The sequence below is a fragment of the Lynx canadensis genome, chromosome D3, assembly GCF_007474595.2.
Source record: "Lynx canadensis isolate LIC74 chromosome D3, mLynCan4.pri.v2, whole genome shotgun sequence".
NCBI classification, from domain to species: Eukaryota; Metazoa; Chordata; class Mammalia; order Carnivora; family Felidae; genus Lynx; species Lynx canadensis.
In genome coordinates, this window is record NC_044314.2 from 18,301,580 (window position 1) to 18,373,668 (window position 72,089).

At 43.7% G+C, this 72,089-nt stretch overlaps 1 protein-coding gene across 1 annotated transcript; it reads right to left on the reverse strand.

Annotated features, from left to right (window-relative positions):
- Positions 1-14,264: 14,264 nt before the first annotated feature.
- ST8SIA3 (ST8 alpha-N-acetyl-neuraminide alpha-2,8-sialyltransferase 3) lies at positions 14,265-27,228 on the reverse strand. Its single transcript, XM_030336969.1, has 4 exons — positions 26,889-27,228; positions 25,363-25,485; positions 22,364-22,921; positions 14,265-19,775 (listed from the first exon to the last, which is right to left on the reverse strand). The coding sequence occupies exons 1-4, from the start codon at positions 27,065-27,067 to the stop codon at positions 19,493-19,495; spliced, it is 1,143 nt and encodes a 380-aa protein (XP_030192829.1). The 5' UTR covers positions 27,068-27,228; the 3' UTR covers positions 14,265-19,492.
- Positions 27,229-72,089: the final 44,861 nt, after the last annotated feature.

Consider the following 72,089-nt stretch of genomic DNA (forward strand, 5'->3'; position numbering starts at 1 on the left):
CTTTGAAGGCAGTTTGTTAACCTCTATTTATGAAACTCATAGAGATTATAAGCTATCAGTGTCATCTCTGTGCTGCCAAAGCTTTGAAGGCACTAAGAAGAAGGTCCTAAGGGACCAGGGTTCAAGCCATTCTGAAATGTAATAATGTCATGTTGATGGAATTCACTTTACTAAGAGACGTCTGACTCAAATCCATTCTCAGAAGGAATTCAGTGGGTCACACAGACTCTGATATAGGTAACAGAGACTAGAAAGTATCTGAGAGATGACTGGAAAATGCTCCAGACATTAGTGAATTTCCCTCATATCCTAGGGAGGGAGTGGGATTTAGAAAAAACACAACCACTATGCTCACTTAGGTGGGACTGAGACCCTCATAAATAAATATGCTAATTTATAAGTAAATCCAATCTCTAAGACGGTGAGAGCAGGAAGCCGCCTTCCAGTTTTGTGTGCTGCTAAACAGGAACTCTTTGTCCCCAGATTTGCCCCGTGGGTGTGTCTTGTGCTGAGAATCAGGAGGTCTCAGAGATTCTAGTCCCAGGTCTTGCCTGATGGCCAAGTGTATGGACTTCATCAGCATGACAGTGGGAGTTAGTAACCACTTTACAAGATGGTTGAGAGGAAAATGAGATAACGTTTTAAAGTCCTTTGTATACCGCCTGGTACATCATTCCATAAATTCCACTACTAGAAAGTTACTCTCAGATTCTGCATGGTGCCTCTATAGTTCGTAACCATTTTTGTGCTGCTGGATCTCTCTGTCTGTCTAGTGAAGCCTATTGACTTTGTCTCATAATTTTAAAAATACAGTTACATGGCATGTGACTATCAGACTATCAGAGTAGTAAAAACAAAATTTTTGATACAGCAGTATGTATTTCTCACATTAATGAATTAAATAAGACTTAGTGGTGACTTTAATACCTATTTATTTCAAAGTTGTGATGAACACATGATATTTTAAGATACCCGCTGAAAGTTAATATGAAATGAAAATATCTGAGATTTCTGTTGGTAACCGGACCTCAGGTATTGCTAATATTACTATGATTTGCTGCCTACTTTCATAATTAAATGAAATTTGTTAATTTTAATTGGGGGTTAATCAAACTAGAGATGTAATTTGTTTCCCATTCAGATTCACGGACCTCTTGAACTCTATGTAGGGTGAGCAATTATTTTCCAGGGCTTAGAAGTTCCTGTGCTAAAATCGGGACAGTCCCTTGCAAACTGGAACAGTTGGTCTCTTAGTGAACCCCAGTTTAAGCATATCTGCTGTGGAAACTCGATGGTAAGATGTAAATTTCTTTCTTTCAGAAAGATGCCTTTCAGGCAACATATTACCCCACTATTACCTTTTCATTTATTAGGAGGAGTTAGAATTAGCTCCAATGACCTGACTTACCAAGTGATATAGTTCCTTTAAACCTACTTTGCTTTTGCTTTTTAAACACTTTTTTGATTTTAATTTTCAGTGGACCCCATTATATTTTTATTGTTGCTGTTGGAAGCTGACAAGTTAATTACTAATTACAGCAGAACAGTGGTTATTTCAAATCTAAGCCACTGCCTTTTGATTAGAGAAGTCAGAAAGCAAAGTACAGCACAGAAGTGCACACAGGAAAGCCACATAGGGCGACTGCAGTGAGGGATGGAGGAGATGGCTGCCCACAGGGATCACAGGGATGTAGGAAGGCACTTTGCTTCTGAAGTCCCTGTGCTTTATTTATTTATTTATTTATTTATTTATTTATTTATTTATTTTGCATAGTCATGCAAAGGGGCCCAGCCCAGAGTAAGAGTGAGGAAGGACTTAGGCGAAGTCTTGCATCTGTCATTGACCAGCTGTGTGACTCAGTAGAAGTCCGTTCACTCCTCTGAACCCCTGAAATTCCTTCTAATGTTAGTATCCTCTAGTTGTCCGCCTGAGAAGCCATACTTTTAGTGCCCGTTCACCTGGAAAGTATCATCCCTCAGCCACTCGACATCCTGTTTCTAGATGGAGGAAAGGAATTATACTGGGGTTGCATTTTCCTCCTCACTCCTCTCTTTGAGCCAGGTCTCAAAGTACCATTAGTCATGGTTTATGGAGCTGCTGGGTCCTGTTCTGTGGGGTCCCTACAAGAAACACCGTGGAGTATTAATGGGGCATCATTGGTAGTCAGCCCAAATGGGTTATTTGGAACTCTCTGTGGAGACTGATATTCCTGTGTATGGCTATAAAAGTGAGTGGCCCTGTTGGTTTTTCCTGTTTAGCATCTATTGTTTCATTGAGCATTTTAGCTAATGAATAAAGACACCTCATTCTGGGTCCCAGTGCTTCTAGTCACACGGTCACTTATGGATAGGACTTAGTCGTAAGTAAGGCTTTAATATCCCCCGAGGGATGTTTCTAATTGTACCCTGAATGGAATATTGTGTCTTTTGGTGTGGAGGGAAAAGAAACCAAATAATCAAAAATCTTCTTCCCAGATCGCCAAACTAAATGTTTATCGGAGAAAGTGTAGACAATTACAAAAAGGCACCAAAATATCACCATGCAGTGATAACCATTGTAGTGTAATATGCTGGTATCTATCCTTCCAGGTGTAGATGTGAGAGAAAAGCTGTAACAGGATATCTAAAGGGATTTCTGAATGTATCTACTCATGGAAACTGTCTCTACTTTCCAGTGAGCCTCATTCTGAAATTAAGTAGTGTGTGCTGACTCCTCAGAGCTATTTACTTTGGAAGAAAAGACTAGGGTGGGAAATGCAAGCCTTTTTGGAGGAGCTAGGATCTGTAGCTGAGTACAAGGGGTTCTGTTGGGGCAATTTCTCTTTGGATACCATTTTCTGGTGATATCTGTTTTTGAAAGTGTGAAGTCTAAGTAAGGTACTGTATTAATTTGGGTGAGGTAGGTTATGTTTTGGTAATAAATTAACTGTCATGTCTCAGTGGTTTAACAATAGAAGTCGACTTGCCTCACTTGAACACTTTTGGGAATGCAAAATCATGAAGAGATTTCTAAAGAGGCCATTTTTCTATGAGACAGCTGGGAATCTATCTGCCTGCTCTAGCTTCCTGCCTCCTTTTCTGTGGCCACTTTCTTCCTTCCCAGAGAGATTAAGTCTATTTTTCTTTCTTTATTATTTATTCTTTCTTTGTTACAGTGCTGCTGCCTGTATTATCCTTTGAGCTGCTGCTGCTGCTGCTGCTGCTTCTTCTTCTTCTTCTTCTTCTTCTTCTTCTTCTTCTTCTTCTTCACATTTATTTATTTATTTATTTTGAGAGAGAGAGAGAGAGAGAGAGAGGGAGAACATGCTTTTGTGCAAGTGGGGGAGGGGCAGAGAGGGGAGGAGAGAGAATCCCAAGCAAGTTCTGTGCTGTCAGCAAAGATACTGACTAGGGGCTAACAAACTGTGAGATCAAGACCAACACTGGAGCTGAAATCAAGAGTCAGACCCTTAACCTACTGAGCCACCCAGGCACCCCATCCTTTGAGCTTTCTCTGTGTGTCCCCAACTTAGCAGCCAACAAGGCCAGGCTGCTAGATCCCAGATTCTAGGCTTATTTTGATAATTCTGTCCTTACATGGGCTGGGTCTTGGGGTGCTGTGGGCTTGCTCAGTCATGTCCCAAATTGCAACATCAATCCCTGGTTCAAAAACAATGTAAGGTCTTAGAGTTGGTGTTGGGTAGATGAGGACATCCCCAAGCTGGGAGCTGAGTAGGGGAGGGACTGTTGGGAATGAACATGTGAGGAAGGTCAGTGTGGTCAGAAGGAAAGCACACGTGGAGAACTACCCTGAAGCAGCATGCTGGGACCATTTAACGGGGCTTCCAGAGAGTTAACTCTATTCACAATGGGGAAATAGTCTAGGCATGCAGCATAGGGAACATAGGGAATTACAAAGGTGAAAGAGAATGACAAAGTTCTCTGGTCCCTTGTCCCTGATTGGTAGTTCATGATTCTTTTCTTTAGAGAATATCCAGGTCAACCCAACCCTCTCCCTTTTATACCAAGGACTTACTGAACTTACCCCTTCCATCATTATTTCTCCCTGCTTTAGTGTTTGCTAGATCCGTCACATGGAAAATACTCATCCTTAGTTAGGGCTGGATCAGAGAGTGAAAATAGACTGGCCATGTGTGTTCCCTGGCACTGGTGGGGCATTTCCTGGTCTTGGACATCCAAGTTGGAGGACTGGGGAGGAATGTCTCCCAGCTGGGAACATTTGGCTTCCTACAGGAAAAACCATTTGGGCCATTTCCTTTTGGAAGCCTTCACATTCCATGTAATTTTATCTCCTAAGAATGAGGCTCCAAGTAGTCATTCGGATCTTAATGTCCTTTAAGGCAGAAAACTTTCTTGTACTGTAAACGTTCCATTTTGAAGGATGTAATGCTTCCAAAAGGACAAAACAAATCTATGTGTTCAGTTTCTGATTTTCTGTTTAACTCTGACTTTTCTCTCTTTCAAGTCACTCAATCACCCTCCTTTACTATCTCTATGCTTTGTTAATGATAGTTTCTATTTCTGAGAAAAATATCTCCAACTAAATTTCCACCTTAGTTCCCAATAGGCTTTGTTTGCTGATTAGGTCACAAAGGTTTCTGGAGGTGAAATCAGACATACTGGTGTTTGTGACTAAAGTTGTTTAGATCCATATCTATATATCTATGGTATCTGCTGCAAGATGAGAATGAGTTTTAAATTGATCTTTAAGTGTTGAACAACTGTGTCTACTGAAACATTTCAGGAATTTCTTCTGAACTTATCACTTCATGTCATAGGTTGGTCAACTTTTGTATTTTCACCATACACGTTTTTACTTTCAATGTGGTTGCATGCACCCCGGCCAGAAAACTCACTTAACATAAGATCAGTATCCCTGGCACTGAGCATCTCTTGGGTATGGGAATGAGTTCTTGTATACTTATAACATCTTTAGAATTTATTGACTTCGGAGGTGATATTTGATTTGTTTCTGAATCCATTGTTGGAAGCACATCCATTTACTGTCTATAGATACTGGAGAGCTTTAGAAATGTCATTTGAGAACATAACTTCCACCACCCAATAATGCTGCTGGGCATCTACAGTATGGGTTTGTTACCTTCAAAGGGGAAAAAAGTGGCACCTGAAACACATCTGAGTCTGCATCACTGAATTGTGCTCCACGGGCTCTTCTCTGTGGGCCCTTGAATTACTTGGTGGTCAGGGTTATATCCTAAAGGGATGTAGTGGGCTGAATTGTGGCCTCCAAAAGATATGTCCACCTGGAATGTGACCTTATTCATAAAACGGGTCTTTGCAGGTGTGATTAAGGTGAAGATTTTGAGATGAGATCACTCTGGATTACAGGGGGCCCCAAACCCAATGGCAGGTCCTTAGAAGAGAAGGGGAAAGAGATACAGACACACAGAGAAGGCCGTGGGAAGATGGAGGCAGATTGGAGTTACATAGTACAAGCCGGGGGACACCAGGCTTGCCAACAGCTGCCAGCAGCAAGGAAACAGACATCGAGTGATTCTCCCTCAGAACCACAAGAGGGAATCAGCCTTGCTGATACCTTGAGTTCAGACTTCTGGCCTTGAGAACTGTGAAAGAATAAATCTCTGTTGCTTTAAGCCACTGACACCATGGTAATTTATTATGATAGCCCTAGGAAATGAATACAACGAAGGTTGTCAACGGAAATATTTTACATAAAGAACATGTTACTTAAAGCAAGAGTTGGCAAACTATAGCCCCACTGGCTGCTGCCTATTTTATAAATAAAGTTTTATTGGAACACAGCCATACTTATTCATTTATATGCTTTCTGGCTGCTTTTGTGTTACAATGGCAGAGTCGAGTAGTTGTTATAGAGAGACCGTAAGACCTATAGTGATTAATATATTTACTAATATATTTTTCTGTGCAAATACAGATTTACTTAAGAGAGGGACAGCAATGGGGAATAGGGAATTCTGTAGTGATTTCTTCAGCTACCCTTAATGTATCTGCTTTGAAAATCTATATGTTCATATTTCAATTTGCTTAGTCACATGTCTCCTAGAGAAGTGGAGATATTGATTAAAAGAAAGTTCAACAAAAACAACTGATCTATAGGATTTGTGTAGCCTCAAGGTAGAGTGTTAGTTCATCCTCCTCATTTTGAGTTCTTGGACTTAATGTGAATTGGAAGCATTATTAGCTTGGTAGGATTGAGTAAGCAATAAACATCCTCTTGGAATAAGGAAAAGAGCTATCCATCATTGTATTGAAGGTTTGTCTTTCCCAGATAGTCCTGGGTGCTTTTTATTTGATTAACAATGAGGAGCGATTGGATGGGCTTTCTCTCTAAATGTGTGAAATTCTCCTGGCTCCTAAACAAGAGATACGGTAACTGAATTTTATCTTTTTTTTTTAAATCTTTATTTATTTATGAGAGACAGAGAGAGACAGAGCATGAGCGGGGGGAGGGGCAGAGAGAGAGAGGGAGACACAGAATCCGAAGCAGGCCCCAGGCTCCGAGCTGTCAGCACAGAGCCCAATGCGGGACTCGAACTCACGAAACGTGAGATCGTGACCTGAGCTGAAGTTGGCCCCTTAACTGACTGAGCCACCCAGGTGCCCCCGGTAACTGAATTTAAGTGGCACACAACAGTAGCTTATTTATTTATGTTAATATAGTACATAAAAAGGCTTTCCCTCTCTGTGGAGGAAGTCATCCTCGATGATGTATGCTTTTCTCCTAACCTTTTTGCCTTTTTAAATAAAGCCTTTTAAAGTTTTCTAGGATGGGGCGCCTGGGTGGCGCAGTCGGTTAAGCGTCCGACTTCAGCCAGGTCACGATCTCGCGGTCCGTGGGTTCGAGCCCCGCGTCAGGCTCTGGCTGATGGCTCGGAGCCTGGAGCCTGTTTCCGATTCTGTGTCTCCCTCTCTCTCTGCCCCTCCCCCGTTCATGCTCTGTCTCTCTCTGTCCCAAAAATAAAAAAAAATAAAAAAAAAAACGCTGAAAAAAAAAAATAAAGTTTTCTAGGGAAATAAAGATTTAGAAATTTTGTCATTGACCTTCTAGTCAACGTTTCTAACTGCTTTTGAAAAAGACTCCTCTTACTGAATTTTTTCATGCCTCTTGAAAATCTACTTCAGGAGATTATTCAGGGAAATAATCATGGATGTTTAACCATTTAATTACAAAGATGTTCTTCAAAGCACAGTTTACAGCAATGAATAATGGCAAAGAACCTAAACTTAAATTTGAAACAATAGAGAATTGATTAAGTGCTTCCATACTGTGAGCTCATCAAAGAATATTTAATGACATGGAAATGTCTTGGTGTATTTTTAAGTGGAGAAAAAGCAGGAAACACACAGTATGCATGGTATAGGACAAGTATACACTCAGAAGAACAGGTGAAAGTTTTATGTGTTTTTTAAAAAATATTCTTGGGGCGCCTGGGTGGCACAGTCGGTTAAGCGCCCGACTTCAGCCAGGTCACGATCTCGCGGTCCGGGAGTTCGAGCCCCGCGTCAGGCTCTGGGCTGATGGCTCGGAGCCTGGAACCTGTTTCCGATTCTGTGTCTCCCTCTCTCTCTCTGCCCCTCCCCCGTTCATGCTCTGTCTCTCTCTGTCCCAAAAATAAATAAACGTTGAAAAAAAAAATTTTTTTTTAAAAAAATAAAAAAAAAATTAAAAAAAAATTCTTTTACTTATCTTTATTTTCTAATATTTTTTTGAAGAATATTTTTTAAAGATTTTTTTTTAAGTAATCTCTATACCCAATGTGGGGCTCGAACTCACAACCCTGAGGTCAAGAGTCATACACTCTACCTACTGAGCCAGCCATATGCCTCAAGAATATTTTTATAATAATAAGAAAAAAAGTTAACTTAAGATGAGGAGACTGTGCTTTCAAATATTTCATTTAGAGTTAAGAACGCTGATTGATATAAAAAACAAAACAACAATAAAAATACCTGGGGTGCCTGGGCGGCTCAGTCGGTTAAGCGTCTGACTTCAGCTCAGGTCACGATCTCACGGTTCGTGAGTTCGAGCCCCGCATCAGGCTCTGGGCTGATGGCTCAGAGCCTGGAACCTGTTTCCGATTCTGTGTCTCCCTCTCTCTCTGCCCCTCCCCCGTTCATGCTCTGTCTCTCTCTGTCTCAAAAATAAATAAACGTTAAAAAAAATTATCATTTAAAGAAAACAAAACAACAACAACAAAAACCCTTTCTTTTTCTTTTGCTTCCCAGAAAAATTGATAACTTACTTAAATTGTTGCTTGCTAGGAGATTGCGTTTGGACAAATCATTTTCTTTCCTGAGCCTCGGTTTCTTCATCTGGAAATGAGAGCTTTCAATTCACTGAATCCTTAAGTTCCCGGTCACCTATGGCATTCTGAGCAGCATGACCCTGCGTCCAGACCAGGCTATTTATCGAGCTAACTTACTCACCAAGAATAGCACACTCAGAATGGAGGGTACCTCAGTTGTCGAGGTGGGTATCAGCCAACCCAGGCCTTTAGACCCTAAGTAAGGCCTTCTGGGTAAGGAGCCCGTGCTCTTGCTTAGACTGACACAGAAAGCCTACTTCCCTTACTGGCTTGGGAGTCTTGGGTCAGATTGGTCCTTTTATGAGTTGGGTTTCCTTAATCCTCTTTGTCTTGATCAGGCTGTGCCAATGCATTTTCTTAGGGAAAAAATTCTGCTTTTAAAATTTAATTTGTACTATGCGGCTCCAGGCAAAGAGAGCCTGCAATAAACTTGGTGTCAATTCCATGTTTTGCCAAAGTTTGTGAAGTGTTTTATTTTAGGAGAACTTATCATTCCCTGTGTCAGTGGGGATAGGGGGTAGGGTGGGGGTGGCCATTCTTTTTTTTTCTCTGTCCCTTACCTGCACCCTAACATTCCCTGGTGCTGCCCAGGATAAAAGATATTCCCTGGTAATGTGTTGAACTGTTTTGCCAATAAGACATGTACTTTCCTTCAGGATAGGCATTGTGATTTTTTTGCTCATTTTGTATCCTGTTCCTATCCTGCCCAGTGTTGTACATAGTGACCACTGAGGGCTTTCAACTTGAATTAAGGAGCATTGCAGCAGGCCCTTTCGGACGCGACCCTGTTTACTGAAGGCAGGGTCTTTCCAATAATGCTATATTTCACCCTACAGAAGTTCTTGTTTTGTTTGAAATTATAATTAGCCAAGTACAAGAACAGGATGTGCTTTGGTGCATTAATATGCTGAGACGTTCTTGATGTTGGAGCATGGATATCGAGTAAAACAATTCCTAGGGCTGTTCATTCATTCAGTCAACAAATGCTATTATTCATGGTGCTGAGGTAGCACAGTCAGAGCAGAGTGAGGACTTTTGGTGTCTGTGGTGTAGGCATAAAGATGGGAAGGGAGATAAAAAAGAGAACTGATACATAGAACTGTATGATGCATCCATCCATCCATCCATCCGTGCATCCAACAAATATCAGTTGATAGCCTGCTAAGTTCCCAGAACTATTGTAGGCACTGGGAACATAGTATACTTAAGACAGGCAAAGTTGCCTACTTTGTTGAAGGTAGAGCTTATAACATGGTGGCAGACACAGACAATGAGTTCTTAAGTACTATCGCTTCAAACAGGGAGAGAAAATGCTATGAAGACAGATAACACTGTGTAAAGGAATGGAGGCTGATGGGGGCATTTGGGAAGGCTCTATGAGAAAGTGCTGAAATGGGGTGAAGAGGCAAGAGAAAGAGCCCTGGGCCAAGAGTCTGGCTGAGATCTCATTTTCACTTCGCCATCGACTGTGCAACATGGGCCAAGTCCCTCAGTGTCCCTCTGTCACCTGATCCTTGCTGAAATAAAATGATGTGTGTGAGTGTATACGCAAGCTTAATGTATTATTATTAATCATATGAAGTCCTCTTGCATCATTTGCATAAAGGGCCAATGGAAAGATGGTGTGTGTGTGGGGGGGGGGTGCTTTTACTATTTGCTACTCGCTCATGGCTGAAGACAGCTAAGCCCAACCTTTCTGAAAATCTCCAAGGAGAATTCCTTGGAGAATTCCTCAAAACCCAGGGAATGAAAAAAAGGAGGATGCGCTTAATTTCTTCACTGGATGGAGAATGTTCGTGTGTGTGTGGGGAGATAGGGGGGTCTTCCAAATGGGACAGAGACAACCAGCAGTGTTTTCCAATGCACAGTAAAACAGTTTATTTAAAAACAACGCATTCAGTACTGTGTTTGGCACATGAGGCAATGAGGCAGGCACATTCACACTTAACAGGTACATTTGGGGAGCTGTCGAAGCAAACCATTGCATTTTCTTCACAAACTAGTCACAATATACACACAATTACCCTACAAAAGAAAGATGATCATCCTTGTTCACCAAGAAGGCAGAAGATATTTACACGTTCCTCAGTCCAGCAGGGCTGGCTCCTTTCAGGTCTCCATGGCCCTGTCAGTCTGGCAGCTAGTTTCTGAGGGCAGCTGAGGCTGCCTGTCACAGGAGATGTGAGTCTGATCCTAAGGGCCACGGCTTCTCCCGAAGAGTGAGAGTACTTCTGATGTAGGTGAGAAGGAGTGAAGTCTTCAATGCCAGTGTCTCAGCGTAAGATGGCATTTTCCAAAATAAATGCGTCAAGTGTGTGAGGGGAGGGCTCCGTGGTTATGACAATGGAAGAAGCATTGATTTTCCCTGACACATGCTTCTTGCTCATTTCGTTAATAACTTACATTCACTGTTCTCCCACCTTTGACCTTTCGGTTTCATCATTACTCTGAAAAGAGCTTGGTTGTTCATTCTACATTGGTGTAGCATTCTTTAAAATGAGGCTAAAATGAAGTGGTGAAACCAAGTAGGTTAAGTGAGAGAAGATATCGCAAACATTCTTTCGTCTTGACTTCTGATTTATGCTTTACGGTGGATTGTCAGCCTCCCCCCTACAGAGTGGAGGCAGCATGGTGTGCTGTAGTAGAATCCATGGTTTGGGAGACCCTGACTCTGATTGCTTTTAACTAGCTGGGCAGATAAGTCACTTCCTACTCTCTGACCGTCAGCTGTCTCATCTCCATGTTGAAGATGTTGATCTGGAATCTAGACCCGAGATAGTGTCTAGATCTGTGAAGTTCTGCTAGGCATGTAGTTGATTCTCCTATGTGAACAAACGATGCTGCATTGTGATGTTTCAATATTTTTGTTTTGTGTCCTTGGAGAATTTCAGTGCTAATTGCTGATGCTTGGTGATTGGATCTCAACTCATCAATAACCCCCTCCCAGGGCTCTTGGCTGTAAGGCTGATTTTCTGTATAATAAGGGCTGAGACCTGGATTTCGAAACATGGTTAAAGAGTGTTTAGACATGGAGACCAATTATTCTAAGTCTTGCAAAATGGTCTAGATTCCAGATATCAGAGGGAAACTTCCCTTTCCTTTTTGTAAGTATTTCCATGACTTTATTCCACTTCTACACATTGAACAAACCTCTCTCCCGTCATCTACCCATTTTTCTAACCTATTTCCCTGGATAAATATATTTTGGGAGTGACTCATTCCTCAAGGCTGGTTTTACTGTGAATTTGTTCATAATAAGATGGGGCCTTCTGTCAACTCCCTTCTGCTTGTAGCTATGGCCTTATCTCTTTGGTGTCCAGAAAAGAGCCAGGGGATGAAGGTGTATTTTGTGCCCAGGCTACATGCAATTTGTTTTGAATACAGAAAAACATCTGAACATGTACCTGATCCATTTAAAACAAGATGTAGCTTATTCAGTATAGAGAAGCAAGCTCATTTCAATGGCTGTTAAGGAGCACAGAAAACAGAGGGATACCCTGGCCTTTTAAACATAAGATAGACAATGTTCAAGTTGAGTTTCAAACATTTATAGTCTAGAAACATGTTATAGACCCTGTAGGATATTTTACGACAGCAAGGAAACTAGATTTTGTCCTTTATAATCTAGCTTTGATTTACTACATACAGAATAAAAGCCTATGTCCACTTACTATGTTTGAGGAATTAAATACATTATTTTTCCAGCATTGACTTCCAAAGGATTTAATCAAATTCACCTAAGAACAGGAAAACCTTTAATTTGCAAACAAAGCTTGTTCTGTGGCTCACCAGAGTATTTGATTTCTAAACACTCTGTAAGTAGGAAATTCCCTTACAACCAGTAGGAAGAAGAAGGAAGTTTATAGTACAACTACTTCTCAATGCCCAGGGGATGGTAGTGGCCAAATGTTTGATTTGGTAGGTTTTTTCCGGGTCCCGCCTTACACTAGCATAGCTAAGGGCAAGGCATCACATGATGCCTTCCTCTACAAAGTTTGCCCAGTGGTGTTCTTATTTGTGCTGTTTACAGCCAGTTAGAAACTTTTTGAGGGCATAGGAAGCCCAGCCGAATGCATACTCAAGCCTTGGGTATGAGGCTTAGCAGGTGTCCCCTACTGGGGTAGAGACACTTGAAGAAAGGAGACTCTCTAAGGGTGGTAGGTCTAGGTAAGCTTACTGGATGTCTGTTCTTCCCTTGCTTCCGTGCAAGTGCTGATTTCTGGATGCTGTGTCAGAAGAATGAGGAGGAGCAAGTGGACAGGGAAAATTAGAGATCTGGGGAAACAGGTAATGGACTATAAGATCTGAGAAAAGATCAGCCAAACATGGTTTCAACGGGCAGTTAAATTAAAAAATGTTTACCTGGAAATTCATCCTTAGAAATTAGAAAAACCGTGGCTGGTTATCTCTCAAAGTACTGAGTGGTCTGTTGAGAGGTTCCTAAGAGTCACATGGCTAGGAAATATTTTGAACACCTTAGGGTCCTTAGCTTCAAGGACACAATAATATACGAAAAATTAGTAGATCTAACCGAAGTAGAAACGCCTCCTTGCAGGGAGGGGGCACTTGGGAGTTTCTCCAAAGCCACTGCTAGCCTCTCCCATTTGGGACTCACTGACTCAGAAGTTGTTCAGGCAGTGCGGTGCTGGAGCCAGCTCGTATTGGCTCCTGAAAACATGTTTCTACATATTCAGCTGGTTGACATCAAGTTAGTAGCTTGAAACTCTGTGCTGACAGTATTTATACCATGGAAATTGGCAAATACTACAAATCAGGGCCCCACTTTCTCCAGATCCAGTTGTTAAAAGTTTAGCGGCACACTGAAGAGCTATAGTCGTCTCTGAGCCCCATGGGAAGAAAATCACAGGAGCCCTTTAGTATCTCTGATGATTAAAGGCTTTGCATGTGCACAGCTGTCAAAATGAGCCTGGCCCAAACCACGTTAGAATGGTATCACCTTATTCAACAGAGGCTGGCCCACGGCAGCCAGTGCCAACCCGTTCAGCTGGTCTTAGAATTTTATACTCAGTTGGCCGTAAAATTTTAACTTCTTGAATTTCCTTTTTTGATTGGTTTCATTTTAGCCTGAGGATCTTTGTATTTGGGGAATTACCTGTAGGTTGAGAAATCAGACCCCTTTAGGAATATTTTAGGCTCTGGGAATGACATCCAAGTAGAATCTGAATGAACCACTTAACTTCTCTGTTTCTCAGTCTGTCTATCTGTAAAGATGATTGACCTGAGATCTGCCTCTTAGTTTGAAATATAAAAAGTGAAATATAAAGAGCTGGCCTTGGGGTAAAGTATATTAAAGCTATGTCCCTCGCTCTGTCTTCAGGCTTGCGTCCATTCTGACTAAATTAACCAGTTACTGTTTGCTTACAAATTAGTGACAGGTCACTCCAGCCAAAACACAACTTGAGTAGTTGAGTCACTAAGACTGTGTCTATATTGCCGGGTATTATGGTAACTTTAAGGGACAGATGGGCTACTAATTACATGAGGAGTGATAAGCATTCGGCTACTTTGGTCAAAATGGTATATGTGACTTGGCTATATGTTATTTGTTTCCCAACGCTGGCAACATCAGAATCGCCTGGGAATCTTTGTAAGCTTAGCTTATCCCAGCACATTCTGAGTCAAAGGTCTGGTGTGGGGAGGAAGAGTGTTTTTTTTTTTTTTTTTTTTTTTTTAAAATTGTTAGAAAGGTGACTTTCTTTTTTTTTTTTTTTCTTTTTTTTTTTTTCAACGTTTATTCACTTTTGGGACAGAGAGAGACAGAGCATGAACGGGGGAGGGGCAGAGAGAGAGGGAGACACAGAATCGGAAACAGGCTCCAGGCTCTGAGCCATCAGCCCAGAGCCCGACACGGGGCTCGAACTCACGGACCGCGAGATCGTAACCTGGCTGAAGTCGGACGCTCAACCAACTGCGCCACCCAGGCGCCCCGGAAGAGTGTTTTAAAGAGCTCCTCACATCATCCAGCTTTGTTTGCTGGTGGATCAGCAGCATAATCCAGGTCCTAACCCCATCACCCCATCGTCATCTTAGATTGGAGTCAGCTTTTCTGCGACAGGCTCTTCCCTATGGTTCCGCTGTAATTAACAGCATGAGAACGGGCTTCATTGAGGATAAAACGTCCATTCGCACACGTATCTTCAATAATAATAATCACAGTAAAAACAGATGTTCAGAAATACTCTCTAACACAATAATGGCGTTCTAAAAGTTTTCCCATTTCAAACGTTATATTTATGTGGCAAAGCAATATTTAGTCATTTTGGTCCTTGTCATCAATTCAACTGTGGCCTTGATTAATTGGGCCACAGAGCCCAGTCACATCAGTCAGGTGGCCCAGGGCCACCTAAGTCTCTGGCACTTGCCACGTTCCATCTGGGTTTTTCAGCCACATACACAGCCCCAACTCTCTTTGTAAGCAAAAGGACAGTTCTGTGTATTCAGGGGGAAGCAGAGGCTACACAGACACTTTTGCTTGGTACATTTAAACCATTAGAGGAAAACAATTTAGAGATGCAGATTTATATAGAAAACTGGTCTGTCATTTTGCACATGAAGACGCGGCCCAAATTATTCACTATTATTTACACATCTTCTTAGCATATTGAACTAAATGCAATAATGTAAAGTCTGCTCTTGAAATTACTTACGATGTGGAATGAATTGACAGAAGGTATTCCTTATCTCAACAGGCCCCAGCTGAAAACTATATATATGGAGAAATACAATGAGTGAACCATTTTTTTTTTTTAGGTTAAATAAATTGATAAAGATTTTTAAAAAGAAGTACATAACTATTCTCAGTATTCAGCTTTTAAATTGTGCATACATATTTCGAAAACAAGGTTTTATAAGTGAATAGAGTCTTGGATAGAATTCCAGCTATCAACTGTGAACTATCAGTAACTAAATTGTGATTTACCAGAATCATGACTTACCAAGTTGGTTTTCTCTCATTTTAGGGGAAGGAGAATGTAGGATATTACCCGTGGACTGTTGTATGCCTAGGCAACCATCTCCCTTATTGTTTTGTATTGACAAATAAATACTTTTTGTGGGAGAGGGATACATTTTCTTCCTTTACAGACTACTTGTTTTCTGTGCCATGAGGACTCCAGACCAAAATCACTTTCTTTTTGTGCCCATCTTCATTAGATGCTGATAAGGAGGAGATGAGGAGTCATACTTTTTCTACTCATTATCCTTGCAATCTTGGGAAACCACTTAGCCTCTCTGCTTCTCCATTTCTCATTTGTAACATCAAGGATTAGGACTAGAGAAACTGAAAGTTTCTTCCATTTCAAATATCCCATGTTTCTACAGTTCTGTCCCTGCTTCCTCTGGCCTCAGGCCACCCTTCTTTGCTGTTTGAGAGTGTCCAAAAATTACTGCTTAGCCCAAAGTCAGAAGAAATGCTCTTCCATTCCTTAGCGTCCTACCAAGTTCGGTTAGTCATGGCGCTCATATTCGTGGATAATTGGAGATCCAGACACAAGGAGGCTGGAGGGACCTCTCACCTTGCATATCCTGGCTGGCAGCCTCATGGTCACATGCCTGACACCAAGGTCACCTGACACCATGGTACAGCAGTCACAGCACTGCTAGGCACACAACACTACTAAACACACAGCACTTTTATAATGGTCAAGGACACTTGAGACCCAGAAGCAAAGGCAGAGGAGCCATAAATGTTTTAATCATCAAATATGGGAAAGATTTCTGGGTGTGGGAGGAATTCTTGGTACCACATTTTAGTCCTGAATCCCCTGGTTTACAATCCCTGCACATGACTCTCAGAACAGCCAATGCAAAACTGAGGGACTGGCATTAAGCAGGTCACTAAATGTTTGTGGGTTTTTTTTTCCCCTCTGCGACTGAATTGGTCATTTGTGTTGGTATCATGTGTAGACAGCCTTGAGGGCTTTATGGTAAAATTCATTCCAATGGCTGAGGGTGGATTCTGCTGTGAGTATCCTAAAAGATGAAAGGTTCTGATAAAAGGATGCACTTAACCTAGAACCAGCAAAGCAAGGGCAGTGCAAAAGCCAGGGATTTGTATCTGAGTTGAATCAGGAGGGGGAACTCAATAGTCCTGTCTGCCCATTTCACTGCTCTTGACCACACAGGCCAGGGAGTTCTGGTTACTTACACCACTGCCTTTCTAATCAGGACTCAGGGGACCCACCAAGTCTTTTGGTCGCGGCAGTGGTTACGTAGGTTTGACCTTTGAAACAGTCCTCAAAAACAAAAAGAGATCGTGTGTGATCAGCTAGAGGCTGCGTTTCTCTGTGCTGCAACTGTAAGTCAAGGGCACAACTAACAATAGAAGTAACAGTAAAAGCTGCCATTTAGTGAGTGTTTACTACCTGCTGAAAACTGGGATAGACGCTTTACCCAAATTTTGTATCCAAGTTTTCCAATAGGAGGCATATAGGCTGTACAGAAAGAATTTATAAGCTATGAGAATTGTGGTTCACCCTATGGCAGGGCTTAAGATTTTCTTCAGAAAAGGGAAGGATGGTGGTCCTTTTGGATCAGTTCCAGGAAGTTCTGCCCGGAAATGGGATAGGCCTGGCTGCTGAGCCCTCTGATTCTAGGAAAGAAGCCCGTTTTGAGTTCTTGTGAAAGCAACAGATGAGACGATACTGGGGGATGGTAAAGTCCTTTCACCCTGAGGTTAAGACGAAGCCGAGAGTGGTGTGAGATGTAAAACGTCTTCCTCAACTTGAAACGACAAAACAGCCCCCACTCCTAAAACAGCATTATGATCAGGTCTACTTTAAAAGGTCCACCATAGAACAATTAACCAGTTTTAGGGATTCTGGTCTTTTGCTCTTTTAACCTCCCTGGTTCAACATGTCTACGTATTTATATTTAGTGAAATCTAATGGGCACATTGGGATTAAAACTCCAGAGTCAGGATCTGGCCCATGTAATATTGGCATTAATATCACTCAGCCGCAACCAGATGAACTAAGTGCTTAGGAAGAGCCAACTAGACACTCCTGTCAGTTGTCAATCTCGCAGTGATCCTCGCAGAGCACGGCATGAGCGCTGTGGCACTGTCCTCTTGAAAGTGACAGGGAACAAGCATGGGGTGGTGTTGATGCCCACCAGGTTATACCACTGAATTTAAAACATGTTTTTTTTTTTTTTTTTTTTTTTTTTTTTTTTTTACTACCTCCTCCTCTAATGTCTTTCAAGTATTGAGCTGTGTCAGTGTTTCCCATTTTGAAACATCTATTCCTGTTTCTTCCCATCTCTTTGGATGATTGCCATTTGTACAACATTGTAAGATGTGCCACAGTTAGCAGCAACTCCAAGCCTGTATGGTTTCTCTTTCACCAGTTAGTATCTGGATATATGTAAGCTGCTCTGATTAGCTTTCTGAAAACAATTAGAACCAGACATCTCCCCTTTAGGACCAGGAGGCACATGAGCATAAGAAACAACGTCTTTTCTTATTGTATGCGGTTTAATGGGGGGCCTGATTATACCTTCCCAAAGAGGGACAGTGAGCCGATCACTGAGCTACGGCAGTTATTCTAAACGGCATTTGTAACATTACAAGCAGTCTAGGATGAGACTTCTGGAAAAGAACAAGCTACCCCACCCAAATGTATTACAAATGTGCTTGACTGGCATTTGGAAAGAAGAAAGAAACTCTTATTAAAATTTAACATCAACTTGGCCAGACTTTGGGCCGAATTGGAAGAACAAAGTGCTGCTCAGTGAAAAGCCCGGGGTGGGAGTGATGTGATTTCTACTTCTAAGGCTGAAATAATAATAATAAAAAAAGACAGAACGGCCAACTAATCCCTTCATGGCAGATCTACACAGCTTAAATTCCAAGGGTTATTTTGTATCAAATCTTGCCATTACCCAATGGCTTTTCCTTATGAAATTCTTAATTTTTAGATATACAGATCTGATTTCAGTGGGAAAAGGGACTATCCAGTGTCTACAGTTATCTTGAAGAGAACAAATGGTTCTGAGCGGTGCTGGTGGACACAGTGACACTGAAGATGACCTCACCTCAGCACTATTCTCACGGGGGCCTGTCCTGATCAACCTCCAGTCTCCTACTTTGCTGCAACTCTGCTGGCTTTCAAAGACCAGGTGTCTCTGAATGGGCACCATGGTTACAACGCTCTAGGGTATATGGGGATTCCATAACAACTTCTAAGTATTTTTCTTCCTTTTTTTCGCTGTGTCCCAGAATCTTAAGCTGACTCATTGCCTCTATATTCTGAGAGAATGCCCAACCCAGCTCTTGGGTTGGGATTGTGGGACGCACTAAACTCAGGCTGGCATGCCCTCACAGATGTGGCGATAGAATGATCTGCCACAATAGCATTCGTGTCAAGAGATGCAGTGTCACCCATGACATTCATTTTCTTTGTGATAGTGAAAGATGCCACTCAGCACAGAGGGACCACTCTGCTGTCGAATGACGGCATGGACTAGTGAGAACTTTGTAAGAGGCATTTCTTATAAAAGTAGTCATAAGGGGATCCATCATCATTTGGTCAGCTTGTCACGAAACAGCAAAGTTACCCAGAGCCTTGAACACATCAAGCAAGTACAGATGCAACACATACAAGCAAAGCTAATTTAATATGATTCCTAGCAAATTATTAAACTCCACAGTGGTGGGGCGAGGGATTGTAGGGGAGAGATTGAGAACAACAGCGAGAAATAGAGAGAGTGAGAGATGAGATACGCAAATGGTTTTTTTGTTTCCATTTTGAAGAGTCTGATCCCACCCAGGCAAAACTGAAATCCTGCCCAAATTGGCCAGAGGCCTGTGACGATGAGGACTGTATCTCAAAGCTGCAGCAATGACAGCTCCCGTCCTCATAAAAAAATGGGAGGCAGTTTATTATCAAAATACAAACACTAAAATACTTCCGACCATTTCGTTAGCAGCATGGTTCCCAATGCGACATTCCCTTTATCAATCAAGTTTACATCATGTGGCTTCAATTCGTTTGTCTTGCCAAGACTCTTAAGAGAGCAGGTGCAAAGAGAGGGAGAGAAGAGATCTTTCCTTTTAAGCGGCAGACAGTCTTTATAAGGAATTCTCTAGGGTTCTATTCTGAAGACTATTCCGTTTGATTTGGGGCACTTTTCAAATGGCCATTTGGCACTTTCTGTTCAGAGTCTTAGGCACAGTGTGACAGAGTCAGCTTGGTGAGCCCTTCCCCATGCATTCGGTACAGCAGCTGAAACTCGGCAGGCAGCTGGTGTGACTCCTGCCACTTGGTGGTAAATTTGGTCCCTTTTTTGTCATAATAATGGTATGGAAGATCTTCCCTTGTGTTGGGGTCAAATCCAAAAGGCCAAAATCCATACAAGTGGATCTCTTCACACATCGCTGACGCAAGGGTGTACATGAGAATACCTGTGCTCAGCCGTTTGGGTGACAAATGTTTGTTTTTCCAGTACCTGTGGAACAGTAAGTACATGTGGATTCAGAAGCCAGTGTTGGTTTCAGGCAAATAGGTCAACATGACTGGGCCAGGAGGTGGATTGGTACATGGATTTGCCTTTTTTAAAGTAGCATTTGCTTTGAATCTATCTTTTAGAACACCTCTGGGCAGGACTGGCTACATAATTTGTGAGACCCAGTATGGGACGAAAATGCGGGCCCTTCTTGCAAAAATCACTGAGTTTCCAGAGGGCGATAGCAGGGCATTAAACCAAGTGCCAGCCCTCCTGAGCACAGCTCCTGTGTGACCGCACAGGTTATACATCGCGTGACACCAGCCCCGCCTCTTGGCTGTGCTAAGGAGTGGTGGCCCTGACTCAGTGGTGACACCGCAGAAGGCCAGCAGCAATGGGAATGACTATGCTCCTGTGTCACCTTCTTATCCAGATCTAGAGGTTGGTTAAATGCTTCTTCTTTGGTCTGGAGAGATTGTGGGGACTTATTTTTCTGTAGCTTCTTGTAAAAAAAAAAAAATCATATTCCCTGTTCCTTTGTTTTCTACCTAAGGGTTCCTAGGGGTTCCCTTCTTTAGCATGCCAGAACCCAAGAAAAGCATTTAAACACTTTCTGAATTTAAAAAAAAGCTAAATTATGGCTGTTTTTCCTTCCATATTGAAATAGTAGTTTGAAGCCTTCCTACCTATACTACCAACTATTCGAGACTGCTAGGGAGTGAGTGTGTGTGTGTGTGTGTGTGTGTGTGTGTGTGTGTGTGTGTATCATTTGCTGTGTAGGCAAAGTTAAACTGTTTATGAATCAGGTTTCCTTGGACTGTATTTCCCTTGAGTTTTCATTGGACCAATGTATTTGGTTCAAGCCTGAGTGGCTGTGAAGCATTATGGCTAACTCCGTGGCCTTTCTGAAAAGCTAGGGGCAGGGTAGGCCACACAGGCCAATTTCCTGAAGCTTCTAAGCACGTATACTTCCTTCTTTACTACTTGAAAGCTTCACAGACCTTTCCCCATTCCAGTTGAAATGTAACAGTTTAGTCTTGGTTTTCTTACTAAGGAGTTAGAATGACTTCTGACAATTCCTTTGGTATGGCTGAACTTAAGTAAAGTAAGGCAGGAGCAAAATGATGAGGTCAAAAGGCCACAGGAGGACAGGTTGGTGGGAGGCATGGCTTCTAATTCTGATTTTCCCCATTTGGGGCAGTGACATTGGGTGGTAAATAGTTCCTTTTCTTTGTACCTCAGTTGACTCATCTTTAAACAAGAGTTGGGCTACCTAACCTCTCAAAAAGATGACCATACATCTTGAGAAGCTGGGATAGTCTCAATTTTTGTTTGTTATCCTGTTGTTATTAATAGTACCCTCTTTCTCTTAAAGACAGAGCTCCAGTTTGGACTATATATTATGGTGTCACCCTACCTGTTAGACATACTACTTTATTAGATGATGATTCCTCCTTCTATCAGAGGTAACCTAAACAGACATTAAGTTTGGTAGACTTCAGAGGACTACAGGATGGGAATAATATACTATGGGATAAACGTCTTTACAATTCTCTGGTTACCTGTCCTCCCAGAACCCACTTTAACTTGTAGGGCTATCCGGACAGTATGTTAGGACATGGAGGCTACTTGCTCAGGGGAAATTAGAGTTAAGGCAGTTTCCTCAGATGATTTAAAAAAAATCCTACAACTAATTTTGCTTTATAAAATGCCCTGGACTAGTGGCTCCTAATTTTGACTGCATATTAGAATCATCTAGGAGTTATTAAGAAAAACAGGTACCGGGCCCTTCCCCTCCCCCTGCCAGATAAATTACATTAGAATCCCTTGAAGTAGAGCCCAGGCAACAGTAGTTTTAAAAGTTCTCCAGGTGATTCTAATGTACAGCCAGCATTAAGACTCAACAGACTAGACAAAAATATTGCATTTCTGATCAATCTCTCTATCAAATTATGAGGGATAACAGCAAGCTTATAAAATAACTTTCACATGTTTTGGCACTGAAATCCCAAATTTTAAAGGCCAATTATGCAATTTATGCTTTCCTTAAGTGGTTTTCTAATCTTGGACATTGACAAAACACCCACATATAAAATCAAAAGGAACATTTTAAGTCAATTGCATCTTGACTTGGTTTGTCTAATTCAGCCATTGGCATGATTGGGACATAGCTCTCCATTAAAGACAATTCTTGATTTTTGATGATTTGCTTGGTTTGTCTGATTCAGCCATTGGCATGACTGGGACATAGCTCTCCATTAAAGACAATTCTTGATTTTTGATGATTTCCATGACTGCCTGTTAGGCTTACCACCAAGGGAGGGGACAGGGATTAGAGAGGGCAGACTGACGAAACACCAGTCCCCCCTCCCCCATATAGCACTTTGTTACCAGCTGGAAGTAGGAGAGTAGGAGATTGAACTTCTTACTGAGAATGATTCATTCTTTCATTACAAAAACATAAGAGTTTGCCTCAAAGTTCTAAGCTAACCACAACAAGTAACTAATCAGGTACCTCCCACCCCCAAGAGATTACAATATTGATTTGCCATCTGGTGGGGTAAGACTTAAAGGCAATAAAATATACACACCTGTTGACATGTTGCATTATATTTCCAGGCCAAGCCAATTGGACCTTTAACTGACCTCTGTGTTCAACAAAAAAGTCAACTAATGTCCTGGTAACAGTTGCTGAAGTGTGGAAGAAAAATGCAGGGATCCAAAGAATGGCCCCATCGAGCTTTTTTAAACTCAGGAAAAAGTTGTTACGGTCCTGAATGGTCAAAAGGTTGTTGTAATATTTTTCCAGAATGCTGGGGTTGAAGGTGGTAAGGTTGGTTTTCCTTCCAACATCTCTTTGGAAAGCCTCCGTAGGGGCAAAATTGCAACGGAAAACAAAATCTGACTTATCTATTTCTTGTCCACACCGGCTCCCTGTCAGGATCCCACTATTTCCAACCACAGCACAAATATTAAAATGCTTATTCACAATGGGTGACACATCTGGAAGCAGTGATCGGAAGTTATTGCTAATAGAGAAAACATATTTATGGCTGGAATAATCATAGTGCATCAGTTGTCCGATCCGAACACTATTCTTGGTCAAAGAAAAATTTTTTATTACATCGACATGCTGAAGAATTTCTTGCCTAAAATGAAAAGAAATTCATTAAATGCATCCCATTCAAAAGAATTGATTTTCCATCTTATGTCTTATGCTGCCATTTCATTCAGACAAGAATCGTAGGCCCATTGTATCTAAGAAAGATTATACATTCATAATAATTGCGGTCATTGCGGGAAAGACTGCTTCAGAATCTACAGAGGTGTTAATTTCCCAATCAAGTTCTGGATGTAATCCTTCAAGGCTTATAAATGTTGTCACTTACAGTTTTAGCTGGCATTCTTTGGTTTTCTGCTCTATGTGAGAAGTGTATTTGATCAAGGAGGAGGCATGATCATAGGAGGTCAAACTATGTCAGAAAATACAGGGAGACAATTTACACAGGCTCCAAAGAGCTCACATTAATTCACAAACATTGGTGACTTAGAGTTTGTAACCAGGTACTGTTTGTTTGCTATTGGACTGCAGCGTTCAAGGAATATCAAATATCACTGGTATCCAAATAAGAGCCAAATAGATACGAGTCAGTATAATACTATCTATTATTGAAATATGGAAATGGTAACAATAGTGAATGTAGTTGCGTATTTAATAGAAATGAGATGATAATCTCATTAAGGTCCTTTGAATAATGAAACAAGAATATTTTTATACTTGATTATATAGAAACACAATTTAGTTGGAGGAACTTAATCCTTAGAAAAACAGGCTGTCGTGAATCCTGAAAATGTGTGTACATTCTAAGAATTCAGAGGATAAACAAGGCAAGGGTGATACTTAGCATTAATTTCAGGTTGCTCTCATGTTGAGCTTTAAGTAAAATGAAGTATTTCCTCTTAGAGTTTCAGCTATTTAAAATATTTATGAGAGACCAGTAACATGTTACTTTGCTACTAGATTCTCTAATTCTAAGAAATCACATTGTAAATTTCCTATGTCTTTTGCCTAAAAAAATAGGATTGAAACTAAATGCTTTGCATATCATCACTTTAACTGGAATTTTATTTAAAAAAAACACTTCATTTGTCAAAATATAAAGCAACATAAACTGAACGCTTTAATCTAAAATTTCCAGAGTTACCCATACTGTTCTTTACAAGCTAGTCTTTACCTGTTGTAAAGGTAAAGTAAATTTAAAATGATACTGGGAAAATTAATTAAAGTTTACCTAATAAGTGGATTGAAAGGAGGGAAGTTTTGAGAAGGAAATATTGTTCTGACTGGTCATTTGGGTCACATGGCCCAGTGTGGGAAGATAATTTTTACTATGTTAGAAATATGTCTTGGGAAAGGTATAATGTGTTCTACCATGAAAGTTTTCTGGTTTGTCTATAAAATTAATATTGGACTAAAAACCCAATAGTTTTTTTAAGGTACTTCTATGGTTTAGAATTTATCAGTTATTGCCATTGAACTAATTTCTAATTGAACAGTGTTTTAAAATTTTTATTCATAATCACATGACTATATCAGCTTTTCATGACACCATAGATATCTACTGAATTGGTTTTAATTCTGTCACTCAAAATAAAAAAGGGTGCAGTAACTAGAAATGCTATGACAAAACACAGCTCCCTAAATGAGTGGTAAAATGATCATTTGTAAAATAAATATTCACACCCCTAATGAATACACTAGATGGCTCACATTCCATTTAGTAGCATAATAATCCCACCAAAAAGGAAGGAGTGATGACTTATCAGGGGTTGCTAAGAGTAGACCAGAATCACTCAGGATAATAAATTTGAATAAATCTCATCCTTCTTCCCCACCACACACACACACACACACACACACACACACACACACACTCCCTCATGTATAAACCAGGCTGTTACAAGACAACAACCTGTAAAAATGATGTTGGGTAGCTTTTACAATGTATTAAGGGCTGTAAAGGTTTAATGAAAACAAATAGGCAAAACCAGAACAAAACCGTACTTAAATACCTGCATATATTTGGGCCAAGATTTTGACTAGTAATTGATAAGGGCAGATTATAGTATTTTCTGTGTGTTTCAGTGTGAGACAATTCTATTTTATTTCATTTTTAAACATTTTTCTCAGTGGGAGAATGAAAATGCATTATTAGATGGTCTTTATGCAATTGTTTTTGTTTTTTTTGTTTTTGTTTTTTTTTAGTAGATGGCTTTGGCAGTGTTACCCATGCATGTTAACTATAAATCATTGTGCTCAATTAAGCCCAAGTTAGGGAGCATATTGGAAATATCTTTTTCCTTCCCATTCAAATTGGTCTTCTTGATGTTTTCTTTTTTTATGAGAGGGCACTACATACATAAAAAAGAGTTACCAATCAGCCTTTGTGCAGTCAGGCCTAGAAGACAATGCAAATAACACCTCCGGTGAGGGATAGATTTTTGTTGTTTTGGAGTGTTTTGTTTTGTTTTGTTTTGTTTGAACTCCAGAATTCAAAAACACCTTTCGGATCTTTTCCCCCTATCCTACCTTTGATGTAAAAACGCTGTCCGATTAAATGTCCACTTAGAAGGTTTCTCTTGGAGTTCGTGGGTCAGAGAATTCGTAATGGGCACAAATGACGGATCTAGAAACTTCAGCGCAAATTGTGACCTGGAGAGGAGCATGAGTACACAGACAAACGTGCTGGCCTCAGCTGGGGGAAGCCAACGTAGCCATTAAAGTCCAGGCGGCTGGGGGCGGCGCGCGCGTCTGGGGTGAGGGGTGCACCTGGCACACGCACTGGCTCCATCCCGCCCCAGAGCCCCTCTCATTTGGCCCACTCCCTGCTCCCACACACACCCGGGGGGAAGAAGGAAAAGTAGGGAAATCCGCCTCCATTGTCCATCCCTCCGGGTGCGGGAGAGACCATAAAATGGCCGTCTCGCGGAGAGCAGGGCGGGAGCCAGGCGCACTGCTGGAGCCAGATGCGCCGTGAGGACCAAGGAGTCAGCACCGCGGACAGCGGCCGCGCCTCCGCTATTCCGACCCGCGACGCCCCGGCTGTCCGGGTGAATTGATTTTTGGAGAAAGGGCAGAGGAAACCGGAGTCCCAGGGGAAGACTGGGGGTGGCTCCTGCCTTAACCTCTTACTTCCCGAACCGAGTCTGATTTCACTCCCTGTCCCCTAACTGGGGACCCCGGAGGCCGCAGGGCAGCTCCACTCTTCTGCCCAGGTGGGGCTTCTCTAGGTTCCGCACCTCTGGCCTGCTTGGACCACAGCTTGCAGTTTGTATTTGCCACCTGGCCCTCGGGAGGTCCTCCTGGAAGAGCCCCTGAGGGTCACAGGTAGAGGCAGGGGTTCCCGAGGAGCTGCGCCAAGCTGCGCCTGGCCCCTTCCCTGTCCAGCCCTCTCGCCCGGCGGCGACTTGGACCAGGGGCGAGGGTAGGCGGCCCTTAGGAGGCTCGCTTCCCGCAGAGGGCGGAGGAATTGCAGAAATCCCGGAAAGGGGGCGGGGGGCGGTGGTGGCAGCAGTAGGGAAAGGATCGAGGTAAAATACCCCAGGGGCTTCAGAACAGACCCGCGCATCATTTGATGGGGTGGGGCGTGACGGAGAGGAGTGAGCACAGCGCTCGGGGAGTCCGGCGCCTGCGCCATTAAATCGCCCTGGACCGCCCGGAGCCCGGCCGCGGAGTCTGCGGACGCCGCACCGGGAAGGCGCTCACCTCACGCACATCCATCTCCCGGTTCACCGCCCCCTCCCACACACACTCATTGCCTCTCCCTCCATCATCATTCTCCTTAAACCCTCCCCCCATTTTTGAAATGGGGGAAGGGATGCAGAGGAAGAATACGAGAAATGCAATCACATTGATTAGGACAACGGCTTTTAGGGGCTTCGGGTTCAAATAAATAAAGGAAGGGGGAAGGGAGAATCAGAAAGAGGAGTGGAAGGACCACGCAGTCATCTTGCCCAAAGTGTCTCGGAGAAGCCAAAACACCCCCCTGTCCCCCCCCCCCCCCCCAATAAACCAGATACCCGAGGGCGCTCAAATAGAGAGAGGCCCGCACTCACCGGAATCCCGCGTGGAACATGTACATTCGGGGCGCCCCCGGGTTGGCGTACTTGGGAGTGGTGAAGATGTTCTCCTTTTTCAGGGACACGTAGCTGATGAGCGATAAAATCAGCAGGGCGACGCTGAGCATGACCAGTCCCAGCACACTGGCGACCCGGGCCATTTTGCAATTTCTCATCCCGGGCTGGGCTGGGATCAAGGGAAGCAGGGAAATCGGTCCATTGAGCGGCCAGCAGCTCGCTGGCGTGTCAGTGTGTGAGTGTGTGTGTGTTCGCCCGCGCGTGTCAGCGTGTGTGGCGGGGGAGGGGGACCGGGCAGGGGAGCCGCGGAGGCCCGGGAGGTGGGGAAGGGCAGGAGCCCCAGAGAGAAGCCGACCCCCAAGGCAGGGCCGAGCGGGGCCAGGAGGCTGGGCAGGAAGATGGAGGGCCTGCGCGGCGGCGTGGCGATGGAACGCGCCGCGCTGTGCGTCCCCGGCCGCCGGCTGAGGCTCCCCCGCGCGTTTCCAGCTAGGCTGCCATCTCCTCCGCCGCCTGTAAGATAAATGTGATTGGAATAACGTTACAGTTCGATCTAAGCACAGGATTTAATTAATGAACTCTAATCTCCCAAATAAGCGGGGGGAGGGGCCGGAGAGGGGAGGGGGAAAGAGGGGTGGCAGAGGGAGGGGAATTGAGGCTGGAAGGCTGCCGCCCACGTCAGTGGGCTTCCCGGCTGAGGGTTCGCGCGGGGAGGTGGCTGGGGCGACACAGAAGCCCAAACTTGGTTAAACGGACCGTTCATTACTTTATACATATGATGCAGGATAGGGTGATAACCAACTGGATTTGCTGCCTTGGAGGTTACACACCAACTGCGTGCTTCTCCTAGATGCAGGGAGAGTAGTTTTAGGAAGATAGACATTTAAAAGCTTCTCTCCTCACCACTGAGGCACCACCCTGAGCCCCACGGGGTAGCATGCGTCCTAGCACCCCAGCGCCCCCGCAAAGAAGCCCTGAGAGCAGCTGGCCCAGTTTGGCTTGTGAGCGCTTAAAACCTCCCTAGAAATTTCCAGAACCTCTCCCCTATCTGCTTCCTTTGCCCACCGCATACATTGCTTCTCTCTGAAAGGTGGGCAGTGCCCAGCACAGCGGTGAGGTGAGCTGTGGGTTGGGGGGGGGGCTGGTTTCTCCCTCCCTGTCCGTGTCTCAGCACGTGGCAGGTGGTAAGCTAGGCTGTGTTCCTGAGTTGACCAGGAGCAATTCCCCCTGATTTAACTCTTCATTGCCCACTTTCCTGATCCATCCCTGGGGCCAGGTCTTGGGGATGGGCCACCTAACTTAGTCCTGCTTGGTCCAGAAGCATTTACAAACTACTTTATAAATACATAGAACTCACCTTTGAAGGAGTCCAAGAACCAGGTAAGAGTGGCTGCCTCTGAGGGTGGAAGGAAAGCTCACTGCCTAACGTTTTATATTGCGTGACCTTCCATTTATTTTAGAATATTCATATGTTGCCCGTTATAACATTCATTGGAAATAAAAATTAATCCATTTTCAGTGAGGCTGCCGGACACTCAGAGGCAACCCACCTATTTCTTTAGCTCTGTTCTTTGCAATCAACTTGTGGCTTCTTCCACCCTAGTCTCACCCTTGGACTGGTCCTCCCAGCTTATTGGACTGGCCAATGAGCACTAATGAAAGAAGCTGGAGGTGAGAAATTGTCCTCCGAGAACCTTTTCCAATAAAGCAAATTGACACTTTCCGGAGTTTTTACGATTTCTTTCTCTCCTGAACTTCTTGCCTTATGGACTTCGGTGGGCCTGATGATACGTCTGTCTGTGGACCTCACATTCCTTAAAGGGGTGAACCCCTGGACTGTTAACTCCTGCAGAGCCAGGGGCCATGTCTTCTTCCCCGCTGTTTGCACATACTGTCTGGCAATTGTCCCATGTAGAGGGTATGCTTAATAAATGTTTGAGAACTGAGTGAGGTCCCTTGGAAAGACATCTCTGTCTGGTTGTGGACAGAGGCACGCAGAATGCAAGTGTCTGTTTCCAGTGAATGACAAGGGGAGTTGTTCAGTTTGTACCCACTGAAGACATTTTATACCAAAATCTAAAAATGTGGGCCAAGAAGACACAAATAATCTTCTTTTTCTCATGGGGCTTACATTATTTAAAAAATGTTAGAAAGGCCTGCACATCTATATGATGAATACTGGAATGATATTTTTTGAATAATTACTATGGTTTCTTTTAAAGAGAAGACCATATGAATCTAGCGTAAAATGCCAAAAGGAGTAAGATCGTGTCTTAGAGAGCTATCTAAGAATTATACATGTTGGAAAAACTCTTCTTGAACACGGAGTCAGGGGAACATGCTACAGAGCTCAGAGTAATGGTTACACTTTCAGGCTCTGAAGCCAGCAGACCTGACTTCAAAAGTTTACTCTGGCACCCACAGCTATGTGACCTTGGGTAAGTTATCAGCCTCTCTGTGTCCCAGGCTCCTTACCTGCAGAACCAGGAATTGGGGGAAGATTACACAAGACATGTAAAGGCCTTGGCAGAGCTCTGGGTCTTTATTAAGCTGTCAATAAATATGAGCTGAACAGCTTGCACAAGTTTTCAGTGTCTTTCTCTGGCCCCATAAATGACCCACGACAGAGTGCATGGGAAGGGATGTACTTGGTGAGGCATTTTCCTACAGAAAATGGCAAGGACCAAGAAGCTCTTTGGTTTTCTTTATTAAGGAACATAACAGGCTTTCCTGGGACATATGATACAGACTCATTCCACCTGGATTTAAAAATTGATATATTGCTTATGTTTAGCATACCTTTGTGAACTTTCTGAAGGAAGTCCTAGGAGGATGATCCCCAGATTGCATATGGGTCACTGAAAGTCATATGATGTAAAGGAGCCAACTTAGCCAGAAAAGAAACCAGCAGGCGGGAATCCTGTGCCAGGCCTAGAGGTGGAAATGACAATTACCAGCGGGAAAATTTCTGGGGATGGTACTTCACAGAGTGACTACAGTACTAGATACGGGATTTTTTTCAAGCCTGGGATGATAGCTACTTAAATTAAAAAAATAATGAGGACATTTTTGTAGACTATCACCTAACAAATTTCATTAGAAATGAGATCTATCTGGAAGAACAGGAGGGTGAAAACAAGAAATACAGAAATGAAAGCCCTCTCTGACTTCTGTTTCCTAGGGGAGCTGTTATTTTGGACACAAGTATTTCCCTCTCCTACCTCCGTGAGTGCGCACCTTTTGCAAACATGTCTCTGGGGCCCTGTCTAGGTCCTCACCAACTCATACCTACCAAGAGTAACTTCCAGGCATTTTGGATGGGAAACCTGGGAAGGATGATGTCTTTTGTAAGAAAGAGCTTCATTCATGTCTTTATTTCTGTTTTCTTTCATCAATTCATTAAATAAAATGTGTTGGTTATCAGACACCTGGCCGGACAGGTAAAGGGTTATAAAATCGTCCTTGACCTCCTAATGCTTATGGTCTTGTGGGAGAGAGATCAGCCAGCATAATGGCAGTATCGTGTGAGTGGGCACTCGGGTGGCTCCATGGAGTAGGTGTCCTGTCAGTACTATGGAGAGCTTGACAACAGAGGGCTGATGGGAGAGGCAGAGAATAAACTGTGACAGGTTGTCAGGGTTCTACGTGGAGGGCAACATCTGAGCTGGGCTTTAAAGTATGAGTATGATTCATTAGGTAAAGAGGTTAAAAAAGGACATTCCAAGTAGAGGGGTGAGGAGTAGGTAGGGAAGATTAATTATGGTGGGCTTGACTAACAACAAGAGATGTGAGGTGACTGCCACAAAAGAAGAGCCCAGAAAGGGAGTGAGGGCCAGACTGGATGACGTGCTAAGGAGTTGGCTGTGTCCTTGGCAGCTCCACTCACAACTGCCCAGCGTTTAAGAGAGGAATGGCTCAATCTAATTTGCACTGACTACTGCAGGAGCAGCTGGAGGCAGGCCCATGGGGAGATGGGAACAGCAGCTGCTCATGTGGACATCAGCTGATATATTCTGTCCATGTGCCAGAAGCACCAGCGTGCCTTAATTTATCAATGAACCAATTGACCATTTTCTGTTATGAGACACTCACTCCTGAGTAAGGCACCAGGGAGTTGACTTTTGGAAGGGCAAGTGACCCCTCCTGGATGACATGGAGATCATAGTCCAGGGAGCTCGGGGACAGTCCACTGGGAAACTGCTCTTTGGCCACATGTGACCGGAGTTCTTTCTGCACATTATTGTTTGACTTCTTAGTTCCTAGTGGGTCTAACAGTGGCCACAGGGGAAAGATTTGGGGACTCTGGAGGTTTCTACCTCTTATTTTCCCTTAAAAGATAAATACTTTATGAGCTCAGGGGTGGGAAAGCCACTGTAGTCAAAGAAAGCTTCTCAAAAGCCCTCAGATGGGACTGAGACTAGAAAGATGCATGGGGATTTCCAGAGGCGGAGATGGCAGGAGAGGGCAGGGCAGGGCCAACCAGGCTGAACAAAGATGTGGAGGAAGAAGAGGGAAAGGCATGTTGGGGCCAGCGAATAGATAAGCCCACTTGGAGTAAAGTGAAAACAGCCAAGATGTAGAGAGCACTTCTTATGTACCAGGAGTCTTTTATACCTAATCTGTAATCTTCACCCAGATCTGGAGAGGAAGGTATAATTATTTTCACTGCATAGTTGAAGAAACTGATGGACATGATCTTGCTCAAGACAAATCCTCTTTGACTCTAAAGCCCACCCTACCCACTATTCCAAACTGCTTGGAAGTGGTTCCTGAGACAGAGTTGGAAATGTGTGCAGCCCTGGGAAATCTGAAAGCATCATTCTTTGAGAGTGAGAATCAGTTAATACTGATGAGGAGGGGGAGGAGAAGAAGGGGGAGGGAGATGATGTCATATAACATTCATTGCACACCTACTATGTTTTGGGTATTGCCCTAGGCATTTTAACAACTGATCTCATTTAATCTCTATTCCATCCCTATGAGGATGGAGAGAGAATGAAGAAACTGAGGCCCAGAGAGGTTAATAACTTGCTCAGGTCACACAACTAGTGTGTTCCAGAAGAAGATTGGACTCTATTGGTATTCCAGAGCTCAGGACCAGTGGCTACTCTGGGGCTGGAGGAAGGTTGGGTAAGGTTGGAGCCTGGGGACAGAGTGCCAGCCATCCTGTGGGGTTAGCCAGGAGACAGCATCTTACTTTCATTGTATCCTTTAGTGCCAGCACACCAATCAGCACAACTAATGCTCAGTTTGGAAAGAAGGCAGGGAACTTCTCTGCTGTACAGAATACCCGAAGTCCAGAGTAGGGAGAAGTTTGGTCTCTGGTACAGATTGCAGAGAAAGATGATATACCTCAACTAGGGTAGATGAGTTAAATTACCTATTGAAGAGACCATGTTTAATGAGGTTAAGTAGTTAGATCAAGCTAGACTGATATTAATATATGAACATAGTACAAAATATAAAGCACGCGAGGGATGCAGCGGGAACAGTAAAACTCCCTCCTCCCACCTTATCTCCTTAGAGACAGCCGCTGTTGCCGTCCAGAGATGCTCTATGCATTCAAAAGCATGTGAGTATTAATTTTTAAACGTAAATGCTGAGACCAGTTTAAAATGATATTTATTTCATGGCTTTTGTCTGCATTTTACAAAAGACATTTTGCATAAAATTTTAACATTTCAGATGTTTGCAATGATTACCTTTTCTAGAAGCTGAGGAATTACTCATTTTGCGCCTACAGACGAATGCTTCTCTTAAAGCTCAGTGAAGCGGCTCTATGTGAAAGGAATATAAGAACTTCAAATAGCCCTTTCTTCATTGAATAAATAAAATATATTTGGAAAGCCGTCTTAAGACTTTTTGTGATCCAGTCCCTAGGAAATGGTTTGGAAGGAGCTATTATGTTCAATTGTGTTAATCTCCTGGGTCCTTGCATAGAATTTCCACCTTTTAAATGTTTTCAGCGATTACCTCTTCTAGAAGCTCAGGTATTATACTTGAGAAGCTACTTGAAAAATAATCTTACAGTTAACTTTTAAGCTATTCTTATGTCTATTGTGTGTTTTTATTGCACTCACTGTGGGCATAAGAAATCACCCACGGTTAGAGCCGCCGCAATAACATTGCTGGCATACCATTAGGGGAGGTGTTTTAAAAAGAAATCTAATTTTAGCCTTCATCTTGAGTTTTGGGGCAGTTTTTGTTCCTTATGCTTCTAAAACTGTAATTGTCAACAGCCTATCTTTTTTTTTTTTTTTTTCAACGTTTATTTATTTTTGGGACAGAGAGAGACAGAGCATGAACGGGGGAGGGGCAGAGAGAGAGGGAGACACAGCATCGGAAACAGGCTCCAGGCTCTGAGCCATCAGCCCAGAGCCCGACGCGGGGCTCGAACTCACGGACCGCGAGATCGTGACCTGGCTGAAGTCGGACGCCCAACCGACTGCGCCACCCAGGCGCCCCTACAACAGCCTATCTTTGAGAGCAGGAGAAAAAAACACTGTTTTGTTTGTACATTATTATAACAAAAGCTGGTAAAAATTTCCTTGTAATTATTAAAAATGCACGACTACTTGCTGACTTATTGATAGGTGCGGCTTCCACAGAGGAAATGGTAGGGATTGTTGATGGATGGATTTCTAAGTACCCTCCTCTCTCAGTTCTGGACCCCCTAGTCCCAATTATAAGCACACACCCTTAGCTGAGATTTCTTATTTTATGTTCATAGGAAATTCACAGAGATAAGAGGTTGCTGGACTTCTCGATATTGAAAAATCCAGTCCTCAGTAGGGGCAGTGGGGGAGGAGACTGAGCTACAACATGTTTTATATTACGGACATGTATGTTCTATATCGAGTCATGTTTATAGTAATGCTATGTGATAGCATTTTTATTTTTTTCCATAGTTATGGGAAAGAGCGACTCTGAGAGGTTAAATAACTCGGCCAAGTTCACAGCAGCTTTTTTTTTTAAAATGGGATTTTAATATAGGACTGAATGACTGGATAGTTATGCCCCTTTTCACCAAACGTTGTTGCCTCCCATGCTAGAAGCTTAGGGTTTGTGCACTGGGACATGAAAAATTTTACTTTGAAGTGGATATTTCTCATTTAAAAAAGAGCCAAGGATGTGGTACCCATTTTGGCTTTTGTGCCCCTTTCTCCTCACGGTTAGCTTTTTACCAGAACGTTTGAATACAAGGGAAGTGACTTCTCAATGGATGAGACGATCAATAGAAACCTACAAAGAATCTCTTATCTCTTTGTTTCAAAATTCTGTGTTGTTCTGTAGTTTTAGAGTTTTACTTGCAAAAGGGTTTAAGTTCTGTTGGGGGTGGTGTAACATGAAGGAACGTCTGGGTGTCTGTACTTTTGTTTTCAGGAAGGCAGTTTTGAAGTAAGACGATCTGCGGGTGAAGGAGGTTGGCGGAGAGTATCTCTGAGGAGTTGCAAGAGGATCAAGAATGTAATTAGCACCTTCTCCCTAATAGCATCTGGAGTAGAAGGAGCCAGAGCAGGCTTAGAGGCGAGAGCAGGTAACCGATCTTTCACAGGATATCTCTGATGTCTGCACCAGCTACCCGACACCTGGCTTAATTCCTAGGTAGGAGTTTGCCTATCTTTTTGTTCTTGCTCTGAGTTCTACTTGCTTAGTAGAAAAAAAAAGCCCTCAACATTATGTATGCTGTTTCCTTGACAAAGAATTATATTTCTTGCATTTTTACTGAAGGAAAATGTCAAGCGAAAGCGAGTAGAAAGCGTATTATAAAACTGCTCTTCACGTCTGTCATCTGTGATTAAAGAAAGTCCCCCTGTTGGGCGTTAGTCACCACAAAGAGGTATCGCTGCTCCCCCGGGGGCAGGTGCTACCTCAAGGGCGGTCAGAGAGTGGAAGATGGAGAGTGTTGCTTCATTTCTTGGAGACCAGACATGACATCCCATAGAGATAGGCATATTCAGGACCTGAAGTAGACCCCAAGGTGGTCACTGAATTCTGCTGTTGGTTTTGGCTCGGCTCTTGGATAATCTTTCCCCATCTGCCAGGGGAATTAGGCTTTTCTGATCCCGCAGCATTGCCTGCTAGCACAGATGTCTCTCCACCTCTCCTCTGCCTTCCCCATTCTCTTTAACAAGTAGGATTGACAACTAAATGGAAACCTTATAACATTAAACTTACTTTTTAATCTCTACAGCAGCATGCTTAACTCTTGAGTTTTATGTTGGCTGGCTGTGTGATTTAGCACTATTAGGTAGGATTTGCAAGACTGTGGAAACTGCATCTATTATAGGTCCTGTGCAAGGCTAGCTGTGCAAAAGTGAGAGTTGCAAACAGCCTCAGACCTTTAGATAGTGGCTGTGAGCACTTATCAAAGGATGCTTTCTTTGTGAGCTCAGTGGAAAGGGATGCTGGTTCCACGTAGGTCTTTATAGTTGATAATCACTATCTTTAGGGCCATCTTTGGGGAAAAAAACTGACAACCATATAAATCTTATATTTTTATAGCACTTCAATCTTTTTTCAAAGTACTCTCACATCTATTATCCCATCTTGACCTCCCAAGGAAACTGTGAGTTGGGCACAGCAAGTATTTCTATCCTGATTTCACAGATAAGACACAAGGAGGTTAAATCACACAGACAGGCAGGAGGAGACTGAAGCTAAACATCCATGTCTGATGTTAAGACTGCTAGTTCCTCTACCCTTTTTTTTTTCCCTCTGCAATCTAGCTTCTACTGCTGATATTGCTTTATTTAAAGCAATGTTTCTCACCTCTACCTGTTTATTTCAGTCACCTGAACAACGGAAAATTAATTCCGGAGCCCAGGTTCACCCCAAACCAATTAAATCAGGATTTTGCAGGTAGTTCCCAGGCATCTGTGTGTCTTAAAGCTCTTCAGGTGATTCTGATGCACAGTTAGGATCAAAAACCATTGTTAGAAGCTGACCAATGGCAACGCTCATGTCAAATTCAGTGGTTTTTTTCTTCACTATTAGCCTGGACCAATTGGACATTAATTTCTTCTTTAAACTCACTCCTTTCTGGTTTTAATGAAATGACACTCCCCTGGTTTCCTCTTCTTCTCTAGTGACACCCTTTTATTTTCTTATTTTCTTCTTCACCTTCTTTGTTTTGTCTTCCCAACTTACATGACTTTGACTTTGCTCTTTTCTCTGCATGGTTACACAGGGTTCAGAGGAATAGTGTGTGGGAGGGTTGTGCAAGGGGTCATTTATTTGCAAGGGCTTGGATGTTAGAACATAAGCCATGTAAGAGCAGAGCCTTTATTCCAATCACTGCTACCATTCTAGAACCCAGGACCATTCTAGAACCTAGGACAGACACATGCTCACTAGCTTGATGAATGGACCTACTTGACTGAATCTCAGATCTGGGTATGCAGTTCGGACTTGCGTTCAAGTCTTGCCCCTCTAATGCCATCTCTTGGATGTGCCACCATCTTCTTAAACCAAACCGATTCAAAACTAAGCACATCTTCCTTCCTTCTACAAAATAGCTCTTTAAGATGCTTGCTACCCACATCACTGCTTCCAACAGCCTCATCCTTCCAGTCCTGGATCATCTTTCTCCTTTGGATCATCTTTCTCCTTGACCCAGACCTACATCATGGTCTCCCCATTTGGCTGACACTGCCTTGCCCATGGCCTCTGGTGGAGAAAGAGTGCTAGGCTGTGCCCGGGGCACTGACTGGACCAGGAGTGGGTCCAACCATCCATTGGGCAGTTGCTCATATGGTAACCAGGGAGGAAGGCTCTCAGTTCCCTTGGAATGTGGAGAGACAACATAGAGAACATTAATGGCAGATTCGGAGGAACTATCAGTCTGACTTTGTGATGCAACTTGCTTGGACACTGAATAGCTTTCTAAATTCAGTTCCAAGTTTTGTGAATCCTTTATAGAAATTCAATTTTTCTTTGGGTTGCTGACATGAGACTATTCTGACGACACCCACCCACAAGCAATTATATCAATGTCAGTACTAGTATTTCTTCCTTTGAAAATAACATACTGTTCAATTTGCCTCAATTTTGCCTCTTTTTTTTTTTTTTTTTGTATTTAGGACCATTTAACTACGTCTTAACTACCACCTGCTTGAACCAGGTAATAACTTTCTAGCAGGTTTACTTGTTCCTTCTGCCTAGACTTCCTACCTCTAGTTAAACCATCTGGGTTTAAAACTTGTATTTGTCCCTTTGAAAAGCTTTTTTTGCAAGATTAGAGAGGAAGAATAGTCCAAGGATTAAATAAAATAATGGGTCTGGGGTTGGCCTGCCTGGGAATTGAATCCAGGAATCAGTTAGCTAAATTGGTGATCTGGGAAAATCTACTTAATTTCGCCATGCCTCAGTTTCTTTATCTTAAAATAGGAAAGAGTAGTAACTATGTCAGAGGGCTATTCAAGGGATAAAAATTAGTTAATTATGCAATGCACTTAGCATAGGGCCAGGTATATAGTAATGTCAAGATATGTTAGCTTAATTATTGGCATCTCCTCTGAGAAAGCATCCCAGTTCCCTTTCCATTCCCTACTATCCCCCACTCTCCACAAAAGAATTAGAATTAGGCTCTCTCTGGTTTCATCAATTACATAGTTTCCTATTATTTTGAAATTTAGGGCGAAACCATCTTTTCACATACCAAATTTCACAATGATGATTACATTGAAATTTGGGTAACTTTGTACCTTCTACCTACTACCTCAGAACAGAGTGAGACTCCTGACTGGGTACCTATAACTGACTCTGTTGGCAAACTCTCCAACACTTATCTTTTGCTCTTGAGCAGAAACGGTAATTATGTTTTCTTGCCACATTCTGCTTTAAGGGGAGCATGGGCTCCTTCTGGTCAATGAGACATGAAGGGAAGTGTCTGGGAGGGTTTTTGAGGAAGATTATTACCTCAATTTTAAAATGATGCCTAAGGAAGAGTAGTTGCTCTCCTTCCCTGAATATTGTTGTGAGGTTTAGAATGGTGGCAGCCATCTTGGGACCATGAGGGGAGACGGCTAAGGACAAAGCTAATACTGTAGATGATAAGGTAGAAGGGCAGAAGGTACTGGGTCCTTGAGGATTTCACAAGGAATTGATCTAACTGATATTACAGCATCCCTTTACCATGACCGCTAGCTATGAAAGAAAATAAATCTTCCTTAATGTTTAAACCAGTTGAGTTTGGATTTAATTTGGCCAAGGCATCCTAACTGACATAGTGCCCATACCACATTGTTTAAATTCTGATTATTAAAATAAAATCTGGCCCCTGGTCTAATGACTCTGGACCTCTTGAAGAGGGACTTTTTTCTGATAGCGCTAGATGAGGGCAATTTTTCGGTACCGAATGAGAGGAGATGAAGGAAAGGTGAGAGGAGAGAAAGAAGACAATGTGGAAGAGGGTATAAAAGAGTGAGGTGGCTTTGCATGGCTCCCTACCCCCTCTCAGTCTATGTGAAGGACAGTTTTCCAGCCTTATAAGGTCTCCAGGGATATAGTCCCCAACACCTTCCCTGCATGGGGACCCCGCTCTTCCTTTCTTTCCTGCAGCTCTTGTCAGTTACTTGCTAAAACAACATAAGGAGTCAGTTTGTTTATTTCTCTTTTACTATCGCTTAAGGAACTTCTCTCTGTTTCTAATATATTCCTCCCAAACATCTCTGAGTTCACCTGAATACTATGCCTTTGTTCACTAAATATTTAACAAGAACATACTGTGTGCCCAAGCAGTGTTGCCTGCTCTGGGGATCTAGACGTGAATGAGACAGAGAAGGTCCCACTCTCATGATACTGTGGAAGTGACAGATGATAAGTGAACAAAATTATTTCATGTGGTGCTGGCTGCTATGTATAAACTGTAAAAGGAAGTGTGAGAGAGGATGTGACTTTTGAGCTGAGGCCTCGAAGAGAACAAGGAGCCAACCAGATGGTGCAGGAAGAGGGGACAGCAAGTCGGTGGCCCAAAAGTTGGACTTAACCTGGCATGTGTGAGGTACAGAAAGATTAGTGTGGGAGTATGGTGAGAGGGAGGCTGGCTCCAGATCCCACAGGCCCTTGGAGCATGTGGGGTTGGACTTTATCCCGGTTGCAGTGGGAAGTCCTTGGAAGGTCTTAAGCAGTGGAGCAGTAGGGTTAGATTTACAGTTTTGGAAACCACTCCTGATGCCATGTGAAGAATGGCTATTGGGATGAAGGGCAAGGGTTGAAGTAGGGAAGACAGCTAGGAGCCCACCACAGCGGTTCAGATAAGAAGAGAATGGTCGAGGGGCGCCTGGGTGGCGCAGTCGGTTAAACGTCCGACTTCAGCCAGGTCACGATCTCGCGGTCCGTGAGTTCGAGCCCCGCGTCGGGCTCTGGGCTGATGGCTCAGAGCCTGGAGCCTGTTTCCGATTCTGTGTCTCCCTCTCTCTCTGTCCCTCCCCCGTTCATGCTCTGTCTCTCTCTGTCCCAAAAATAAATAAACGTTGAAAAAAAAAATTAAAAAAAAAAAAAAAAAGAAGAGAATGGTCGACAAGATGAATAGGATTTCTGTCCTCACAGAGCTCACTGACCTGTTAGGGATATAGATGAATAAACTGGAGATTCTGATAGAATACGTGCTACAATAGGAAATCTGACAACTTGCATCCTGTGGTTTCCCTATGATGCCTCCTGGTGCGGTGGGGACCTTGTTTGTAGGGGACCAGGGTGGGCAAGTGGCCCAGGGACTCAGCAACTGAAACACAGCTTTCTCCATCTAGTTAGGAGGGAAAGACTCATCAAGCATGTTTGTACACGCACATTTTGTGCTTTTGGATGTACATGTGCCTTGACTTTTTAAGTGAGATTTTTAGGTCCTTTGCAGTGAAGTGGTACTTTTTTTTTTTCTTTTTGTAACCTAAGTGAAACCTGGTGTGCATTAACTGCCCAATAAGTATGATTCAAGTGTTTGTCAATTATTTCTGCATTCAGTTAAGAGATGAAATTAGAGTCTGGAAACAAAAAAGAGTCTAGTACTTACTAGCAAAGAGAACTCAGGAAAGATCTTTGGAGGAAATAGTAGACACCACCAAAATGGGCATAAGAAAAAGTTTAATAAGGGTGTAGGCAGGGCTTACAGGGGCCAGTAAGGGATGATGAAGCATCATGGGACTAATGACAGTGAGGAGCTCTTACTCCCCCCCCCAGAAGGGCAAGAAAATAAGAACTTGGACAGGGTAAGTGATGAGGGCCTATATGAGCTGTGGCCTTTAGAAGAGGGATGCAGCCAGCCTGTGGCAACTAGATGCATGACCTCACACTTCTTCCAGTCTCTGATCTCCACCTGGGGTCTATTTTATTTTATTTTATTTTATTTTATTTTATTTTATTTTAATTTATTTTATTTTAGAGAGACCATGAGTGGGGGAGGGGGGCAGAGGAAGAGAGAGAGATGATCTTAAGCAGGCTCGATGCTCAGCACGGAACTTGATGCGGGACTTGATCCTCTGACCTTGGGATCATGACCTTGGCCAAAATCAAGAGTCTGATGCTCAACTGACTTAGCCACCCAGGTGTCCCTGCAGGTGGGGTCTTGGGTTAGCTGAACCTAACACTGGAAAGCAAGGAAGCTCATTGATGCAGCTCAGATCTAGGTCCGTGTCCCAGGACACGGAGCAGAGTGGAGTGGAGTGGAGTGTGACTCTGGAGGTGCAAACAGAAGACAGCTGATAAGAGTGTCTTGCTCCTTCCCATCTCTCTTCTTTCTGGAGCATGCACTTCAGAATGGCAGGGATTGTGTTTCATTGGAATCGGAGTAAAGCTATCTTCATCATCATCATCACCATCATCATCATCATCATCATCATCACCACTTCTATTTACACAAAAGGAACCTGAATAGTTCAAGGTAACATAGTTCATGTGGCAGAGCCAAGATTTCACCCCAAGCCTTAGGACTCCTGGCTCAGTACTTCCCACCTTCGTACCCAGTGTCTCCCCAGCCACCTGCTCCTGTCTGCACACGGATGAGTCATCTCCATCTTCGTCAGTTAACCCACTCTCATGCTGGCAGCTCACCGTAGAGGGTCACAGCACAGAACCCCCGGAGCCTGCAACCCCGTAGCTGTTTTTAATCTCTTACTTGTACCATGTGCTACACCACAGGTCCTGGTGAAATTCCAAAGCCGGGACTCTAATTACCAACAAGGGGCTACCTGATCTGAATGGTCTCTCCTCTCAGTGGGACACAGTGTTCTCTTGCTGTGCCTGCTGCCAGGGGGATGCCTTCCAGGGCTGACTCCTCTGCAGGCTTGCGCAGGGAGACGTCTGTGGCAGGGATGGCTCTGTTGATTTTGAGATAACGCAGCTGTTCTCCAAGGCTTCATCCCAAGAAGTATCCAATGGAGACGGCTTGGGGCTTCAGTCAACTTTGTACGTTAGGAGTAGTGGCAATTCTTGAAGATGGAGAGAATTTGGGAGGAGGGGCCTCATAATAAAAAATTAAGAACTAATATTTACCATGTGTTTATTATTATGCCAGGCACTATTCGAAGCGCTTTGGGTGTTCTTAAAGACCACTTAAGAGTTCTTACAACTTTATGTTGGAGGTGCAGTCATTATCCTGACAGTTCCTCTGTATTTCCTGGGTCTTTTCATGCTTCTGCTCCGCTCACATGGATACCTGTCACACCTCCTCCCCCAGCTTCGCCAGCTGCATGTCCTTACTACCTGGTGACTCTGTGTCAACGTGATACCATCCACCCTCCCTCCTGTTACCATGGATGAAGTACTTGCGCACTAGACCCTGTCTGCCCTTGCCTCCCCAAGGGCATTCTTTTCTCCTGCATCATCGAATCGTTGCTGTCTGCTATTTCACTCCCAACTGCCTACCAACACACTTTAATCTCTCCCACCCCTGGAAAAAAATCCTTCTCTTGACTCTACACACTCCTCCGGCTACCTCCCCAGGTTTCTGTTCCCTTTTATGCAAAACCTCCTCAAAAGAGTTGTCTGTTCTTTTTTTTAAACTTTACTGGAGAATAATTGACAAATGTAATTGTATAATTTAAAGTGTAAAATGTGATGATTTGATGTACATATGCATTGTAGAATGATTACCAAGATCAAGATAATTAACACATCCGTCACCGCACATAGTTAACGTAGTTAATACCCCCAATTATTTTTGGGGTGAGAATGCTTCAGATCAACTCTCAGCAACTTTTAAGTGTACAATACAATGCAGTTAACAATATGGTATCGTATATTTGAAAAAGTTGCCTATTCTTCATGTCTCCAATTCTCCCCAGAACCCACTGTAACCAGGCTTTTGCTTATACCTTTCCAGAGAACCCAGTTTTTTCCTAGATTCTCCTCAGCTCCCTAAACCATCAACCATGAAGGGTCCCAGGACCCACAACTCAGACTACTATTTTTTAGCTATGCTCATTCCATAGATGAACTCAACTAGTCTCCTGGCTTTAAATATGCTGAAAATTTCTGAAATATTTTTAGTATTTCATGTATGTATGTATGTATGTATGTATGTATGTATTTATGAGGTATAGTTGGCATATAATATTATATTAGCTTCAGGTGTACAGCATAATTATTTGATATTTATATACGTTGAGAAATGATTACTACAATAAGTCTAGTTACTATCTGTCACCATACATAATTACAGAATTCTTTTTTCCTGGTGATGAGAACTTTTAAGATTTACTCTCTTGGCACCTTTCAAATATGCACGATGCTGTGCATTACAGCCCCATGACTTATTGATCTCATAACTGGAAATCTGTGCCTACTGACCTCCTTCACCCCCTAAACCTACCCCCAGACTCCCTCTCCTCCATTCTTTATCAGTTTTATTTTGTTTGTTTTGTTTATTCGATTCCACATATAAATGAAATCATGCACTATTTGTTGTTCTCTGACTTACTCCATTTAGCATGAAAGTTTGCAAATTTATATTTCCAGCTTGCATTTCCTCCAATAATCTTGGCTTATTTTTTTTCTCCATAACACTCATTACCTTATAATGTATATTTTGCTTATTTATTTGTTTGTTTTACCACAGACAAATGGTAAACTCTATGTGGTAAGGCATTTTTAAAAAACATTGTATTATGGAACATTTCAAATATACAATAAATCCCTTATATTCATCATGCAGTTATAATAATCATCAACTCCTGGGGAATTCATACCCCCCCACACACACACCACTGGATTAATTTAAGGCAAATGATAGCCACCATACCATTTAACCTGCAAATGTTTCAATACGTGTCTCTAAAAGACAAGAACACTTAAAGTACAACCATAGCAATTGCTTAATGTCATCAAATATCCAGTCAGTGTTCCAATTTCTCCAGTAGTCTCACAAATGATTTTTTATTGTGATAAAATATATATCACATAAAACGGACTATTTTACTAATTTTTAAGTGCACACACCAGTGGCATTCAGCTCACGGTTGTACAAGCATCTCTGCTATCCATCTCAGAGATTTTTTTCATCATCCCAAACTGAAACTGTACCCGTTATGTACCCATAGATGACTTTTCAGTAGTGAGTTTGTATCGGTACTTTTAAGATCCATCAATTGCATTTGATTGATACTGTGTTTATGTTCCTAGATTCCCCTCCCTCTTTTCTGCCTTTGAAATTATTGTGGAAGAAACTGGGTGGTTTGTCTTGGATCTTGCTGATTGCATACCCATGGTAGTATTTAACACGTTCCTCTGTCCCCTGTATTTCCTACAGACTGGTAGATCTGGAAGCTTCTTGAGATTCATGTTGGTTTTGCTGTTTGCCAGGAGTTCTTCAGAGGTGGTACTGTGTCAGGAGTCACGTAATATCTAGTTGTCTCTTTTTGTGGTGAGAAGTCATTGATGATCATACCCAGATCCATTAATTCGTTAGTTGGTTACAAGATGGTGCTATTCTATCATTTCTTCTCCATTTATTATCCAAAATATAGAATTCATTCCTAGAGCATGAAATATCCTCTCTTAAACTATTGAATTACCTTGAGATACAGCTCATTCAGGAAGGGCGACTTAAATGCTTTATTTTATTGTATTCTTTTCAGCTTTCAGGATAATGTACCCAGCATCCTCAAAATGTGATCGTTTGAAAAATATCAGTATGAACTCTTGGATTTTTACAAATGGGATGCATTTCAGTGACCTCTGATTATCTTTTTTGATGCTCTTCCTCCACCAATAGGAGTCTCTTCAAGTTGGCTCCTGAGATCTTTTGAAATGACTTTGGATAGCTGCCTTGTTTTCTTGGGTAAAGAGATGTTCCGGGCTCATTGTGTAACACATTCTCCTCTAGACCTGGGCTTTCTGTCTATTTTGTTCATTGCTGTATCTCAGCTTTGTGGTATATGCCAGAACAGAGTCTGGTGCATAGTAGGTGCAAAATGAATACTTGCTAAATGAATGCATACGTGCTCTTTTTAAAAGAGACTGAGAGGGGCGCCTGGGTGCCTCAGGCGGTAAAGTGTCCGACTTTGGCTCAGGTCATGATCTCACGGCTTGGGAGTCTGAGCCCCGTGTTGGGCTCTGTGGCTGACAGCTGAGAGCCTGGACCTGCTTCCGATTCTGTGTCCCTCTCTCGCTCTGCCCCTCCCCCGCTTGTGCTCTGTCTCTGTCTCTCTCAAGAACAAATAAAACATTAAAAAAATAATAAAAAAAAAGAGACTGAGATAGTAGGGGCTGGCTAACAAGCCTGCAGGTGGCACATGGGAGAGCAGGATTCAAACCAAGAGAGTCTGCTTTTCCATTTTGTGCTCTTAACGGAAACACTTGTGTGCCTTAAGATGGGCCGGGATGAAAATACAAATTGGTCAGAAAGGTGGGACACACAGTCACGAATGGTCAATCCAGAGGGCTCCCTGAAGAGAGTAGAGGCCACTGGGAGCTTTTCCATCCCCGTGGGCACTCTCCAGTGCTGTTCTCCGGAGGGAGCCCATATTTACCATACTTACATAGTAGATGCTGAGGGGTGTTGTTTTATTTACACTCTGTAACAACGCTGAGAACTGTGGTATCTGAATGTAACAGGTGAAGTAGCTGTCGCCCAGGGAAGTGGAGTGGCTTGCTGTGGGTCGCACAGCTAGCTGGTAGAAGGGCTAACACTGGAGTCCAGGCCTGCCTGGTTCAAAGAGAAGGCACGTTCTTCCTGTGGTTTCCTGCGTCCAATAGAGGTTGGGACAGGATATTCATTAGGGCAGCCCCATCTGGCATATTTGATTACCTTGAGTTTGGAGACATCTGATTACCTTAAGTTTGCGGGGAGTCCTATCCCCCGTGGCAATATCCTGCCGAATCCTTCAGAGACCAGCTCACAGCACATATCTTTCAACTCTCCTGTCATATTCCTATGGTCCATTATTTCTCTTACTTACCCAGCTGCCCTGGATCTGAGTGATGTGTGCATCCCCAGTGGCAGAGATGGGTGCTCCAGAGAGCAAGTTCCACGCCCAACTCATCCTTGTGTTTCCCTGTATGGTTCTCAGTACCCAACACAGTGCCAGGCACACAGTGGCCACTTAGGCACTTTGAATTGTTGCAGAATGTGTAAGACTGATCCTTCGAGTTTGAGGATCCTTCTTCCCACCCTCAGACATATTCATCCACATGACAAAGAGATTCATGTTCTCTAGCAAGTTGGCACATCTGAGACGAATGGCTGAGCAGAGACACGACACCTCCAGAAAAGTTTAAGGAACAAAAGAGTAACAGACAGGGAGGATGCTTACAGCCATGGCCTTCAAAGAGGGTTGTACCTGATGATTGGCTGGATGGAGTAGAGGGAGAAACATTAGATTTATTTGCGTAATCTAATTTTCAACTCATTCTTCAAAAATGCCTATTTCTGTGTATGCTTTATAATTGTCCTAATATACAAGTACAGTTGCATATAATTTATAAATTATAAATGCACATTTATTTATAATAAAGAAATACATTTATTATAAATGTAAATTTATAGTTTTAAATGTACGTATATTGGGAACACACCTAAAATTTCTTACTTATAGAGATGAGTGGTCAAAAAAAACTTTGGTGACCATCGATTTCTAGAAATTCCTGGCTGGTACCACCAGTGGTTTCTCATGGAAAATTCCAGGCTGCCAGTCCTGGAGTAGCGGGGAAAGGAAACAATTACTCTAAGGCACCAGTGATTTCAGCAAGTGTTTTTGCAAATTGTGCCAATAGTTGGTGTATCCCCAAGGGCCTGAAGAGCTGGGTTTGCTCCTCCCTAGCAGGGGAGGCTGCTCTTGGTTGGGTGAGACATTAGGCGTGTGGTCGCAACTCTCCCCACCCGAGCCACACACCTTGGTGCCCCTGTAGAGACAACCCCCATCGTTGGGGCTGACTGCCTACATTTCAGTTTTTAATTTATTCTTGGGTTGATCTGCTCAACCTTCTCCCCTACCCCACCCCACTTTTCTTCTTTTCAGCTGCCCTAGGAATTGTCTTTGGCTAGACTTACCTAGATACAGATGTGGGAGACAGGGGTTTGGCCAGGGGGGCCTGATCTGACACAGTCCCCCAGGACACTGAATTTTGGCATGTAGTGTCAGAATGGCCACCCTTTTTCTTCCTGGTGCTTGGAAGTAGGGTGCTGTGGGTCCAAGGACTGTAACACGGCGTCCTCCTCTAAAACAAAGAGGGGTCTCTGGGTTGAAGGAACTGCCAAGGCTACAGACCCTCAGGGTCAAGTATGAATCCAGCAGTGACAAGTGGAGGGGCCCTAGAACTGAGAACTAGAAGCAGGTGCCGAATAGGCACTGAGGGTGGGGGGTGGAAGGAGGAGTCCTGAGAGATCCCCTGCTTCTCTAACCAGCTAGTGTACCCTCCGTGGGGGTGTCCCATGTGCTGGGGGACACAGCCATAAGATGAATGTGATGTATTTTCTTGCTGTATCAGTTTTACTTGAAGAATGGGGGAACGGTTTTTACAGTAAAATACATATAGAAAGACTATGGAATAAAAAGCAAATGCATTTTTAAAGTGAAAACAGATTTTTGCTATAGATCTCTTTATGCCTCTTCCCAGGTTTCAGAGGATTTGCCTTGCCTGTCGTCTGCTTGTGGGAAGCGCGAGAGCAAAATATTCGTCAGTGGGTCTGTTGGGTGTGAAGGGCCAGAGGTGGAGGAGACAGGACACCCTTGGCCCCAGGGAGCGAGCACAAAAGAAGCTGACCCAGCCTGCTGCACAGCACCCTGGTCAGTCTTCACTGGGGAAATCCGATCCCACCCAGGGGGGGAATCACCTCTCTCAGCAAGAAGCTCTCGCTTCTCAGTGTCACTTGCCCAGGGAGCTGGAATTAGAGAGAAATTTCCACTGTGTTAGAGCCAGGGCCTTTTTGGGGGGAAGCGAGAGTTCTTTTTGGATTGGGTCAGGCCTGCTCATTGGGAGTTTGAGTAGAAGGGCGTCTGCCTGTCTGGTGAAGAATCACTGGATGTTAGAGCAGGGAGGACCTGATAAACCCTCTGCCTAACTCTCGTGTGATTTAGGAGAATCTGGGAGCCCAGGGAAGCAACTGGCTGCTTAGTGGCAGAGGTTGATTCAAAACGACATCTTTTTTGGGGGTGCCTGGGCAGCTAAGTTGGTTAAGCGTGGGACTTCAGCTCAGGTCATGACCTCGTGGTTCACAAGTTCCAGCCTCGCGTTGGGCTCTGTGCCGACAGCTCAGAGCCTGGAGCCTGCTTCGGATTCTGTGTCTCCTTCTCTCTCTGCCCCTCCCCTGCTCACGCTTTGTCTCTCTCTCTCTCGCTCTCGAAAATAAACATTAAAAATAACATCTTTTTTTTAATTAAATAAATTTTAAATTGTATTATAAGAACACTTAATATGAGATCTACCCTCATAACAAAGTTTTAAGTGTATAAAAGCAATATTGTTATCTACAGCACAATTGTGTACAGTTAGATCTCTAGATCTTACTCATTTGCATAGCTGAAACTGTATACTCATTGACTAGTAACTCCCTATTTCTCCCTCCACCATTCTATTCTTTGTTCCTATGGGTTTGACTAATTCCACTCGTACAAGTGGAATCATAATATTTGTTCCTTTGTGACTGGTTTATTTCACTTAGCATAATGTCCTCAAAGTTCACCCATGTTGTTGCATATTGTAGGATTTCTTTCTTTCAAAAGGCTGGATAATATTCCATTGTATGTGTACACCACATTATCTTTATGTTTTCATCTGCTGATGGGCGTTTGGGTTGTTTCCACATCTTGGCCTTTGGGAATATGCTGCCATGAACATGAGAGCACAGATCTATCTCCTTGTGATCCTGATTCCAATTCTTCTGGACGTACACCTAGAAGCAGGATTGCTGGATCATCTGGAAATGCTACTTTTAATTTTTTGAGGAACCTCCATACTGCTTTTCATAGCTACACCATTTTTCACTCCCACCAACAGTGTGCAAGGGCTCCACTTTCTCCACATCCTCAATAACACTTGTTATCTTTTTTTTTTTAATAATCACATCCAGAAAGACGTGAGATGATATCTCAGTGTGGTTTTGATTTGCGTTTCTGTTACAGTTTGTGACGCTGGACATCTTTTCGTGTATCTGTTGGCCATTTGTATGTTTTCCTTGGAAAAATGTCCATTCAAGTCCTTAGCCATTTTTTTAGTTGAGTTATTAATATTGTTTGTTTTGGGCCATTATGCTGTAGGAGTTCTTTATATATTTTGAAAATTAATCCTTTATCAGATGGGTAATACATGGTTTACAAGTATTTTCTCCCATTCACTCTGTCAGTTGTTTCCTTTGCTGTGCAGAAGCTTTTCTGGTTCGATATCATCCCACTTGTCTATTTTTGCTTTTGGCAGCTGTGCTTTTCGTGTCATATCCATGAACTCATTGTCAAGACCTGTGCATGAAGCTTTCCCCCTGTTTTCCTCTGGGAGTTCTATAGTTTCAGGTCTTAGGTCTGTCTTTAATCCATTTTCCGTTTATTTTTATGTGTAAGATAAGGGCCCAGTTTCATTCTTTTGCATGTGGATATCCAGTTTTCTCAACACCATTTGTTGAAGAGACTATTCTTTCCCATTATATATTCTTGGTAACGTTGTTGAAGTAACATGTTGCACCCCTCAATGTCGTTTGTTTGAGGGGAACTGAAAGGTCTATATCAGCTCCAACAAGACCAGGTCATGATGGTTCAGAATTTTCTAGAACAGTCTTTGCTAGAGATTTATCCTAGCAAAATAGTGACTTATAAAATGGATATACATATATATATATATATATATATATATAAATATATATATATCTCCACAAGGATCTTTATAGTAACATTATAGAAAATAGTAAACTTCTAAGGCAAATCAGAAGATTTTGGTTGTATTCATTGTGGAAATACCACCCAATATAACAATGTATATAATTAAAAATTTCTTGCACAGAATATGCACTGGCACTGTGCCTCAGTGGTGATTACAGGGTCAGCAGAAATAGCAATGCAGTCGATCTCTGGGTGCTGGACAATAGGTGATTTTTATATGTTCTTTATAAATTTCTGTATTTTTTAAATCTTCTACAGTGAACATTCATTATATTTCTTTTATATTATTTTACCTTTCAAAATAAAAGTGAGTCTTTTCGACTGACTGTAGTTACTAGTTAATGAAAAGCTGCCAGTGTGTTTTACAATTACTGGGTTCATTGGGTGGCTCACACCATACCTCTACTTTGACTTTTCTTTTTGCTGCAGAACACCTGTTGGTAGTTTATACAAAGAGGTCGTGTGGATAGTTAAAAAAAAGTCTATTAGCTTTTGTGTATTTAAAATGTCTTTATTTCATCTTTACTCTTTAATGATCATTTAGCAGACTGTATAGTTTTTATTGCATTTTCCTTCAGCATTTTGAAGATATTCTGTTGTGTTCTGGCATCCATTGTTGTGTTGAAAGAGCAAGGTAGGTTAAATGAGCATATTTAATGAATATATTTTTGTGGGTAATCTCTCTATTTCTCTCTGGTAGCTTTGATGATTTTATCTTTAATATTCTGCAGTTTCATTATGCTGTGTCTAAGTGGGGATGTATCTTTTTTTTACTCTGCTTGGCACTTGTATACTTCCAATCTGAGGGTTCATTATCTCTCATCAATTCTTAGCTATTTCCTCTTTGAATGTTGCCTTGATATCAGTTCCTCAGTTCTCTTCTAAGAAGTCTGATTACACGTATGCTTTAATCTTCTGATCCATCTTTTATAGTTTTAATTTTTTTATTTTGCAATTGAGGTAAAATTTATATACGGAGAAATGCAAAGACCTTAAGCATACAATTTGGGAAACATATGCACCTGTGTATCTACAACCCCAGTTAAGATTTAGAACGTTTCCATCACTAGGAACATTCCTTTATGCCCCCTTCCAGTCAATTCCCACCTCTCATAGACATTTTTTCTGACTTTTTCCATCCTGTATTAGTTTTCCTGCTCTTGAACTTCTTATAAATGCAATCATGTAGAATACAGTTTTGTGCCTGGTCTCTTGCACTCAAAATATTTTTGTGATTCAACCATGTCGTTGTACGTACCAATAGCTCATTACTTTTTTCTGGCAGAGTACTATTCCGTTGTAGAAAAATACCAAATTTTGTTTAATCTGTTTTTCTGAATTATCTGGGGGGAGTGGGGTCTGTTCCACTGACTGCTTTTTTTCTTGAATTTAGTCACACAAAATCAGGGGAAAAGTCACTGAAATCAATACTGTGTTACTTCTATGTCTCAATTCTGCACTGTTACCCCCTGTTAGTACCCAACATTCCTCTCTTACCCCACTCTTGTGTCTCTCCATTCATCTGCCCTGTCACTAGCTGGGAAGAAATATGATTGCATCATTCACTCATATTAACCATTGGGGAGTGTGGTAGATAGATAGAATAATGCCTTCCCCCACACGTCCTAAATCCTAAAACCTATGAATGTGCTCCCTTATATGGTGAAAAGAACTTAGCAGATATGATTATTTAACGGATTTTTGAAGATTAGCCTGTATGAATGGGGTGGGCCCAATAGAACCAAAGGGTTTTTGTAAGAGGGGGTTGGAGGATCCAAGGCAGAATAGGAGAAGTGACGAAGAAAGCAGAGTCAGAAAAGGTGATGTGATGATGAATGCAGAGACAGACAGACAGACAGACAGAGAGACAGAGATTGGAAGATGCTTTGCTGCAGCTTTCAAAATGGAGGAAGACAGTCATGAGTCAAGGAATGCAGGCAGTCTCTAGAAAGTAGAAAAATCGAGGGACAAAAAAAATCCTTTCCTGGAGCCTCCAGAAAGAATGCAACCCCACTGACTTATCTTAGACTTTTGGCCTGTAGATCTGGGAGAAAATAAGTTTATGTTGTTCTAAGCCAAAAGTTTTTGATTATTTGTTACAGCAGCATTAGGAAACTGGTCTGGGGACTGAAGGTTTGGCCTCGCTTCTAGGTTGAAAATCTAGAATGTGCTCAAAGGATAAAGGCATTACTTAGCTCAAATGAATGATTCTGTCATGGTGGGATTTCAGCCACGCAAATGGCTGCATGCCTCGTTTCCAAGGCCAGTCTGCTCCAGGGATGTTTGTCATGTGTCCTAACGCCTTCACTTACTTCTCCTACCACAATGCCGCTGCCTCGGGGTAACCTTGTCTGAGAAGGCTGCCTCCACAATGCTATTGAGCTGGGAAGTTACTGGCACTAGAGCAGGTTTTAATGCATTTGAGGACAGATACAGTGAAGGAAACCAGGTGTAAAAATATGAGAGGTTCTCGGCTTCCATGCTGGAGGCCTTACGAGGCCCTGGGCTCCTTCGAGCAGATGCCGGGCTGGTGGAAGGAGGCACCCAGGGAGGCCTGGCCCAGTGAGGTCTGCCCTTCAGTCCTATACCGCTGGTGAGGTCACGTGGCTGCTCCTGAAACAGACTGTATGAAGGAAAAGTTGCAGTAAGAAACAAAGGTGATTTTGCTTCCGATTCTTCAGAGATAGCAATATGTCAGCAGCCCCCAGAGAGGCTGGAAGTAAATGAATCAGTGCTAGAAAGTGAAGGATACCATCCGCACGGAATGGCGAAAAGGACTCCTGAACAGTATCTTCATTGATTTTTCCTGTAATTGACACGGCATCTTGGTTTGCCTTCAGGCTTCAGGAGGAGAAAACGGGGAGCCCATGTGCACAGCTTCCTTGGGTTGGAATTTACTAAAAAAAATCCCCCTGAATGAGCTTCTCTTCTCCATAATTGCCTCTTTCTCTTTGTGTCTTCTTTCTACCACCTCCCTTCCCATCCCTCTGCTTGCTTCCTTAACTTCTCCCTCCCTCCCCTCCCCTCCCCTCCTCCCCTCTGTCTGTTTCCTTCTCTCTCTCTCTCTCTCATTTCTTTTCATTCAAATAAGAACTTCGAGAACACATACCACAGAATGGGTAACCAATTTTTGCTGGACGCGACGTTGAGGACTTGAGAAAGAAAAAATATGCACATTCCATCTTTCATGTCTGGTTAAGTCTCGTTGGGTCAGAAGCTCTCTGTCCCTCTCTTTGTCTCTGTCTCTAGCTCTAGCTCTCTCCACATATACCTGGCACTCGCAGTTGCCATATCTGAGAACTGCCCTCTGGTGTAGGATGCAGGAGAATGCCCAGGCTTCCTTCACAGGCCCCACCTCACAGGGATGGAAAGATCAGCTCCTCACCTCCTGCCCTGCTGTGTTGCTGGTTATGTGTTTCACAGCCAGGAAGAGCAGAGGTCAGCCAGATAATTTTCAGAAGAGTCTCCTGAAATGAATCCCTCGGTAGGGCCAGCCTGGTAGCTGCAGTGGAGTGTTCTTCCTGGCTCGAAGCTGGCTTTAAAAAGCCTGGGAGCAAAAAAAAGGATCTCCTAACCCAGAGGGAAGAGCTTCTGGAAAATTTGTCAGCAGTTGGGAGGTATCCAAGGAAAACAGAATTCAGTGCTGGGGAAGGCAGATTGTTTGAGAATCTCTTTTGGTACCTGGCGTGTTTGCCTAAGTGCTCAGAGAGGTGGGAGAGCATCTCAGACAGTGTAGCATAAAGATGTTCCATCAGGCCAAAAGCTAGTCTTGGCACTGGAGTGATTCAAAATCCCTTAGCAACTTAAAAATGAACCTGAGGGTTTTGTTGTTGTTGTTTTTTAAGAGTTGGCTTCGGATTTGCCTTTGCAAACCACGTTCGTTCATTCAACAAATATTTCTAAAATTCCTACTATGTGCTAGGTACCATGTTTTATGTTATGAATATAACAGTCAGCAACAAATCAGATGGAATGTCTTCTTTTACATGAAAATATAAAACTACCAGCATGACATATGCCATGGAGAAGAGGAGGTGGGGGCACAGGCGGAATAATGGGAGGACTGGCTTAGTCAGAGAAGCCAGGACACAACTCCCTGAGGATGTGGTGATTCAGTGCTAGAGCTAAAAATCTTCAGGAAGAGTAGGAGTTACTCAGGGGGAAGAGAGTGGGAGAGGTCCAAGGAAAAAGAGAAGGCATATGCAAAGGCCCTGTGGCATGTTGGTTTCAAGGAACTAAATGAACCCTGAGCCAGTTGGCCAATGCTGAGGGTAGGGAGAATGGTAAGAAGTGAAATTGGAGAGTCAGACTAAGGGCCAGACTGTGTTGAGGATTTTAGTCTTTATCTCAAAAGCATTTGGAGGTTTTTTGTTTTTTTTTTTTAGCAGCCTTAACGTGTGTGTGTGTGTGTGTGTGTGTGTGTGTGTGTGTGTGTGTGTATGAGAGAGAGAGAGAGAGAGACAGAGAGATAGAGAGAGACAGAGAGAGAAATATCAGGAAAAGTCAATGGAGAGCCAATAGTGGGGAAAGGTAATCCAGTTACAAGGCCGTGATCGAAGAAATAGCTGATATTGGCTGGGACTAGGGTGGAGGTAGAGACAAGTGGATGGAGTCTATCGGTTATTTTGGGTGACGAGTTAGATGAGAATGGGCAGGCGAAAGCAGCTAATGATTCCTGGGTTCCCAGCCTGAGCAACCCTATGTGTGGATAGTGTTGCCATTTGATGATGCAGAGAACCATAGAGAAGGAGCAGATTTGGGATGGGCATGAATTCGGTATTAATCATGTTGGGTTTGAGGTGTTGTTGAAAAATATAAATGGAGATTTAAGGTGAACTTCCCCATGACTCCTCCTGCCTGATTGAGAGCTACTGCCTGAAACAATTTCATTTGACATCCCCCCCCCCATATGTAAGTGGGAAGAGCAAGTTTTATCATCCTTACCTTTAGAGGAGAAAACTGAGGCTCAGAGTGGTTAAGCTGCTTACCCAAGGTCACACAGGCAGAAATTTGAAGAAATGGGGTCAGCTTAATTATTTTGACTCCTAGTGTGGATCCCCTTTTACCGCACTGCTTTCCAACCAAGGCATCTCAATAATGACGTGCTTCCTAGCACTTTGCAAACTGCTGGGAGAAGATATTTGACAAAAAGGGGCTTCTGCCTTGGTGGCCCTGTGGTCTGCCTACAAATGAGACTGATGCCTCAGAGCATCTTAAGGTCTAGTGACAGAAACTGATTGTGTCAACATGCTTTTGTGTGTGGTCATGGTTAGAGGGTCAAATATGGCACTCAACATTCAGAATTCAACTGAGAGGACTAACATTTATTGTTGACTCATTCATTTTTGCAACAGCTCTGTGGTATTGTGGAGGTGGGTATCGTGACCCCTTTTTTATGGACAAGTAAACCGAGGAACCTGTATTAGAAAGTGGCCAAGCTGGGATTGAAACTTAGGTTGGTTTGATGGTAAGATCATGCCCCTTGAAAGAAGCCTCCCTGATTCCTCATGGGAAAGGGGGCTGAACCAAATGGCTTTGAAGGGACCTTCTAATGCTCCCATTTAATTATCTGAATCATGAAAACAGTGTTAGGGGGAAAATAACACTGAACATGATCCTAATGTGAACAGTCTATTGCTTTATGTTATTTTTTCTTGAATACCAAGGGTCACCTCTGTAGATGCACGGAATACTAATGCTCATTTTTGCCTGATCTCATAAGAAAAAAATCAAGTTCCAAATAAAGCAATAAAACAATTCTTATGGAGCTGTCTCAATAAGGAGACAGCTTATTTTTTCTTTTTAGCAGACCGTTTTCAGCTTGGGAGGGAGATCGGATTTTTTGGATATGGGGGGAAGATTTAGAAGTGAAAAAGTTTAGAAGTGGCTTAAGAAACCAGAAGCAGGACAGATACCAGGCATGCCCTTTGCATGGGGGAAAGTTTTGCTAGCCCCCTCTCCCTTCCTGTGGGGGCTTCCTCTGCCCTTTTGTCTCACCTGAGTGTGTCCCCTGATCCCCCTCCCCCAAGACACACTCAGTGCCCTACATCAGTGCATTGCCACCCCAGCCACACAGCAGAATTGCCTGGCGGGGGTGGGGGAGTGGGACTTGAGAAAACGTGCCGATGCTGGGCAGAATCCCAGACCCATTACTTCGACTTTTAGCACTGGGATTGGGTGATTGTGATGTCTCACCACACAGCTGCAAACCATGGGCCCGGGCCATGGGGTTTGTGCGCAAAAGCCTTCTTGGGATTTTTGGGAATGGCTAATTTAAGAGTAACTCATAGGCGAGGTGACCCAGGAAGAATTCCAGAGAGGTAGAGGGACCTGCACATGGCTGACGAGGTAGGTGGAGGTCATGCCAATGTCAGCAGGGATGTGGGGCAGCGGTCAGCGACAGCTCAAGGAGAGAAGGAGGGAGAGAGGCTGGAGAGGAGGGAACCCTGGGTCCAACCATTAGTTCAGTTGGAGCCACTTTTAAGAAGTCTGAAGTGTGAGGGTCAGGGGCTAGAGAGGCTATGTTTCTCTTTCAAGTAACTTGAGGGCAAAAGGAAACCATTCTAGAAGCAGTAGCATGTTGTGGACAAGGTGAAGGGAAAACTTTTTGTTAAGAGTGGGAACTTGATCCTGGTCGTACATTGCAGTCAGCACCAGCAAGGGGGGAGGGGCCGTGACAGTGACCCACAAAGCTTCCTCTTCCTTCCCAGGCTGGGATGTGATTTGTTCTCATTCTCCTTACTTCTCTGTGCCTCAGTTTCCACGTCTATCAAGTGGGAGTAATAATAATAGCTGCTCCAAAGGCTGTGGAGAGCGGAGAGCCTGGTACATAGTAAGCGTGATATGGTATGTGCTTACCATCGTGATGTCTCCATCCTCCCCTCCCACTGCTCCCCCCCCCCTCCCCCCCCCCCCCTCCTTTCATCTTGATCCCGCCATCTCCTCCTCTCCTTCCATCCTTCTCCTCCCCTCCCTCCCCCCTCCTCTTTCCTCTCCATCTTCTCTCTCCCCCTCCACCTCCCTTCTCCTCTATCACATTCTTCTGTCTGCATTGTCTCTCCCTCTCTCCCTTTCCCAGCCACATCCACCTGGGAGCGTGGCCTGAGAAACTGGCGTCACAGCCCGCTCCCAGCCTGGATGGATGGTCTGGGTCTGCTGCAGAATGGAGGACTGTTTAACTCCTTTGCCTTGAACTCTGGCTTTTTGATTATTTCCTTTAAAGTCTCCCATAGCTGTGCGGATTTGTCATAGAGATCTATACTTGGTCCTCACAACATATGGCGCCATGAGAAAACTCTCCGGTGCCAAAGTGAGGAGGAAGGCTCATCTCCACAACTGTTCATAAAACAGGTGTTTTAAATGTGGGTAATGGCACCCCCAATCCCTTGTCAGCCTGTCTGTTCCTGAGTTTGTCCCTGAGTGTGGGGCTGTGGAATGAGACAAAGACTGGGCATCAGATGACTTTGGTCCAGCCCTTGTTCTATCAGCAAGCAGCTGTGTGACCCCAGGCTAGTGTCTTCACATCTCTGGTCCAAGTGATTTCCTATGAGGGTGCTGGACTTCAGTTCTTTTATTTTTTAATTTTTAAAAAATGTTTGTTTATTTATTTATTTATTTATTTATTTATTAAACATTAAAATGTTTAATGTTTATTTATTTATTTATTTTAAATATGAAATTTATTGTCAAATTGGTTTCCATACAACACCCAGTGCTCATCCCAACAGGTGCCCTCCTCAATGCCCATCACCCACCCTCCCCTCTTCTCCCACCCCCCATCAACCCTCAGTTTGTTGTCAATGTTTATTTAGTTTTGAGACAGACAGAGACAGAGCTTGAGTGGGGGAGGGGCAGAGAGAGAGGGAGACACAGAATCCGAAGCAGGCTCCAGGCCCCGAGCTGTCAGCACAGAGCCTGATGCGGGGCTCGAACCCACGGACGGTGAGATCATGACCTCAGCCGAAGTCGGACGCTCAACCGACTGAGCCACCCAGGTGCCCCGAAAATGTTTATTTTTGAGAGAGAAACAGAGCACGAACAGGGGAGGGGCAGAGAGAGAGGGAGACACAGAATCTGAAGCAGGCTCCAGGGAGCCCCATGTAGGGCTCAAACCCATGGACCGTGGGGTCATGACCTGAGCCGAAGTCAGATGCTTAACTAACTGAGCCACGCAGGCGCCCCTGGACATCAGTTCTGATGGCTGACCCCCACTTGTTGGCCTTCCCAGGGCCACTGCCTGCTATTATTGCCAGCTACCCCAGGGGTGAGGGGGCCTCACTCACATCGGTCTGCTAGAGATTGCTCAACAAAGCCAGTGTCGGTCACGAGAGGAAGCCGCTGAGGAAAGACAGGACAGGGATTTTAGGGGATCCCAGAAAGCCTGGCTGTGTCCCCAGTAGGACCCCTTTCTCAACAAGGAAACCCATTCTTTGCACCTGATTCCTTTTGATCCAAAGCCAGGGTCTGCAGGAGCGAGGGAGGCATCTTATTTCAAGGACTTCACGTCTCAGCACAAGTAAATGTCAGATGTTTTCTGGAGACCACCAAGGCCTTAAGGGCAAGGTGCAGAGTGGGGAGGGTAGCAGACCACCAAGGAGAGAAGGAGGCAAAGGACTCTCTTATCTCATAGTTGGCGTTGGGCGGGGGGGGGGGGGGGGGGCATGTCACATGTGTTAGCCATGCTGTGACTGTAACTATTATTTTTCATTACCATTCTGAGTAGTGTGGTCTGGTGGTTCAGAGTGGTTTGGACGTGGACAGAGCTGGGTGTTCGGTCCCAAAACAGCTTACTGGCTGAATGACCTTACACAGCTCATTAAAGTACTGCTCTGTGCCTCAGTTTCCATATCCTAGTCTTCCGTGCAGTAACAATACCAGCCGTTTGAGTGGCCCTCTCCATGGACTGGGACTGTTATGCACTCACCCAGTCCTCAGTTTACAGACCGGGAAACCGAAGCTCAGAGAGATTATGTGACATGGAAAGTCACACAGTGAATCAATGTCAGAGCTGGGGTGCAAACCCGAGCGGGCTAACTCCAATCTCTACTCTTTGCTGTTATGCCTTGTTGTCTCCCTAAAGTCTTGGCGTTGATGTCAGGTCGTCCTTGCCCATCATGTCACAGTCATTTGCCAACCCCAGAGTCATCCCACCCCCCCACCCCCATTTTTTGAAGACTTTCCCTCCTGGCTGGCTGTCACCCTTGCCAATATTCCTGCCGAAATTCTTGGTAGGTGATACTTTCTTATCTTAGCCTACCTGCTCCTTGACTTCCTCCTTCCAGTTCATCTTGCCTTCCACCCAACCATCCTCTCAAGTCATAACCTTGGCTGCCGTTACCAGTCCTTCCATTCCAGTCATCTCGCTTCTATACTCTGCACGTCACATCTAGTCTGTTCCCTCTCTCTGTTCCCCAAACCTAACAACTCATCCTTGCTTGCTACCTCCAAGTGCACTGAGCCTACCACTTTCTCGCTGTCCTTCTCCCACTCGGTGGCCACACTCCTTCCTTACCCATCTTTAGTTCTGTGGCCCATCATTATATTTACATTCTCACATACATGCTCCCCTTGCTGGGTTCTCCCTCAAAAGTCCAGCTCTGATCAAGTCCAGCTGTCCTCTTGCCGTGAAACTGCACCATCAGAGCTGAATGGGACCAGAGAAATACGCACGGCCACACTGACTATTCTTGCCTTGAATTCACCACCACTAACTTCCAGCGGAGAATTCTACTGCGTATCTCAGGTCTGCTCACTCTTTCACATTTGGCTAATTTCTACTTTCTCTCTCCTCAAACCTTCCCCATATTTACTACCAGTTCATGATCTTGGTTTGCGATTTCACGGGGAAGATAGAAGCCATCGGAAGAGAAGCCCACTCACCTACCTACGTCTGTGCCCAGTGTTAAAAGAAGATGTGGTTTATATATTTAATAGAATACTACTTGGCAATGAGAAAGAATGAAATCCTGCCATTTGCAACAACATGGGTGGAACTGGAGGGTATTATGCTAAGTGAAATAAGTCAGTCAGAGAAAGACAGATATCATATGTTTTCACTCATATGTGGGACTTGAGAAACCTAACAGAAGACCATGGGGGAAGGGAAGGGGAAAAATAGTTTCAAACAGAGAGGGAGGCAAACCATAAGAGACTCTTAAATACAGAGAACAAACTGAGAGTGAACGGGGGGAGGCAGGGGAGAGGGGAAAAGGATGATGGACAATTGAGGAGGGCACTTGTTGGGATGAGCACTGGGTGTTATATGCAAGCAATGAATCACAGGAATCTACCCCCAAAACCAAGAGCACACTGTATACACTGTATGTTAGCCAACTTGACAATAAATTATGTTAAAAAAAAATCAAATGCAAAATGGAGACCGGTCTTGAAAATTTCTTCAGGAGACAAAACCATTTAAGCCACGTAAGCAAAATTAAACCTAGCTTATGAACATAAGCGAAACTTAGGTTATTTCTTGTAAACGCCCCTGATCGTCGTAAAAGAAACTTGGTCATCTTCCTAAAATGGTTTGAGGTACTCTTACTCTAATGAACCCCTTGCTGATCAGAAACCCCAATTATAATAACCACTCATTGTCAAGATTAAACAACTACTTCCTCATTTTCACTTTATAAGATACCCTGTAGAGAAACCGGAGTCATTTTTCTAAAATGGTATCAGACCCTCACTTTTAACCAATTCCTGGCCACCTGGAACCCCGTTTGTAATAACTGATCATCATAAAAGTTAAACAACTCCCTGTTTTCTCTTTATCAGACAATTCATAATGTCTTGGTCCTGAGTTTCATGTCAGTTTTTTTTTAATGTTTGTTTATTTTTGAGACAGAGAGAGACAGAGCATGAATGAGGGAGGGTCAGAGAGAGAGGAAGACACGGAATCTGAAGCAGGCTCCAGGCTCCGAGCTGTCAGCCCAGAGCCCGATGCGGGGCTCAAACTCACAGACCGCGAGATCATGACCTGAGCCGAAGTCGGAAGCTCAACCCACTGAGCCACCCAGGCGCCCCTCATGTCAGTTTTGAATTTAACAGCACCTCATTTTTGAACTGTTCTTCTATGCACACTAAACTCTGTCTAAATACTATGTTATTGACCTGGTGGTTCCAATTTTGCTGTTTCTGGATTTTTAACACCAGAAAGTTCTGCCTTCCCTTCTTTTGCTATGCATAAGCAATCTCTGCTCCTTTCAGTCCAGAATCTCAGCTTTTGCATGGGATTCCTTCTTCTCTATTCAAGGACATAGTTCCTGAAATTATCCTTCTCTCTTGGAAATTATTAAAATTTCCCCTCCTGTGTAGACCATTTCCATCATCATGTAAACATGCTGTAATTTCTCACATCGTTAATACAACACAGACTCTCTTGAGGGTCTCTAGCTATTGCCTCATCTTTTGGCCCTTTTTATGGCAAAAACTCTGAAAGGCTCTCTGCTCTTGCTGTATCCAATTGCTATCCTCCAATCTCCAATCCAAAATAATAAAGACTTTGTACCCAACAATCCAAAAGTATTGTTCTCATTAAGATTACTGATGGCTTGGGGTGCCTAGGTGGCTCAGTCGTTTGGGCGTCCGACTTCGGCTCAGGTCATGATCTCACGGTTTGTGAGTTCAAGTCCCGCGTCGGGCTCTGGGCTGACAGCTCAGAGCCTGGAGCCTGCTTCAGAGTCTGTGTCTCCCTCTCTCTCTGCTCCTCCCCCGCTCATGCTGTCTCTCTCTCTTTCAAAAATAAATAAAAACATTTCAAAAAGAAAAGGATTACTGATGGCTTCCATGTTGCTAAAACCAATGAGCAATTCTTAGTCCCCATTTGCTACAGCACTGAAGTGTAGCCTGTATACTCAGTGTGCCCCTCTCTCTTCTTTATCCTTCTCCTCTTTCCTTGAGTCTTCAACACTGCAGTCTTCTAGCTTCTCTCTTGCTTTGTGGTTGACACCTCCTCAGAATCCTTTGCTGTTGTCTTCATATCTCCCCAGCTCCAATACCCAGTCCTTGGATCTCTTATCTTTTCTATCTTCTCTCAATCCCTTGATCATCTTATGTAGGTTCCTGGCTCTAAATATCATCTATATGCTGATGACTCATTAATTTCTATTTCTAGCCCAATTGTCATTCCTGAACTCCAGAACCATATGGTCAATAGCCACCGCAACACCTCTGCTTGCCACCTTCAAAACTGAACTCCTGGAAGCCACATAGTCTGATGGTGTTGAGGGTGATTACTAAATGCCTTCTGATGGGTATTTTTGAGTTCTAAGACTCTTGGTTTTGGTTTCCACACGTAGTCATGAGAACTGGTTGATGAGAAATAATTTAGACAATCAACCTGTTGGCTGTTGAGACTCAGTGTACTTGATTGTGTTTACATCTAATGCCTGTCTTCATGAGTCAGTACTACTGGCATTCATTTGGCTGCTTCTTTGATGAAAACTTTCATGAGTCTGCTGGTTGGTCTTTCTGGACAGGAAAAGAAATTTGAGGCAAGCAGAACTCTTCGTTATTTTCATTGTCCTACAGAAGCCAGTCCACAGCTGTCTGGATCTCTGATCTCCAGCACCTAGAACACAAGGGTGGCCCTTGTGAAGGAAAAGGGCCTGGGTCAGAGGCACAGCTAGATAAGCTTCCTTTCTCCAGGTTACCTGGGTGGCCCTGGGAACCTACACAGACTGTGGCCTTAAAATATGCTGTGGAGGTAGTTCAGGGCAACTAATTTGGGTACCCCAGAGGGGAAAGAGTATATAGCAAATTAACAAATGAAACCAGAACCAAGAGCAGAAGCCAGCTTGCAGGCTGAGTGGTCATGGACGTTCCCATTCTGGGACACAGTCATGTTAATTCCAATTGGAATTCTAAAAAAAAAGATCAGAGAAAGGCTGGTCCTGATATTACTTGTGTTCCCCCATTGACAGCTTTGAGGCCAGGAGCTATATCTTATTCATCTAGCAAGGTACCCAGCCTACAGTGGTGCTCAGAAAATCTGTAAAGAATGAGTAAATTATTCAGAACTGTATCTCTGTCAAGGAGCTAGAGAAAGTGGGGGCTTTGGGTGCTCATTTAAAAGGGAGTGTTTGGGATGCAGAGGTATTGTCTTTGTGAAGCCAGTTTTAGGGAGGGGTGGTTACAGATCTGAAGGTATTTGTAAAAGCCTATTTAGCTGGGGCCTGTTTGTGTGCTGGGGTGTGAAACTCTATGAATGTATTATCAGCAGGACCTTGGATGGGTTCGTGTGATTTGCTTTGGCCAGAAACAGACTCCTTCTTCACACATTCCCTGGGGGAAGAGAGACCAATAGGACCACCTGCTACTCTAATGATCCACACACACACACACACCCCAATTAATGGGAGAGATGTTTTGGTCTTTAAAGGAACAGACTCAGCTTGCTCTAAAGGTGCAAGATCCAAAGTGGTAGACATTAGCCACATGTAACTGTTAGCACTGGAATTATGGCTAGTCCAAATGGCGATGTGCCGTGAGTATAAATGAATCGCCAGGTATTTAAGATTTGGTACAAACAAAAGAACGTAAAATCCCTCATTAGTAATTTTTATGTTGATTATACAATGAAATGATAACATTTTGGATATATTGGGTTAAATAAAGTCTTTGAATTACAGTTATTATAACTATTATTTTCAAAAATTTTTAATGTTTATTTATTTTTGAGAGAGAGAGAGAGAGACAGAGCACGAGCAGGGGAGGGGCAGAGAGAGAGGGAGACCCAGAATCCGAAGCAGACTCCGGGCTCTGAGCTGTCAGTACAGAGCCCAACATGGGGCCCGAATTCACAAACTGTCATCAGATCATGACCTGAGCCGAAATCGGACACCTAACTGACCGAGCCACCCAGGAGCCCCTATAACTATTATTTTTTAATGGGGCTACGTAGAATGTAAAATTATAGAAGTGGCTCACATTATGTTTCTATTACATAGTGCTTCTCTAAAAGATACTCTGTCAGGGGACCATTTCTAGAATGCTTGTATTTCATTTAGGTCTTGAAGAAATTTTAAGAGGAAAATAGGATCCTGCATGGAAAAAGTGCTGATACCTGACACTACAAGGTATCTTTAGCAAAAAAGGGGGGAACTGTTGGCCTCAAACCACCCCTGGTTTTCTCTGTATTTGATCTTGTGCTCTGAGGATTCAGATGTCAATTTCACCATGTAAAGAAAATACAGTAATGGTGACTAACAGTAGTAAGATGGGAACTTGGTCCAACTATTCTGTTCTCTTCTGTTCTATTACTGAGAACTTGCTATGTGCCTTAGGCTGTCCTAATTACTTTATCTACATTTGCATTAATGAAGTAGACACCTCAGTATCCCCGTTTTACAAGTGAGCAGAAAGACAGGTGGCACACAAAAGGATCAAGACAGTGGAAGTTACAAGAGGTGAAGGGTGAGGGGCAGAGGGTAGTCACAGGTTATTCCTGGTTTGACCAGTGGGTGAATGCTAGACGCATGTCCTGGTTGGGGTGGCAGGAGGGGCCAGTTTCCTTGGCATCTTTCCAGCAGATGCCTGGCAGAATGCCTTGTACGTAGCTTGTGTTCATTAAACATTTGTTGATTCACCACCTGAGCCCTCTCCCTTCGCCCTCATTTTAATCATGCCCCTTCCTTGTTCCCATTACCTCTTCCCACAAAAACTGCTCCATATTATTGGTGTGTGGTGGACAAAGGATGGCCATTAGAGTCAGATGGACTCAGGTTTGGAACTAAGTCCTGCCACTTAGTGGCTGAGTAACTGGGAGAAAGGTGAGGCTCTGTCCTCCCTCATAAGATGGGGGTACCTAATGCCTACCTCACAGGCTGTAATGAGCATTCAATGACATGGTGAATGTCCAAGCATACGGAAGGTGCTAGTGAATATTAGCTAGTGTCATTATTTGTCCTTTTCTTGTGGCCACCTCTCTATTTTCCTGATCTCACTTCCTGGAGGAGAGGGAGAAACTGATGCCTAGGAGACTAAGGTTAAGAAGAGAGTGACCTTGGGGCACCTGGGTTGCTTAGTTCGTTGGACATCTGATTCTTGATTTCGGCTCAGGTCATGAGTTCATGGTTCGTGAGTTCAAGCCCCGCATTGGGCTCCGTGCTGACAGTGTGGAATCTGCTTGAGATTCTCTCTCCCTCTCTGTCTGTCTGCCCCTCCCCTGCTTGTGCACACTTTCTCTTTCAAAATAAATAAATAAACTTAAAAAAAAAGGAAGGGTGTGACCTCCATGCTTAGGTCCACTCTGATTAAATATATATGTGTAATTAGTGATATACATAGGGCAGCTGCCCTTTGGAAGCTGGTGATACGCTTTGCATGAGCAAATAGCAAACAGTAGAAGCCGTGTCAACAATGTGGTTTCAAATGTGATCTTCCTCTGGTCTCTGTTGTCATGGTCCTATGCCCAGCCATGTGGCACAGGACAGGGAAGCCAACTGAGGATCCTTTCTTTCATTAGAGGTGGAGTGCACATGCTGGGACAGACCCCAGCCTAGGGCTAGCAGACCTAGCTCTGGCACTCAGGTGTAAGGGGGCTTTGAACAAATCCATTTTCCTCTCTCTGGTCTTGGTGTCCTCTGTCCTCATCTGTCTAACTAGGGGATTGGGTCTGATGGTCTCAGCTCCTGAGCTCCTTGATAGGAACTCCAGAAGGTAGAGACTGTATCTTGTTTGTAGCTGGGTCCCTTGTGCCTTTCACAGTATCTGGCATATAGTAAGTACTCAATAAATGCTTGTTGAATAAGTGATTGATCCTTAGCAGTTTCAGCTGTGACCCCCTGCTAAATAGCTGGTGCTGGCCCTAAAACCTCTTTTGGAAGAGAGGAGTAATAAGGGGACTTCACAGACATCCGAGTTGCTTAGGGCAAGCTGAGGGCTTCTAATCATCTTTCATCTTTCTCATCCCTGTACTCTGTACATACTCTTCCTGAATCTACACATTGCATAAAATAGTTAAAAAGAGGGGTAATTGTAAAACTAGTTAATTCAAAAATGCCTGCGTGCATTGAAAACAATGGTTAGGATATTTAAACGTAATTACACATTTGTTGAAGGTTAAACGTAAACATATTTAGTTTATTTTTCGTTTAGTAAGCAAAACAAAACAAACATCGACAACAAAACTACCTTATTTGGATTCAAGAGAAGGAGCCCAACCAACGCTTAATGAATTGTGTCAGTTTGCATACATGGAGCATCTAATGTGACGGCTGAATTGTCATGGGCTGTGATTACTTCGGTCGGCAGACCCGAGGGAGAGAGAGAGAGAGGGAGAGGGAGAGAGGGAGAGAGATTTCCTTCTCAGCAACTCGCAGACCCCCTCGACGTGCTTGCCCCTTGAGGTGGACAAGAGCAGCTGAGAGGACCCACGTATTTTATTTGTGAAGTCCATTAATCTAATCCCTCAACCAAGACAATGCCTCTAGACCATTCCCCTGGCCATTCGGGAGACAGCGGGTTCCTGGAATCCTCCTCCTTGAAGAGGAAATGGTGCACGTGGGGGGACCACTGGGTCCTGGGAAGTGCTCAGCGTGTACTCAGCACCCGGTGAGTAATAAATAGCCATTAATAACTTACGAGTAAAGGTGCATCGTATCCAGAGCACAAAAAAGAGGGACGCTGTGCTTGAAATTATGAGCTGGCTTATGTACAGTGAGAATGGAAAAAGGGTGGCAGGTGGGTGCTGAGCTCAGACCTCGTGAGCAGACAGGCATAACTCAACAACGGGGGCGCAGACAAAACAGGGCCTTGGCGTGAGGAAGAACCACAGAAGAGCCTGGGGCTCGCAGGCGGCTCTCCAGCTGTCCCTTGGGTCATCTAGTCTCCTGGCTCTTTGCAATAGCTCTTTACACACACACACACGCACACACACACGCACACACGCATGCACTACGAAGACTTGCACAGATCAGGGCAGTAAGATACACAGAGCATCACAAAGAAATCACACAAATGGAAGGGACGTCATCCTAATAGGAAGATTTGCATCCTAACCCCGCTCATTTTACTGTCTTGGCCACGTTAATCCTTTCTCCTTTAAAAAATGCTTTCCTCCAAAAGCCCAAGAGAGATTGCTTCCCTCCTTCCTCTTTGCAGGCTCTCAGGGTACGCTCTGGGCACTGCCAGGCCGGGCCAGCTGCCCCAGTTCTGGTGCTGCGCCCTGGTTGCTGCAGGTGCCCAGCGGTGTCATTCTGCCTCAGGCATCAACAGAACCGCCCTCTGGGAGGCCGTGGTGCTTCCACTGCTGCACAAAACTTAGTTCCACATCTCTTTTGTTCTGAGTCAAAACAAGTCCCTGCTCTGGGCATCAGATAAACACTTCTCAGCGGTGGGGGGGAATGGGAGTGCACGGAGAGGCTCTGCAACACTGTGATTTTCTGTTTAGTTACAATTCTGTAACTAGATTTGCTGAGTCTGCCAGAGAGAGGCAGGCTGGGTCCGGGGGGCTTGGAGTCTGGGGACCTGACTTCTAGCCCCCCGCCAGCGTGCACAGTAGCAGCCTAAGTGGCATTGAGCCAGCCTTATTGCCTCAGCTTCCTCATTGTTAAGTGAGAAGGATGGTCCAGGTCGTGCCACTGCCCCTGAGAGATGCTGTGTGAAAACCGGGCTCCAGAATCAATGGAGTTGACTATGCAGTCCACTCTGGTATCAGCCAACAAATTGCACTTGGTTTTGATCTCAAAATATATTAACACAGTCCTTGCAGGCGATCCTGTGAGGCCGGTGCTATTGTTATTCTTCTTTTACAGATGAAGTACAGAGAGGCTAAGGGACGTGCTCAAGGTCACACACCCAGTAAGGGGCAAAACTGGGGCTCAAGGCGAGACTTGCCTCCAAGTCTGTGCTTTTAACCACTGTGACCGCTCTGTGCACATGCAGTAGTCAGGCAGGACTCTGAGAAGTTTTGCAGGAAACAAACAGGTAACCATCCCAGCAGTTCCCAGACTGGCTTGACCCTCAGGAAGCAGCAGAGTGTGATGACTGAGAGCAGAGTCCAGCGTTAGATGTAGCTGAGCTTACATCTTTCCCTTCCCCTTAAAATCGCAATGACTTTGGGAGGCGCCTGGGTGGCTCAGCCGGTTAAGCATCCGACCTGGGCTCAGGTCACAGTCTCACAGTTTGTGGGTTTAAGCCCCGCATCAGGCTGTCGGCGCAGAGCCCGCTTCGGATCCTCTGTCTTCCTCTCCCTCTGCCCCTCCCCTGCTCTCTCTTTCTCTCTGTCCCTCTCTCAAAAATAAATAAACATAAAAAAAATTGAAAAAAAATTGCAATGACTTTGGACAGGTGCTCAACCTCTATAAGCATTAGTTTCCTCTCTGTGAAATGGGGAGAAGGAGGATGATGATAAGGTTTTCAGGAGGATTAAAAGAACCAGGTCATGGCTCTTGCATGATGCCAGCCTTATTCTGTGGATGCCCGCTTTTACTCCAGTTACCTACCTAGGCATAGAGAAAGAGATGGGTATATACTATAGAGAAATGTGTATCTATGTATTAGGTATGTAGACGTCAATAGAGAGACATAGGTAGATATATACTATAAAGATATATATTTATAATTTATATGTAGTTAGTAGATACACATATACACACAAAAACAAACCACGCACACATGTATATGCACATCCCAGTAAGAGTTTGTAGAACCAATATTTCTGAAATACATTTTGGGCAATGTTAGTCTTATAATCTCTAGGGTCCTCTTCTTTTCCTTTCCCCCATTTTAATTTTTAATTTTTAATTCTTGAATTTGTAGGATCTTGTGGGTGCATATGTGGGCTTCCTGAGTGGAGAGAACTCACGTGCATGGGACTTGACATCTGGGGAGGCCTTGCAGATCATGGTGTCATACTTGCTTATTTCACGGAGAGCTGAGGTCCAGGGAGGTTCCAGTGACCTGTCTAAAGCCACTATCCATGTGCCTTCTTTGAAAAACAGTGTAAAATATATGAATTCATAGGTATGGGTTATGGGACAGCACCTCATCACCTCTCTTGCCCTGGGATGGGGCGGGACTTCAGTCCCTATGAGCCTTTTGAGCACATTCCCAACAGCCTCAGGTAGAATGCTCTGGGCCTTCCTGAAAACCCACTCACAGGGTTCCCATAGGGTAGCTAGGGACCCGTAGGCCCCTCCATTCCAACTGGTCCTCTTGGTCTCTCTAATTTGCATCAGGAATGTGAACATTCCCTAATATCTGAGTAATATTTAAGGAAGGGGTGGCAAACTCTTTGGCCTCTCTGGCAGCCACATAATGAAGATGGCTGTTGGGCCCTGAGACACTTTGTGGGGTTGCCACCATGGCATCGGGGGAGCACAGACGCTCCTTGAAGTCATTCCAGTCCCTAAAGCCCACAGTGCTGACCACCCAGGCGGGCCTCTGCCCGGATTGAGCTTTGCCGGTTTACAGTTTGTCATCACCGCTTGAGTAGTCTGAAGCACCTTGCTGTTGGGGTCTCCTTCCTCCCTCTCTGCCTCCCTGGTCTCAGTACCCCATGTCCCTCTGGTGTGACCGTCTTCCTGTATGTTCACAGTCTGCTGTGCTGGGTCCCTCCACTGGCCTTTGTCCTCTGTGGCTAACTTTCCACCAAAGTTTTGTGTGCCTCTTTCATTGTTGTTGCTAGAAAGTGGCCGACCCACCAGAGACCCTAGCTCTCATCCCCTTCTCAGCCAGGTGGGTCAGTGACCTGACTTCATTTTCTTGGCAGGACGTGGAGGAAGTGAGGTGAGCCACCTGCCATCCTGAACTACATACACCTTCCGTGTGATCCTGGCCCACCTCTCCCCTATTTGCTGGGTGAATGTTGAATTTGAGTAGCTTTGAAGGGCATGTGGTGAAGATAAGGGAATCAGCCTCGTGGGACCCTAAGTGCCCACGTGGAGGGTGTTCTCCCTGATGCCCAGTGTTCTGCATGTGAGCAAGAAATACGCTTCTGTTGTGTCAGGGCGCTGATATTTCAGAGTGATTTGTTACTGTAGCTAGTGTTCCCCTCATACATATTCATATTTCCTCCACTAGTGATATTCCCCCCCACCCCCGCCCTGTGTCTGGATCTCGGTGCGCCCCGCCCTCTGCATTTCTGTAGCTCCCATTGTCACACTCAGGCAGTTCCCACTTCACTACAAGTGAGCTTGTAGCGCTAATTGAAGAGGACAGAGACCTTGTTCTGTACTCATTCTGCATCTCCCAAAATGCCTAGCGTCAAGCCCGGCAAACAGTAGGCACTCAATCAATACTTGTTGATCGATTTGAGAGAGGCTGGAATGATCCGTATCAAACTCCAAGCATCATCTGGGAGCTTGCTGATTAAACAGATGAATCTTGCCGTCTTTCTCTACCGCCACCAAGCCGGCCTTTGCTGAGCGGGGAGGCTCTAAGCTGCAGAACCCTCCCTGCCGACCAGTTCCTGGCTGACGTCCCAGGATCCAGGGTGCTCCAGGCCTCTTTCAGATGGCCAGGGCATCCATCAAATGACCTGTCGACTGAAGGTTATTCTTTGTTCTCTCTGCTCTTCCTGCTTAACAACAACCTCCCCCCACCCCCCAAACTCCATGGTAGACCCCTTTCTGTAGGTTCCTGTTTCTCTGTCTGGAGAAGAGTGCAATAGAAGTATCTTCCAATTATTGTGCCTGTATTTTAACACAGAAAAAATGTATTTATGTGATAAAGTCTCATAGAAGTGTCCGGACAAGAGGCCTGAGAAGCCCAGATGCAGGATTAGGCATTTTAAACATTTAGTCCGTACACTTTGAACTGGGTGTTTCTGTTCTAATTCTGCAGCCACTGACCCATTAGTGAAAAGTTTGGGCATTCTGGGCAGTTGCCACCGTGGTGATCAAAGCTGTCTTAGAACCATTACGTTTTGTTTTATTCACTTTTTTTCATTACTTTTTGTAGTACAAGTGACATGTTTAAAGAAAAACAAGAGAGTAGGGATAGGCAAGCCAAAAATTAACATCACACAAATTTCCATGAGTCAAGGATAACTCTGAATATTTTGGTGTACATCTTTTCCAGACTTTCCAAAGCCAAAGTATAAATTTCTTATAGTTCCCATACAGTCTACAGACTGTATACTGTTGTGTGAGTTTGTTTTTGCTTCATGTTTTTCTACCTTAAATATAAACAGTATCATTTAAAATGACTTCATGTGGTTTCATATATAGAAACCATAGTTCAGAAAACTATTATTATCTATCGTTGGAGCTTTAAGTGTTTTCCTGTTTGTTTTGTTTTGCTATTATAAATTATTTGATGGATATTCTTGTATATAAACCCTTGCCTGCTTATGTGATTGTTTCCTTAGGATAAATTCATAGAAATGGAATTGTGGGGTCAAAGCGAATGTAGATTTTAAAGGTGTTTGATACCTGTGGCCAGAAAGGTCACAGCAATTTGCCCTCCCTCCAGTATTCCAGCTAGTTTTAAGCTCATCTGCTCAAATCGGTTTGTGTATGTGGATACCAACAAGGGAGGGGTGGGATGGGGGAAAAAATTGGAACAGTTAACGTATTTTTTAAAGCTGTTTATCTGAATTCAGTCTGTTCTGGTTGAATTCTCCTGCTCTTTAACACAGACTTGTGGGTTTAGATACTGTTTTCGTCTGATGCAGGGTTTGCAAAACATCTTGAAGTGGCACATTTGCATGAGTATAAAGGAGATGGGTTTGTTTTCAGCATAATTAAAACGGGCAAACGCAGTGTGTTCTGGAGAGTTCTGTGTTCTGGTGGGTATATCAGGGGAGGTGTGTATATTCATCCTGGAGGTCATAGTGGTTGTTGTTTCCGTAGGAAAAAAAGAAGCAGAAGAAGCAGAAGAAGAAACCTGCTTTTGAGATGCTCAGGCACGAGAAAAAGCAAGGTGAAGTGTGGTCTGCTTTATCTTGCCAGGAACGACGCAGGGAATACTGCGTTTGGGAAACTGGCTTTTTAGTGTGTGCTGATGTATTAAAATTCTTTTCCTTAATGGGTCAAAAAAAGTCTTTCACCGTGAAAAATGGAAACAGTTAATATCTCCCCCTCCACCCTCCCTGCCATGTTCTCTTCTCTCGCCTGCCTTTTTACTCCCACGCTGCCAGGCTCGCTGTCGGGCAGTAAGAGGGATGGTCAGCATCTGCAGGGGGCACATACCCTGTGCTGCAGGGAGCACCTTCACCGGTGGACAAGACCCTTCAAGGTCACATGTCGTGATTAGCTTTCTCTCCTGAGGAATGAAAGGGGTTGTCTTATTCATGAATCACTGAGCAAGATCGCTTCTGGAAGTGGGGCACTAGCTAGCTGTCTTGTGCAGAGGAACAGGGGACGTTTCTTCTGGTTAAGCACCATCCTGGCCGGTCCAGTCAATCGTCCAGATTGTACTTCTCCCGAAAGAGTTTTCAGACAGTGCCATGTAAGGGGAAGAGAACTGGAGTTGATTAGGAGTCCTGGCTCTGCCAATGACTGCCCCAGTCATTTAACTATACTGAATTGCAGAGTCTTTTTCTTTTTTCCTGTTAAATCAATCAAACCTTATTTTTTTAAATATAATTTATTGTCAAAGAGTTTCCATACAACACCCAGTGCTCATCCCAACAAGTGCCCTCCTCAATGTCCATCACCCACTTTCCCCTCTTCCCCCACCCCCCATCAACCCTCAGTTTTTTCTTAGTACCCAGAGTCTCTTATGGTTTGCCTCCCTCCCTCTCTGTAACTTCTTTTTTTCCCCCTTCCACTCCCCCCATGGTCTTCTGTTAAGTTTCTCAAGATCCACATATGAGTGAAAAGATATGGTATCTGTCTCTCTCTGACTTATTTCACTTAGCATAATGCCCTCCAGTTCCACCCACGTTGCTGCAAATGGCCAGATTTCATCCTTTCTTATTTCCAAGTAGTAT

Coding starts and splice junctions, on each gene's coding strand:
- ST8SIA3 (XM_030336969.1), bottom strand. CDS start 27,067: ATGAGAAATTGCAAAATGGCCCGGGTCGCCAGTGTGCTGGGACTGGTC. Junction 22,922..25,362: donor ACAGCGTTTTTACATCAAAG/GTAGGATAGGGG, acceptor TTTTCATTTTAG/GCAAGAAATTCTTCAGCATG. Junction 19,776..22,363: donor ATAATGCAACATGTCAACAG/GTGTGTATATTT, acceptor ACTGTTCCACAG/GTACTGGAAAAACAAACATT.